We start from the raw sequence: 72089 nt of genomic DNA on the forward strand, positions 1-72089 counted from the left end.
ACAGCAAGTCTCTGCACAGCCCGTTTCTGCACATAGCAAGTGTCTGCATACAGCCTGTGTCAGCACACAGTGAGTGTCTTGCATAGCCTGTGTCCTCCACATAGCAAGTGTCTTGCACAGCCCCTGTCTGCACACACAGCAAGTGTCTGCACACAGCCCGTGTCCCCCACACAGCAAGATGCTTCTTCCCTCTTTCCATGCTTGCGCCTTAGGGTAAAGGCCACTCAGTGAGTAGAGTGCTTACTGGACAGCTCAGGTTGTAATATTAACACACTGTAAATGTAAATATCAACTTACAGAAAGAAAAGGCACCAAAAAAATACATCTTTATAAAAACAGTTAGATGGCATTAGTTGAGTTGTAGATGCATTTTTATGTGTCTCAACAACTAAGCTTATATGGAGTTGACATTTGATGAAGGCATAATTGTCATGCAGCCCCAGGTTTTATCTGGAGTAAAATACTATATGATCTAGTACAGATCTGGCATTCACACCTGACAGCAGAAATTAAGCTTTTTATTAGGACACAAAACCTTAATACCAACAACTATAAAAGCTATGAAAATTACAATATCATTTAGTAATATAGATTTTAATTACATAGTGTAGAACTATCAATAATATATTAGCATAATCTCTTGTAATGTTTCTTAAATACCATTGAATTTTATAAACATCTATACACTCAGTTAGGTTAGAGATTCAAGGCTTTTCCTGCCTTACATGATCTGTTGTACATGCCTTCATTATCTGTATCAAGGATTGCCCACACCCCCAGATATCAGGCGTATTCATGTTCTGATGTCAGATACAAAATGCAGGTTAAGCTCATGGAATACTTCAGAGTATACTGAGTGCCATTCACTGTATTTTTACAAATTAAAGATATATACATTGATATAATGAGTTTCACATTTATGGATATTGTAAATTAGTCACTTGGTTATAGGCCTTTCTTACTTTTAAAATATATACAGTATGCATTTTATGTTAGATATATTGGTGGAGATAGAGGTGTGGCTAACTATGTCGCCCTCGGGCTTTCTCTTACAAGTGTGACAAGTTAAGGAGGAACCAAGAAAAGTAAATATATAATCAAATGCTTTCAAAAACAAAAAGTGCAGTCTAGGGGTTTGGCTTAGTGACCGATGGCTTATTATATGGTACTGGGAAGCTTGAGAGGCCATGTTTAACCCTCAGCAATGCAAAATAAAAAGACCCTGTGATGGGTGGATGGCACATACTTGTAATTCTAGCATTGGGGAGGTGGAGGCAGGAGGGTGAGGAGAGTTCCTATAAGCTGAGCTACACAGTGAGTTCAGAACAGTCTGGGCTATGTACTGAGACCCTGACTCCAAAATAAAACATGAAAATAAAAGAAAGGAACAAAGTAGTATAGTCTGGGTTATTTGAAAACTCATAAAAGTTCTGTCCAAATGGAAGAATGAATTCTCACCCTCACTTCCATCTAAATATTTAACAGATCATTCACAACTGACTACAAGAGTAACTGATTAAAAAGAACTAGTAGTCGGGGTAACCTGAAGATCTTACATGTTATGTCTCCCAAACGCTAGGTATAAACTATTATTCCCAGAGGGTGTTGTGTTAGGAGTGGCAGGGCTGAGTCCCCGGCACCCGGCCGCCCACATGGCTAGCTTATGCCCCGAAATAATTACACGGAAACTGTATTCTTTTAAACATTGCCTGGCCCATTAGTTCCAGCCTCTTATTGGCAAGCTCTTACATATTAATCTAACCCATTTCTAATAATCTGTGTAGCCCACGAGGTGTGGCTTACCAGGAAAGATCTTAACCTGTGTCTGTCTGGAGTGGGAGAATCATGGCGACTCCCTGACTCAGCTTCTTTCTCCCAGCATTCTGTTCTGTCTACCCTGCCTACCTAATTTTCTGTCCTATGAGGGCCAAGGCAGTTTCTTTATTAGTTAACCAATGAAAGCAACTGATAAGATACAAGACCCACCTCCATCAAGAGGGTGGGCAGGAATATGTCTTAGCATCCACTAAGGTGTTATTATTTACCAAACACTGTGTTAAGATTGTTCCAAATCCTCCAATCACTCAACACTGTTACAGAAGTATTTATATTGTGTTCATCTATTCAAGGATAGCACTCAAGGAACCAGCCCCAAATGACAGAGAGAGCAAGCAAGTCTTAATAATTACACGTAGACTTGTTCTGCAGTGTGATAACCATGAGACACTGGAGAAAGTGCCCATGGACCTCAGTGCAGAGGCCAGGAACACTCAGATTCTCCATGTATTCATAAGCTTCTTGTTTCCATGGATCAAGAAGGAGCTGGTGACGTGAGTCATTGCCCTGCACACATAACCCTCTTACAACCCTCTCGTAACTGAGACCCTCTGCTGTGGCTGCAACATCTGTGCCAGCAGAGCATGTGCAGAGCTCATGACTGTATCATGATCATAAAGCACAAAGATATTCATGACCTAGTGCAAGATAACATGCCTTTACCAACGCACTAAGTTCAAGCTATCGTTTTCAATATGGCTTGTACTGGATATTTTTTTTATGACGGCATCAAATTCCATAAATATTACCTGTTTACACTTTGTCTTTGCTTTATGGTTTCCATTATAAACTTTATCTAGGAATCACAGTGCACCTTGTCTCCATTACACTCAACACGGAAGCACTGCCCTGCATACCAGCCTGAGAGGCGTTAATGAAGCCCTGCTATGCTGGCATCAGCTGAAGTCCCCTGTTTTCTGTGTTTTTGGTTTTTTTTTTTTTTTTTTTTTTTTTTTTTTTTTTTTTTTTTTTTTTTTTTTTTTTTTTTGCTTTTTTACACAATGAGTTGAATAGAGGTCACTGTAGTAGGGCAAAAAAATAATGTATTTCTAAGACTAAGGATGCAGCTCATTGGTAGAGTGCTAAAATAGTGTGCCCAGGGCCCTGGTTCAGTCCTCACTGCTGAAAACAAAACACGCACACACACATGGGGGGCAGTGGGAGTAATTGAATGTTTTGAAGGAGACCCTAAAGCTACAGTTTTCAGATTTTCAAGCAAACTCTAAAGTCTATTCAATATCTTCAGGCTATGTTTTTCAATAATTTCAGTTAATTAAGCCATATTAAGCCATGAAATGTTCTTCAATGTACATGTGATAAAAATCTCATTCTTAAGCTAGCTCACGGTTCCCACCACTTAAAAAGGCTTTATTGAGAGTTATTTCTAGCAAAAAGTGGAACAGACATGACTAAAATCAACGACTAAGGTTTCTAGAAGCCCGGAAGAGGCAATTGGGAAGATTATGATTTTGTTTCAATGTAGCACCATTTAGATGTATTTAGGGTTTGGAAGTGGTTAATTCTATATGGTGCAACAGCTTATACCTGGAAAGACTTTACAATCAAGAGGGCTGACTCTTAACATTGGCTGCTTAAAATGGAGAGGTTTCAAAGGCTGAGAAAGGCCTGAGCTTGGTTAAATGATTGAAGTAGATATAGGAGATAGTCACTAGGATGTTTTTACAAAGGCCCAGTACTGGCGTGATCGTCCCCAGGGTAACGATTAAGCTGAGTCTAAGGAAAATAAAGGGAAAATCCTGCAGCAGGACCCCCAGGAAGCCGAGAAGAGGGTTCTTAGGTGTGAAGACCATTCGAAGGAGAGATATAAAACTGAATATGTAGACCGGGTACACCCAGCCCGAGCTGTACACCTCTGGGAGCCCAGCCACACGCATCATTTCTATAGTGTCTGACCATGTGAGGAAGCTTCTCAGAAACAGCTCAGCCCGGACATCTCTGTGAGACATTGTTCTCCGGAATCCAGAGTCAAAGTAGGGCTCTATGGGCCCCGCCAGTGCATCCGTGTTGTTGTGAGGTAGGGACATCATGGTAGGCTTGGCTGTCTGGGCAGGTACAGGATTCTCATCACGTTTCACCTGTTCTGCCACGGTTTTTATCTGCTGCAAAGATGTTACATAGATGTTTTCGTCTTCATAACCTGAAAAACATTGATTAATTTGCATTTTAAGTACCTCTTTACTCTAAAAATGTTTGATTTATTTGTTACTAGACGGAGTTTGATGGCAACCCTATAATCCCAGTATGGGAAGGAGGACATGGAGGTTGGAGGATGGCAAAATGTAGGCTAATCTAGGGTACATAGCAAGACCCTGTCTCAAAAAAAGACGATGTAGGAGATAGATAGGTGATAAATGATTGATAGAAGACAGACAGCTAAGGCAATATTGATCAGTTAATAAAATCCCTTGTCAGGCAACATTGATGACCTAAGTTCAATGCCCAGAATTGTCTACCGAAAGTTCTCTGTCCTCCAAATGCCCATCTTGGCAAAAGCATGCCTGCATAGCAGAGATGATTTGTCCCATTCCTCCAGAGGATCCAAGGAACCTGAGTTTGGTTCCCAGCACCCATGTCTGGTGGTTCACCATATCAGCACCTGCATCTCAAGGGAGCCTCCAGTCCTCCATCCTCAGTGTGTAACTGCATCCACACATGCACATCCATCTACACAGATACGGACACGTAATGAAAACAAATCTTTAAATTTTAATCCTTAGAAGTCTAAAGTTTTGACATGGGAAAAATAATAACTGAGTGACATACTAAAAAAATATCAGAGATTCTTGGCACTGTGGCATTTTTTTTTCTGGATATGGAACCTAAGTTATATTCACATTTTGACAGAAGGGCATAACTGATTAGTTATTGGCTCCTTGAAACAAATGAAGAAATGACTATCAGTCAGTTTTACAGATCTAGCATCTGAAGCCCATGAGGCTAAATGATGCTCAAATTCAAACTCAGTGGCAGAGGTGGAGCCCTCTGTCTGAATTGCTCAACTCCAAATGACAGACTTTTAACATCGTGGCTGCTATTGTCAATGTAGAAGCAAGACAGTGTGAACTAATTATAAGAGATAAGTAGGAAAATCAAGTGAACTGACAAGCTTCACTCTGTAAGATGAAACAGGCTCTCAGGAACTGACTGAACTTTAATTCCCTAGCAGGGTTCAGTACTAAGAAGGAATCTGTTTGACCCACAGAGAATCATGAAAATAATTCAACTGTTCTTCCCCAGGAGTTTAAGAAGCAGCCGACAGGACTGGTCGGCTGAACCATCATGTTTGAATAATGAGACTGTATGCTAATCCATATACCTGTCAGATGAATGGGAAGATACCTGATCACTGTCACACTGTGTGTGTGTGTGTGTGTGTGTGTGCAGATGAATGTGTGTGTGCAAAGATGTATGTATGTGGATGGGAGCAGTTAACTCTGAGTGTTGTTCCTCCAGTGATGCCCACCTTGGTTTATGTTACTAGATCTCTCGCTGAGAACAGGGTTGGACTGTATAGGCAGAAATACCAAGAAAATCTACCTGTCCCCACCTCACCAATGTTAGGCTTACAAGTACTTACAATAGCCAAAATTTTTACATTTCTTTGAGAGTTGTTTTTTATTTTATTTGCATGGGTATGTTGTCTACATGTGTGTCTCCACCACACATGTGTCTGGTGCCTACAGAGGCCAGAAGAGGACATTAGACCTCTTATAACTGGAGTTACAGGTGGTTGTGAGCCACCATGTAGGTGCTAAGAGTCAAAGCTCTGTTCTCTGGAAGAGCAGCCATTGCTCTCACCTCTTAATCCATCTCTCTATCCCCATGTCCAGACTGTATGTGGGTTCTGGGGACTGAGTCAGGAACTCATGCATGCTTGCAAGCCCATCACTGGCTGAGCTACCTCCTGAGCCCTATAGCACACCATTTGCCAAACACCCATCCACTTAAACATCATTTTGTTGTTGTTGTTGTTGCTAAGATTTTATCAGCCTGGCACAGTTTACTGGGAAAACAAACATCCTGAGAGGTCCTGCTGCCTCAGAATACAGAAGGTAAAGGGAGTGTTAGGGAGGAAGAACTGAAAGTCAAAGGGATGATGGTTGATGTCAAGAAAAACTTGTTGGACTCAACGTGAAAACATTGTGAGAGAAGTAAGTTTTGATTCATGAAAAAGACACTTAGTTACTAAGTTAAGAGTATTTATTAGGTATTCAATAAACCTCTGTGATTTTTCAAACTAAGTATTTTTATAAACTACAAAGATTAAATTTTTTTCTCTTTTGTTTATATGTGTATATGATTGGGTGTAGTATGTGCATGTGTGTATGTGCGCGTGCGTGTGTGTGTGTGTGTGTTTTTTACATTTAGAAGCCAGAGGTCAACTTTACGGGCCTTCCACGATTGTTCACTTTCTCTCTCTCTTTTTTTTAAAATAAAATGTAATATTTTCCTTTGTTAAAAATAGACTTTTTCCTTACATAATATATCTTTATTACAGTTTCCTCTCCTTCTATTCCTCCCAGTTCCTCCCTACTTCTCCATTCAGATCTACTCCCTTTCTGTCTCTCATTAGAAAAAAAAACCCAGGATTTTCCAAGATAATAACAAAATATAGAATGATAAAATAAAACAAAAACTAATACATTGGATTGGACAAGACAAACAGAAGGAAAAAAGGTTGGGAGAAGGCAAAAGAACTAGAGACACACTCAGGGATCCCACAAAAACACCAGAAACACCGAACTGGAAACCATAATATATACACAGAGGGTCTGGTGCACACTCATGCAGGCCCTGTGCATGTTCCTTTGGTCTCTGTGAGTTCACATGAGTTCTGTCTTGTTGTTCTGGTGTCCTCCATCACCTCTGACTCTTATACTTTTTCAGCCTTGTCTTCTGGGGGGTTCCCTGAACTCTGCAGGTAGGGATTAGATGAAGACTTCCCATTTAGGGCTGAGTGTTCCAAGGTCTCTCGCTCTCTGCATAATATCTGGATAAAGATCTTTGTAGTCTCTGTGGCTGAGCAACAGCTTTGGTGACCAAGAACCAGAGAGTAAATAGTCCAGGAACTTAGGGTAAAACCAAATTCTACTGTTCTGGAGAAAAGAAGTAGCAACAAAATAACTCCTAAAGACATTTGGTTATGCTCATAGATCAGTGTTTCCCACATTCTTTTTTAAAATTTTTAGTTAAAAATTTTTCAGACAATTTATCTTGACTACATTCTTTCATTTTCTCAAACTCCTCCCAGATCTCCCCGTACCGTGCTTCCCACCTAACCTGACGTTTGTTCCCTCTCTTTGATTTTTTTGTTCATAAAAGGTAAACAACTAATTCCCACGTCTTACCGTTTTTCCTGTGCATGTTGTGTACTCTGGTTATCCCAATTTTATGATCAGTTTTCATGTTATTGAAGTCCAGCCTTAGTAACATATTTCTAAAAACTTTACTTATTATTGCTACCAGTTGTTTTTATTTAGCTAGTTTTTTTTTGTTTTGTTTTTTAAGAAAAGGTCTCTCACTGAACCTGGAGCTCACTAAGGTTTGCTAAGACTGCTTGGTCATAAGCTTCATATCTGTCCTTCTCCATACCCCTCTCTGTACATACCTCAGCACCCCAGTGCCTGGTTTTCTGCTTTCATGCTAGGGATCCTTAAGAACGTGGATCTAGTACTTGTCTGTAACCCCTGGGTACCTCTTTACCCAAATTTGAAGCCACAGTGTCTGAATAGATAGCATTTCACAAACAATACTAAGAAAATGTGACATTCCATAATTTATTACTGCTTTAAAATCTGTAAAATTCTCTCTTTAAACTCAAATGTTCACTTCTATATTTCACTAACTTTTAAAGAATTCAGTAGACTGTTGAAGAGATAGCTCAGCTGGTGGAGTACTTGCTGTGAAAGCATGCCAACCTAGGTTTGGTCCCAGAAGTCATATTTTCTAAAAAAAAATTTCTGGATGTGGATAAATGGAGATAGGCAGCAAGGATTTAATGGGCAGCCAGCCTATCAAAATTATCAAGGACCAAACCTGTGGAGAATCTTGTTTCAAAAACACAGGGAGCTCAGGTTGACCTCTGAGCTCTCTATGTATACACTGCTGAGTAACAGTTTTCTCCATGATTGAAACAGTCCCTCCTATAGGGAATCTCTTTAAGCAGGGAGGCAAAGAACTCAAAACAGCTTTAGGAAGTCCCTGAAGCTGACCAGATTCACTAGGCCGCTCCCTGCCGGAGGAAACAAAGTTGAGAGTCCCTCTCAGACTAAGGAAGCTGAGTTGCAAAGAAGACTCTGTAGTCAGACCAACTACCTGGAAGAGATTTAGACCAATTGAGGCACCCAGGAAAGACACTCTTCCAAACTGTTGAGCTGCCTGGAGGCTGTGCAAGCTCCAGGTTCCCAACTTTTGTGAGCTGTTACCCATACTGGGTTGGGCTTTGGTGACACAGCTGTCTTTGAGTCATTTCTGCTTCTGTAAGTAACCACTCAACCATATTCCTGTAAGTAACCCCAGTTAAATTCATTGGTTCACCAAGTTGGACTTCAGTGGTCTCTGTACTTTGTTCTGTTGTGGGCTCCTTATCTGAGGTGAATAGATAAGGATGCTATATCTCCCCCTAAAAAAGTTTTTATTTTTCACATAACACACACACACACACACACACACACACACACACATATGTATATATGTGAAAGAAGTCAAGAGAAATTTTATTTCTTAGAGTATGCAATGGCATAGAGAATTCTCCTTTGCTCCACTTAGAAGACAAAGTTGTTTGTATGAACAACTAAATCTTGAAAGTTGTACAAAGAAAGGGAGGTGCAAAACAAAAGTACTGGGATATATATTACAAAAAAGCAGAAGGGGGTCCCTATTTGAGAGGATGGAGGGGACCAGCGGGAGAGGAGAAGAGAGGACAGAGAAAGCCAAGGGGATATCTATGAGCTGAATAGGATTGCAGCACATCAATAAAAAGAAAAACAAAAATTCTTTTGCCAACATTAAGAACACCGTGCACATTGCCAGCTTGACAAACGATTGCAAACTCAGCTTGTTTCAAGGCCAGGAAGTGGCACTGTAAGAAGTGATACATTAACCCATCATAAATGGTCACTGAGAGTTGTGCTATCTCAGAAGAGCTGTTGCCAGAACAGCGAGTTCTCAGCTAGCGTTTGGTTTTGAAGAGATACTAGGAGTCTGTGTGTATTTGGTGAAATTGGGTCTGGAAACACCACATGCCATGCCAGCTCAGTGGAGACTAGTTTAGACTTGGAGGTGTCATCCTGATTTCCAGGGTGACTGGCTCAAACTATGAAGTAGAGCTCTCTGTCTCCCAGAGGGGTAAAAGAGGGGTGAAGAGGCCAAGAAACATCTGGGCCATTGGAGCAGAGGAGCAGTGGCCTACCAAGAACAGAAACACCGTGAGTTCACATCTGGCCCCAGGACTAACATCCTTCCCATGTTAACACAGCTTAAATGTCTTCTTAAAGCTGACATTCCTTTTCTTGCTGTAATTATTGGTTCTGTTTGGGCAAAGCTTTATGTGTATGAGCAAAATGAAGTTTAGAGAATACAATATACTCATTCCCTGGGAGGCTCAAGGTGCCCTGAACATATTGAAAACCATAGTGAATTTGTGTTAGAGGCTGAAATAGCTTTCTGTCTTCGCTGCACTAAGTGAACAATTAAACAGCATTATTTTGATAGCGGGGAAACATTTCAGGTGTAATTTTTGCCTGCTTTACTTTACCATTTACTTGTATTGATTTGTTTCTGCTTCTCACTTACTCCCCTGATGTCTGTGAAGGCTTTTGTGGACAAAATAAGATACACCAGAGAAAAATGGTAGTGAAGCACTTTTAGGTGATATGTATTCCTCTTGCAAAGAAAAGAAGGCAATACATTGTGTACACAGAATGAAGAAAGGGATAGGGAGGAGCATGGAGAAGGGAACTTAAAATACCAGGAATGGAGTGGATAGTAAAAGTCACAAATTAGACACCCAACTGCCTCTTCTGATCAAACAAATGTTAGAGAACCACATAACAGCTGGGCATGGTGTGGACACTCATAATCCTAACACTTAGGAGTTTGAGGCAGGAGGATCACCATGAATTCAAGGGCAGTCTGCAAAGCAATGTAGCAACGTAAAAGCAATGCAAATCTATGCTGCAAGATTTTGTCTCAAAAAGTAAAAAGGGCAACCAGATAAACAAAATCTCTGCACCAGGCCTAAGTTAGACTTTAGACAATAATGAAGCAAATGGCATGGAAATAAACTTCACAGTAATGACGCTGAGTCTCCTGTAGTCGAAGCAACTAGGATAAAATAATACACGGTGGTGAAACTTGAAAGGGAAAGTACAGTCATCCCATGGGATTGGTTCCTAGAATGTTCACGGGATGCCAGATCCAAGGACGTTCTAGCTCATGATAAAAATGATGCAACATTTACAAATAAGTTATTTATATCCTCCTGTAGAGTTTAAATCTTCTCTCCACTCCTAGTAAATATGATACAGCAAGAATGTCCTATGGTTGTTATGATATATAGTTTTTAAGGAATGATAAAAATAATTCAGTGTGTGGTCAATGCACCTGTAGTTTTTCTCAGACGTTTGCTTTTTGATATGTGCTCCTGTGTGTGCACACTAGCAAGTGGGTGTCCTACTCACTTGCTCTCTACCTTATTTTTTTGTCAGGCAGAATATCTCACTGAAGCTACAGCTAACAGATTCAGCCAGACCTAATGGCCAGCAAATTTTAAAGATTCTCTTGTCTCCACTGTCCCAGCTCTAGGATTACAAACCCATAACTTTTTATACATGGATTCTAGGGGTTTAAACTTGGGTTTTGCCTGCCGGCACAGCAAGCACATTGCCCACGGAGCCATCACCCCAGACCTCTCAAACATTTCTGATGTAAGGTTGGTGAATCTGTAGAAGCAGAAACCATGGCTGGTGGGGAAGACAGGCAACTGTATAGTCTGTGATGAAATGCAATCATGGGGGAGTCTAGGGGAGAGCTCCTCTGAGCAGTGACAGATGCGGAAGGAACTCGACAGGAAATGGGAATATCCTTCAGTTATCAGAAATGAAAAGTGTTGCTGAGAGACTGGAAAAGCAGAATAGAGATGCGGTGGGGAGCTAACTTTCTTCCTTCTGTGCATCAGGCACAATTCTAAGCTCTTTGTTTGAAAAAGAAAAACACAACCGTATGAAGAACACTGTTTTCTCCTTACAATGGTGAGTGAAGCGAGATACAGAGAGATTAAGCGCTATTTCCAGTGTCACAACATTCACAAGCAGAAAGAACAGAACTAGTGTCCCAATCCCATAAAAACTATACAACAATCTCCATGGTAGATATAGATTAAATAAAACGTTTGGGGCCAAGATTAATGTTTCAGACTTTATTCTGAGTTAGGTAGTAGAAACTATAAAACAAGGATCTGAGCAAGAGAAAAGCCCACATAAAGGGGAAAAGAGGTCAAAGAGGACCAGTGAGGTCAGCAAAGGCACAACTGACGGTAAGAGCTCAATTACCCAGACACAAAGAATTACTCAGAAAAAAAAATGGTATTAGTCTTTCAACAGTCTCTAAACTTTTTTCTCTGAGAGTAACACACTCCAAAGAAAACTAATCTATGATTCACACAGAACATTGCGAGGAACTACAGAAAATTAACTGTTGTTTTAATATTTCTTTAAGCTTGTTTCAGCATAACACTTTTAGAAGACAGGAGGAAAAGAAGGCAACACATTCAAGTGTGTGCCAAAGGAAATAACGGACATTGTGATTTTAACACTACAGACTCCTCGCGGCAGACAAACAATAATGCCAACTAACCAATGATGAGGTGTCCCTCCTACCTCACAAGGCCCCTTCAAAGTAGGGCTGGGTCGATGTCCAAGAACATTGACTAGTGTGTGACCCCTAGGACAGCTATAGATGTGTTTAAAAACAAAAGGCAAAAATATTGGAGAAGAACAGAAAATCAAGAAGGTGAAGCAAACAGTGAGTAGAAGCTTGTCACACTGTGGTTGTGGGTAGCTTGGTGCCTATGGGGAAAGTCCGAAAGTTTGAGAAATAGGGTAACACGGCTGTCTTAACAAAATCATGAGATGATTCCTTGTATTTTCCCATCCTCACCACAAAGAAGAATGCACCTCAGATCCCCATAGATAGAATATCTGGAGTAGAGGCAGCTTATATCCTCCAACAAGAGCTTACAGTGTGCACCAACTCCCAATTCTGTGATCAGTAGTCAGGGATTCATCTTGGTTTGTGCATTGGTTTTTGTAGGTATGTTTACAACACAGAAACTGGCAAGTACTATGAATCGGGGGCTGGGAGGTGGCTCTTAGCTAAAGTGCTTGCTATACAGAAGGACCTGAGTTTTGATGCCAAGCATCCACATAAAAGATGTTGGGGAGGCAGAGACTGGAAAATCATGAGGGGTCACTGGCCAGTCAGTCTAGCCAATCTGGCAAGCTCTAGATTTAGTAAGAGACCCTGTCTTTAAAAAAAAAAAAAAAACCTAGGTGGATGACAGATGACAGAGGTAGACATCCTGGCATTAATTTCTGCTCTCCACATGTACACACACATGTGCCTATGCACCATCACACACATACACACATGCACACATACATATGAACATGTATACACACACAAACACAAAACTAGTAATCACCTTCCCCACTTAGAGTTCAACCCTGGAGAGCAGCTAGTTAAACAGTGACCAACATAATATTGACTATTTCCAAAACCATATGAAATTTACCCTGAAATGATGAAGGGGAGGAGGGGGGAAAGCAACAGGTGGAAGAGAAGGAGAGGAAGAAGGCATGAGAATGACGGCAATGAAGAAAAGGAGCAACAACTCAAGGCAACCAGCCCACCATGGTTTCGGGAAGGGCTCATGAGCACACAGTCCTAGCTGTGAAATAGCTGTGCCAATTCCATGCAACAGACGATGCATTGTTATTCGGAAAATTCAGAAAGCCCAATGTCCACTTTCAGTTCCCTGTTGAGCACTGCACGAGTCTGCTCATAAAAGCATGTGCCATCTCTGGGATTTAGGCAGTGGGAGCTGTTAAAGGGACTCGTATCTGAGGGTACAACTGGAAGGTTGGAGGTTTAGATGGGTCTAACACCGATCAAGAACTGCTGAAACCTGGTGCAACCGTGTTTGGAAAAAGGGATTCCATTTTTTAAATGTTGAAAAAGCTTCCAGATCAGAACTTTCTAGCCTCCAGGGCTGTTCTGGCCTTCTTCCACAGTTATAATAAGGTTGGAAAATAGGGATGCCTTACTATGTGTATAAACAGAAAAATTACAATAGTATACATTTATAGCATATGTATTCCTAAATATGTTATTATATATAGTATATATAATGTAAAATAGTGTGCCAAGTATTTTTAAGTATTTTTAACCTTTGAAGGTAAAACACTTAGTATTTCCTGTACTGTTGCAAATAATTGGGGGATTCAAGTATCTAGACAGAGAGTAGAGTTAGAAATGCTGATAGGAGCCCCAGATGAGTGACAAATGGTGACACACAGAAAAATGAACTCATTCCCTGCCTTCAGAGTACCCATCTCAGCTTTATTTACACATACTCTGGAGTCTGTTAGCACTGGGGAACAACGAGCCTCCTGTGAAAGAAACAACTCATAGTAAGGTAGCAAGCCAAAGCGTGGTCCAAAAACAATGCCCCTGACTCAACAGACAAAAGCACTGGAGTCCTGCATAGTCTCTATCACTGAGATCGGCCCTGGGCCCCTTCTTACACAGGCTGTATGACTGAGTCTCTTCTGGAGCCCTTGAGAACATCAGGAAAAGCTGGCACGGTGGTCTGAGAATCTATGTAGCTCTACAATGAGAGATGCGGCAGAGACTTGGACCCAGAAAAGAACGACAGCACAGTGCAGCATTTGTATAGCCCCAAAGAACCCAGGAAGACAGAGAGATTCCACCGGCAGCAGCTGTCATTTCCCCAACTGCAGAGGCCTCTCAGATTCGAGCAGCACTGAAGGTCCTGGAGCTAGGAAATGGAAGTGCTGATGTGTTTACTATTCCCAGAAGACTGTGAGCTCATAGAAAGCAGCTTTTCCTCATTTCCCCCCCCCCCCGACCAACCATGCACACCCAGTGAAATGGGGGCCGTGGTGGAAGCAGAGCAGAAGAAAAACAAGGTTCCCAGAGATAGGATCCCACCTTCCACATGCACACAACATAAACAGAGAGCAAATGCGCTCATTGTGCAAACAGTCCCCACTTGTCTAAGGTAAGAACACAGAGACATGGAAACTCAATAGCCCAAGCCTGGCATCTTAAACTTGTCTCGGCTAATATAGCTGTGGAAAACGGGGCTTGCTCTTTATCGTAAAGGAATACACACTGCATTCTTTATACCCCTTTACTATTTTAAAATTTATTTATTTATTTATTAAAGATTTCTGTCTCTTCCCCGCCACCGCCTCCCATTTCCCCCCAATCAACTCCCCCTCCCTCATCAGCCTGAAGAGCAATCAGGGTTCCCTGCCCTGTGGGAAGTCCAAGGACCACCCACCTCCATCCAGGTCTAGTAAGGTGAGCAACCAAACAGCCTAGGCTCCCACAAAGCCAGTACATGCAGTAGGATCAAAACCCAGTGCCATTGTTCTTGAGGTCTCAGTAGTCCTCATTGTCCGCTATGTTCAGCGAGTCCGGTTTTAGCCCATGCTTTTTAAGACCCAGTCCAGCTGGCCTTGGTGAGTATCCCTTTACTTTTATCTCTCTGAAAATCTTAATATTTATTTCCAAAGTATATTGCAAATATATTGTATTCTTGCTTTCTGTGCTATAATTGTTCATGGCTCTTTGCCCACTGCAGGCAAAAGTAAGCATTTTGTGACACACTGTTAAAAGCATCTAAGGCTGAAGCTGTGGGGATGGCTCAGGGAATACAGCACGTGTTTGCTGGCATTGGGAGCTGAATTTGACCAATGCCAACACACAAATCTGGGGAAGGGTTGGTACATGCTAATCTTCATACTGGGAAGGCAGAGGCAGGCTGATCCCTGGGACTTCATGACAAGCCAGCCTATCCCAGTTAGTGAGCCCCAAGCCAGTAAGAGGCTAGGTCTCAAAATTCAAGGAGAACAGTTCCTGAGGACCAACAGAGAAGATTGAACTCTGGCCTCCAGACACATGCCTGTGTGCGTGCACGCATGGCACACACACACACACACACACACACACACAGAGCCAACCTAATCAAATGAAGCCTAAACTCAAGGCAATTTAACACTAATGCCCTATGTCTGCTGGCATGAGGCCGATGCTTGGAGCTCTAATACTGACAGCCAGTGCGTCATTAAAAGACAAAATCAGAAATGTCACTCTACTCTCCCCCATAGTCCTGGAAATGGTCACTTATTTCTCCAGAAAAGGAAAAAAAAAATATCCTAGAACTACAGTGTTCTGAAACTTCCTTCTCTGTAGAAAAGGGACAGCAAGGAAGGAAACAGACTCATTCTTGGCACAGCCCTGAACACAGTGTTCCTCAGACTCAGTCCCAAGCAATTGCAAAACCACACATCATAGAAACCCAGCTCACACTGTATGTGTGCATATTGTTTAATAAGCTATTCCTTAAGAAGAAGCAAAGAGGAACTCAAAATGGCATTTTTATTCAGAAAAAAAATATCCTGTGCCCCTTCCTATTTGTGGGGGTTTAACACATATACACAATCTATTGTGATTGTATTCACCCCATTGCCCTCTGGTATCCCTACTCCTTCCCTTTGACACCATTCTTCTTTCCTGAATCCCCACTGGCTGGACCAGAACAGAAAATGACACCTCTTTTCACTTTGCTTCTTTTAACCTTTTTAAATAAAACCACATGTTTTATATTCAATTTAGTTAAGGTGGGATGCGCTGCATTCTAAAGAAATTTGGGAGGTAATTAAGTCCTTTGGATTTGGATCTAGTCCCTCAGAGTTGAAGTGGTATTTGCCATAATCCCCATTACTTCCTGTCTCCAGGCAGTCTCATCAGAGTCAGAGACTCAGTGGTCTGGGGTGCTTTAAAAAGCTTGCAGGTGGCAGAGTGTGTCTGCCTGTGTTTGGATTAGTGAGTACATATGTACTCTCATTTTTTTTGTGTGTGTGTGTCCACTTCCCCTTCTCAGTTCTGGGATCTTGGGCGTGCTCTCACAATTCCTGTGGGTTCCCTTGTGCATCAGCCCTGCTGTGTCTGGGCGACACTGCCACTATCTCCAGCCTTTCGATCTTTCTGCCTTCTCTTTGACATAGATCCCTGAGCCCTGAAGGAAGAGGTCTAGCAAACACCACTTAGGGTGCTTTTTCATTCTGATGTCTTACTATATAGTCCATGCTTGCTCTCTTCCTGCCTCACTAGCCAAGAGGAGAGAGTATAGCATGCAACATGGATACTAAATTTGAAGAGACTCTCTTGGGGGTTTGACTTTTAAGGCTCCTCATATATGTTAACAGGTGGCTTTGGGTTCAGCACAAATAACTTAAAAGTCCCACTGTATCACCATTGTCATTCAGTTAAGACTTTATGTTTGGGGGCTGGGGATTTAGTTTGGTGGTAGAACATGTGGTTAGTGTATACAAGGACATAGGTTCACTCTATAGCACAGAAACAGGAAGAGGAGTTTGAGAAGGAGAGAGAGATGGGAATTACATTTTGATAAACACTATCAGGAAGACAGCCAGGGGAAAGGTTCCTCTTCTTCCTTCCCTCCCTTCCCTCCAAGCTGCTGAAGTTGGATCAGTTCGCCCATTCCACCTTTTCTACAGCTGATGTACAGATTTCTCAGCATTGCTGAACAAAGTCACCTACTGCCAATTGGAAGCAGAAGAAATTCTTTCCACATTGTTCCCAACAAGTTGCTCATGACCCTGTTAACCTCCCCTTGCCTGCATCACCCCTGCTCCCCCTACCATGAGCCCAGGGCTTCCCTAGTTGCACACGCCCCCTGCAGCCATCTCTACTGCTCTCCACACTAAGTGTGCATCCTATTGCACGAGGAAGCTGCGGCAACAGCGCTGTCAGTTACCCCTGGTTTATTTCTCCCTTTCCTTATTTTCACAGTTGAAAGCCACCTAGGAAGCTTTAAAAGTCACTAGTCCTGTGTACGACTATAAATAACAGAATAATACATAGCCTCTAAAACAACTGCTATAGCCACAGCCTTGCTGCTCAAAATCCAAATTAGCTGTCGCTGGATGCAGCCTGGGTTTCAAAAACACAAGACCCCTTAACTGATTCTAATAGATAGCTGGGGATGAATACAGCTGCTCTTAATTCAAGACACACAAAGTCTCATCTGGTGAGGTTTTCTGTTTAACAATCGACACGTGTTCAGTCTGGCCCCAGAAGCTCCAGATCAGCCACTGGGATACTTAGCTCTAATATCTTTAATGTTATTAAGGAACTTATTTTAATTTCATGTGGTGTGTGTGTGTGTGTGTGTGTGTGTGTGTGTGTGTGTGTGTGTGTGTGTGTGTGTGTAGTATACACATGCATGCAGAGCACAGAGGAGGATACTGAGTATTTATCACACCCAGCCTAAGTCCCCTAAATCAGAGCTTCTCACTGAATCTGAAGTTGGCTGGCTGGCTGGCAGCCATTAACCTCCAAGTTCCTCCTGTCTCATAGGCCATAGTACTGTAGTTACAGACACGTGAGGAGCCTCCCTGACACACAAACAGCCATAACCAGCTTTTTATGTGGTGCTAAGGATTTGAACTCATATGCCTCATAGGAAGCAAGTGTTCTTACCTACTGGGCTATCTCCTCAACTGCTGTAGGTGATTTTATATGCTGCATCCATCAGAGAAGTAGAAATAGAAGAGGCATAAGTTGAAAACCTCTCCTGAGTCAAGTAAATTAATGTATTATTTTACTTAATTTATTAACTATTTGTGAATTAGCAAATTTATATCCTATACAGAATTCAATGGGCAGGGTCTCTCTATGTAGCAAAGACTGACATGCAACCTAGAATTCTCTTGCCTGAGACAGTAGAGTATTAGGATTGCAAGGGTAGACGTCAGGCCCAGATCAACTTTTCTGTGTTAGACTAAGTTTTCATGTAGAGAAAAAGAAGACTTTTAACCATAATGACAAAGACCAAACCAATAAGGAGAAATTGGCAGCCTGAACCAAGAAAAAAAATAAAAATTCTTTCTATCAGAACCACCATGACAAAATTGAAAGGCACTGATGTTGTAGCTATGGCAGGCAGAGCTTAGCTTCCCTAACATTCATGCCATAACCACCCAGTGTGGAAAAAATCATATTTCATTACTAAGAACTAAAAGTTACCAATGAAACAAAACAATGCTGACTAGCACTATAATTTTAACTAATGTAAACTCTGAAAGTCATATGATACATTTTGCCTCTGAAATTGGCAAAAACAGGATAAAAGACAAAGTCGAGAAGGCAAGTGTGTGTGCTGGCCCTACTACTTAGGAAATGAATTAGGGCATTTTGAGAGAGCCATTTGGCAACATATATTAAAATTACAATCTTATGTGTACCTTGTGTCAGAAATTCTACACAGGAGCATGTATCCTAAAGAAATATTCACCTTAGCTACTGAGGTCCCTGCAGTGCTTAGCCCGGGGCTGTAAGTCAAAAAGAAGGCACAAAGGAGCTGGACTAGGGCCCTTGTGAGCAGATTTATTGGAAAACCTTACCCTGCCAACATCATACCTGGCACCACCTTCGCTCTGCAGAGCGCTGAGGTTTTCCACTCAAATAGCCTGTTGACCTCATCTCCAGCAAGCCTTTGGGTACGCAGAAAGCTCGAATGCAGTCCAAACACTATTGCCACACACCGCCCTGGCTTCCCGTCCCCTTCTATATTTCCCTGTGTGAGCCGCCAGCCTGTAGTAGTCCCTGTCTTCTGGCAACGTGGTTGCCAAGGAGTCTGGGCATGAACAGATGCTCCGGGTCTTCTGAGGACACTCTGCAGTCATCATCCTGATATCTTTAGGCTACAGTCCAGAGGTGCTTAACTCTTTCCATTCCCAGCTTCTGTTTGCCCATACACCTCCCTGGGAGCCTTCTAATTCCCCACACACAGTGCAGGGTCACTTTAAATCAGGTCACTTGCATTGCACTATACATGTGTTTTGCCCTTAATGTGTCTTCTCCTTCCCGGGTCAAACAAACGTTGCTTGACTTGCTCTAACCACACCCCTGTCCTTCTGTAACAACAGTGCCTGTAATAGAAAGATTTTTTAAAAGAATAAATCACAAATCTAGGTGCCCAACAAGATTTGCATCGTAAATCATTAATATAATGGAGTATTTGTGACCAATAAAAATGGTGATATCATTGATAAAAATAACAGGAATAACAAGTCCACTATACACTGTAGGAGAAAAATCACAAAATAAGATGCTTTAACTGAATATGTAACAAGAGCCCATCAATCATAAACCTCTAATTTGTATCATATAGTTATAGTTGGTTAATTTGTTTTCCTTTTTAGGACCTTTATATTGTAACCTCTTTAGATGAATATATATTGTTTTTGAAAAATAAAGTCACAATGAAAGATTCAAAATATTGTAATGAAAAAGTTGCATGGTTTTCAAGAGCACTGTGCCTCGACCCTGTATATTCCATCGGGATAGGCTTGCTGGTTCTGAGCATCAGGTTCTGAGCATCAGTTCTGAGCATCAGGTTCTGAGCATCAGGAGCCACAGCAAGGCTTTGTGTGGGGCTCCTTCTGCCTTAGATGGTACAGAACCATGCTTTCCTGGGAGCTGGATCTACAGAGCGACCAGGCTGCTTCAGTCACGCACTGCCCTACAGGAGGCTCAGTCTACAGCTCAGAACAAGCTCCTGGATTAGTGGTCTTCAAACCTTTGGCAGAAAAACCTCCTGTTATCTCCAGACAGAACTTTATGTAAAACATCTCCTAAAGAAAAGCCCTGTTGTCTGACTGAAGCAGGGACTGCGACTGAGACCTTTGATCTTATTAAACCTCCTTCACTTCCTTCTCCAAGTCCTCTCCCCCAGAGTTTACATGGCACCTCTTGAAGCTGTTTTGCAGGTTTGCAAAGTGACAAATTGACAGACTAGTCATAGATGGTTTTAAGAAGGCAGCTTCTGTTCCAGTAAAAGGTTTGTTGACTGATGGTATGACATCAAACTGAGTTACTTTTACTTCTGGAGCACGCCCATGGGTTACATGCACTCTTGACTTCCTTGAGGTCTGAGCTTGGTCAATGGCGAAAGATTCCTCTCTGCTCACCTACAAACCTGTAAAACTCAGACCTCTCCCTTGGTCTCTGTTGGCCTCTAGCCCTTTATATGACCTGAGTGTTCCTTCACCTGTAGTCCAACATAGTATTTACACACAGACCCTCTAGCACTTTAACAATATACTCTTAACATTTTGCAACATGGGTTCCAAACTAGACTACAAACTCTACTTAGCTGAGCTAGGCTGATAGGACTAAAAACTCCCACTTAGCCATTGATATTATTGTGTTTATGTCTGCATCTTCTTGTTTCTATGGGGCTGAGAGATCTTGATAGATAATGATAGATATCATTAGGATTCAGGCGATGGAATATCTATTATAAATCCTGAAGTAAGGAGACTTCTGACTCCTCTAGAAAAGTTACTTCAAATGAAATCTGACTCTACTAGATCCAGTTTCAGGTCTTTTGGTAGGAGAGAATAGTATGTTGTCTAGTTGAAAGTAATGGGTATTGTTTGAAATCCCTGAAGCCCAGGCAACATGTTAGCACCTGTACATTCTACAGCCAAAGGGCTGTGTTTCTAAATGACTTCCCATCTTCTGTTTGCAGCTTCTCCAGAAAAGTAAACTTTGGTGGAATAAGTCAGTATTCCAGCTGGCAGGAAAAGAGACAATCCACCCAAATACAGAAAGCATATCAAGGCTTGTTGCAGACGCTAAGCACGGGGCTAACCGTGTTTGGATCTGAGCGGGGTAAGCAACCACACGCCAAAGACAACTATGCTAAAAGCGCAGTTCTGGAACAGTAACTAGTCTGAACAAACAGGAACACAGGAGACTTAGAAGGAGTTGGGGTCTGAAATGAGAACAAGATGGCCACTGAAAATAAAGTAGAAGTGGTTGATACTCAGCTATCTGGACCCACGAGTAAGAGCACAAAATAATCAGCATGAGCCTTCTCTTAAAGTAAGAGCAAGAACAAGATGGCAGAGGATGAGGAAGTAGAAGTGCCGTCATTAATAGGAGAGCCAGCTAGAAATGAGAGCTTTGGGCTATTTTTTTTGCATTCTTGTCATTTGTTGTCATATGTGGACATACAGAGATCCATGTGCCTGCAGACTACTCCCATGGGGGTTTGTTTTAGGTGAAACACTGCACTTAGAAACCATGCTGTCATATCACTGGACACCTTGGCATTCTCGCTGGTGCACACCTGTAATTAAAGCCTTGGGTGATGGAGGCAAGAAGATGAGGAGCTAAAGGTCAGCCTGAACTACACAGCTAGCCTGTCTTTGCAAAAATGATTTTTAAAACCAATGTGTTTAAACAGTAAGTTTCAGAAGATAAAGGAAAGTATACTATTGACTCAAAAATCATGGGATTTATTGTACTAATATGCATACTAAAATCTGAGTTCAAAATCTACATAAATATTAAATATACGTGACATTAATGTTTTTAAAAGCATTTTGAACAAGTTCTAGCTTTTAAACTGTGGTTTTATTATTGAATTGCAGAGCTAATACAATATATTTTAGTCAACCCTCTTAAGTTTGGGCAGAAAGGGGCTGGGGGAGGGTCTCAACTAAGAAGTGCGAGACTTTGTTCTGTTCTAGTCCCCTTCCCAAGACTGATTTCAAAGCTTTTATTTAGTTTTTATCACTGTTGGGTACAGAATATGGATTCCAATAATCACTATAGATAATAAAGTGCCATTAACTTGTACTAAAAAAGATATGTAGGTGCATTTAAAAAAAAAAAGAACCTTCATTTGGACAGAAAGTCACACCAATATGCAAAATAAAGAGTCCTCAAGAATAGAAAAATCTGAAAACAGATCTGTAGCTTTAAGGAACTAGAGATGTCCCAAATACTTAACTAAGACACTTGGGTTTAGAGGGAAGCTGGAGCTTGGGAGAATTTTCCTCAGCAGGCAGCCCCTGGACTGCTATTGAATTGTCACCAGCACAATGTTGAACATAATGGCACACAATCTCCTACCCAAGGACAGAATGGAAGATGAAAGACTCTGCTTTCCTGGTGGCATACAGGACAATCTACCTTTCAGTGTCCAGAGCAAGAGTGACTGCACAATGGTTCTGTGTGGTCTGTAAATGGCTGGCTGTCTCTGCTGTTATCCTTGTCACTGTGACGCCTTACTCCATCCGTGTTGCAGGATGGTCTCCCAGTATCCGCCCATTTCCAGCATACTCTCACAACAAACGTTGATTCTTATAATACAGCATGTCAGTCACTGCAGGCGGAGTTCCTCTGTGTCCCAGCAGCCCTTTCATAATAATCACACTGAGCCTTAATTTTAACTATAAATGCTCAGCCAATAGCTCAGGCTTGTTACTAATTGGCTCTTACAACTTAACCCATTTCTATTAGTTTACGTGCTGCCCCGTACCTCGTGGCTTTTACCTCTATCCCACTTTGTGTGTCTGGCTTGTTCTCTGTCTAACTGGTGACTCCTCTGACTCTGCCCTTTCTCATCCCATCATTCTCAGTTGGGCTTTCCCACTTAATTTTATCCTGTTCAGCTATTGGACAGTCAGCTTGTTTATTAAACCAATCATAGTGACATATATTTACACAGTGTACAGAGGGATTATTCCACAGCAAGTCATACTTTGGCACATGAAATAAATGGAACTGAAAAGAATTTATGACTGAACAAAGAGTAATCAACTAATGAGATACATTTTTAAAGGCCAATCTATATTTAATTTCAACTTTTCACTTAGTAGGAATGTGGTTTGTCTCTGTTTTACTAATGTGAATATTTGCCTTTTTTAAATCCATAATAGGCAATTCTCTAAGACATAAGTAGGATTTATGCTATTATACTCATTCTTGTAGCAAACGTATTCAAACAAAGAGACTTTTTTTGTTACTTCCATTGTTTGTTTTTTGAGAAAGGATCTGTCTATGTAACTAGGCTGGTTTTCAACTCTTTGTCCCCCTACCTCAGCTGAGAACATAGGTGTGTGCCATCAAACCAGGTTCAATTTTATTTTATTCTTTAAAATTTAAGGACTTAAGAACATTTCTAAAATAATATGTCAATGTTTTCTTCCTAGAGCAAGTATTAAGCTTTAATGGTATTAAATATTTGATTATTTTACAGATCTATAGGCACTACCAATATACAAATAAGTAATAATGACTGATATCAAAGTATGCTTTAAAATATTTATGTCTAGGTATCTTCATTTTCAATCTTCTCTCAGTGGTGTTACCACAAAGAAACACTGTCATTATTGTTCATTAAGCAACAGGATAGCAGAAAGATAAAAGATAAGTAAAGGGCTACTTACTCATTTGACGCCCTCTTAAAGGATATATCCTGAGTCTCTCAATAATATCAACCACAATCAGGGACAATAGAATCAGAGACACTGGCAGGTCAAGCAAGGGACCAGTCGGTAAAACTGGAACTGTTCCGTTGGCATCCTTTTGAATCTGTTTTCAGAGAGTCATTTAAGCACATTTAATTAGTTTGCTTTATTTGTTCTAAATTCTGTCAATAGTCTGCAGACAGTACTAAATTTATCATAAATATATTTACTGAAAAATTAAAAGCTCTGTTTTTAGCTTTTCAGGTTTTAAACACAAGGCTTTGAACCATTTCTAAATATGCAAAGGGGTTTCACACAACTGGAGTCATTTTTTATTAAAAGTAGAGACCCCCCAGATGAATTAAAAATACAATAACAAAAGACTGTGTATATAACTCAGTTGGTAAAGTACTTACATGGCATACATGAGGCCCTGAATTTGATCCTCATTCTGTGTGTGTGTGTGTGTGTGTGTGTGTGTGTGTGTGTATCTTGGTGTGTCTGTGCCTATGTCTGGGTGTCTGTGTTTCTGCACGTGGATGTGGTAGCTTGAAAGAAAACCACTCACAAGGGAATGATACTAACAGGAGGTGTGGCTTTGTTGGAGTGGGTGTGGCCTTGTTAGAGGAAGTGTGTCATTGTGGAGGTGGGCTTTGGGTTCTATTTGGCTTAAGCTTCGCTCAATGTGACCTTAAACCATTTCCTGTTGCTTGCAAGATGTAGGACTCTCTACGTCTCCAGCACCATGTCTGCCTGCATGCGGCCAAGCTCCCCACCATGATGATAGTGGACTGAACCTCTGAAACTGTAAGATAGCCTCCCCAATTAAATGTTTTTCTTATTAAGGGTTGCCATGATCATGGTCTTCACAGCAGTAGAAATCCTAATACACTGTATGTCTGTGTGAGTGTGTGTGTGTGTGTATCTGTGTCTCTCTGTGTGGATGTGTATGCATGTATATGTATGTAAGTGTGTGTATGTGTGTGTGTGTGTATGGGTGGGTGTGTTTTCTCAGTAAAGGTGAAATAGACCACTCCTTCCAACTCTACTTCTAAACAGAGCCCTGAAATTACCAGGTAAGCTCAGCTAAGCTTTCTTCTGTATCTGCTTATGGTATCTATAAGCAATACAGCAAAACAAGCCTGGGTGCATCATATTCTTGGTGAAACATTGGAAGTTTTCTCTCAGAAACAAAACAAAGATACCTTTGTAACCAATGCTAGTCAACTTGTCTTGGATATCTCAGAGAGTCTAATAAATCCAGGAAAAATTAATAAACTTTACTAAAAACAAAGAAAAATTAAACATTACTTTTCATAAACTGTATAAACATATATGAAGAAAATGCTCCCAAATGAATCTATTCTTTTTAACTCCTAATGACAAAAACAAAAATAAGATTTTTTTAAAGATAAAACCATTAACTACAACTTCAATCAGCATGTCAATTATAAAGCATATTCTGAAATGCATGTGGAAATAAGAAGGGCAGTAGTAATAGGTGGGAAGGAAGGTAGAACAATTCGCTCCTCTGGCTCTGTAGAACACTTATAAAGCTATAGAATAAGTCGTGAGGTGTGAGTTAGCACAGAACAAACAGCTAGGCAAAGTGGCGACACTAGATGCTTGGGGACAGGTCAAACACATGGACACCTGGCTTATAACAAAGAGAACTCTGTTGAAGCAGACAAAGGAGTTTTTAAAGCATGGTTCTCTACTCGATAGAAAAAAAACTTGACCCACCCCTATACAATGTAACAAACAACCATTAAAGTCAGACTGTGGATCTAAAAGAAAGAGAAGAAATACATTTTCTAAAAGATGAGATAAGTTCATGATAAGATAAGATCTTTAGGACTTTGCAGTTTAGATTCTGAAATCTTAATTGTTTCACCAGAAGCATTTTACACAGATGAAAGAAGCTGATAAAGCAGACTGTTTCAAAGCAAAAAGCTTCTTATCAAAAGACAACAGTAAAAGTGTGAAGGCAAGTTCCAGGGTGAGCATATTTTTGGTACCTACATTTTAAAAGAGCTGGAATTTGAATGTGTAAACAGCACTTTCAAACAGATTTTTTTCAAATAGTTTTTTTATTTTTTGAGATTATAATATAATTACATCATTTCCCTTTCCCTTTCCTCCCTCCAAACTCTTCCACATTACGCTCCACTTTGCTCTCTTTCAAATTTATGGCCTCTTCCCCATTAATTTTTTTTCTCTGTACGTCTCTCTGTGTGTTCCTACATACATAAATAGAACTTGTATGATAATATTTTATTTGTCTTATGGATAAAGCTTGTCTGAGGATCAGAAGCCACTGGAGGCCAGGCAGTGGTGTCACACACCTTTAATCCCAGGATTTGGGAAACAGAGGCAGATGGAGCTCTGTGAGTTCAAGGCCACCCTGGGCTACGCGAGATCACTGCAGAAACAGGTCCAGGTGGTGGTAGCTCACACCTTTAATCCCAGTACTAGGGAGTCACACACCTTTAATCCCAGCACTAGAGAGAAATATGTATAAAGTGGTATGAGACAGTAACTCCCTCTCTTTCAGTCTGAGGATTTCTTAGAGGGAAGATCTCTCTAGTGGCTTAGCTGCTTTGCTTTTCTGATGTTCAGGTTGAACCCCCAATATCTGTCTCTGGGTTTTTATTTCATGCTACAAACCTGTTTACTTTGTAAATCAAATCAAATTTAAAGGAGAAGTAAATATTAAATAAACAAAGATGAAAACACCATCTTTGGGGAGAAGAAATTTTAAAGTGCAATGAGTTTCAAAAACATATCCCTCAGATTAGCTACAAACAAAGAGCAAGTTCTTGTAAAGAACATGAAGCTGAGGATACATCCACTCTCTGCTACTGAAGTCACAGTCTCTCTTGAGACATGCTTGAGAAAGCATGTTTCATTATATTGGATGGTTGAACATTGTATAACCCATCTATTCTACTCCTATGCATTAAATCAACTGATATAATCACATCTATAATCATTTTTAGGCAAGTTTCTGGCAACATTAGCTCAAAATGGAAACAACTAATATTATCATCAAGAAAGGAACTGTCATACAGGTCTTTCACTTGCTTGGGTTACAGTGAAGAGTGTTGCTTCCCCCATTTCTTTCACAGCCCATTTATTGTTTGAATATAGGAGGGCTACTGATTTTTTTAAGTTAATCTTATATCTTACCACTTCACTGAAAGTATTTTTCAGTTGTAGGAGGTTCCTGGTAGAATTTTTGGGGTAACTTATATATCCTATCATCTACAAATAGCAATACTTTGACTTCTTTCTTTCCTGTTTCTATCCCTTTGATCTCCTTCAGGTATCTTATTGCTCTAGCTAGAACTTCAAGTACTATATTGAGTAGTGATGTAGGTGGGTCATCTTTCTATGTGTTCCTTTCATTTGTTAATTAATAAACTGCTTGGCCTGATAGGTCAGAACATAGGTGGGTGGGGAATACAGAACAGAATGCTGGGAAGAAGGGAAGTGAGGCAGAAGCTATAGCTTTCCTCTCCAAGATGGACGCAGGTTAAGATCCTTCCTGGTAAGCCACCACCTCGTGGTGCTACACAGATTATTAGAAATGGGTTAATCAAGATGTGAGAGTTAGCCAGTAAGAGGATGGAACTAATAGGCCAAGTGGTATTTAAAAGAATACGGTTTCTGTGTAATTATTTTGGGTAAAGCTAGCCAGTGGCCGGGAGCTGGGAGGCGAGTAGCAGCCCGACACTCCTCATTACAGAGTAGACATGGAGAGAGCAGACAGCCTTGTCTATTTCCTGATTTAGTGGAGCTGCTTGGGTAGCAGACTTCTAGCAATAGGGGATGCATTGCCTGAACTGCTCATCTCCTGTGGCCAGGCAAGAATTCTGTGGAGGGATCGGAACACCAGTCCAGCCACAAAAACTTCAACCTACAATTTGTTCTGCCTATAAGACGAGCTTGGGTATAAAGGAGCAGAAATTGTGGTCTAGCCTGAGACCTATGCCACTGGAGAACCTGGCCCTGATACTGCCAGATAGGTCAGTATCCAGAGCCTGGATAGCCCATCCTACAACAGAACCAAACATGACTAGCAAAAAAAAAAAAAAAAAAAAAAAAAATCAATGGAATTATGCCTAGTGATGTTCTGTTCTACCCATAGATTGATGCCTAGTCCCATTGTCATCAGAGAGGCTTCATCCAGCAACTGGTGGGAACAGATGCTGTGACCCACAGCCAAACATTAGGCAGAGATCAAAAAATACTATGGAAAATGGGGAAGAAAGACCGTATGAGCCAGAGGAGTTATGAACACCACAAGAAAACCCCCAGAATCAACTAACCTGGTCTTATAGGGGCTCACAGAGACTGAATTGACAGCCAGGGAGTTGCATGGGACTGGCCTAGGCCCTCTGCACATATGTTGCAGTTGTGTAACTTGGTCTTTTTGTGGGACTCCTAAGAGTGAGCAGCAGCTGTCTCTGACTCTGTTACTAGCTTTTGAGCCTCTATTCCTCATACTGGGTCACCTTATTCAGTTAATAATAGAGGAGATGCTATGTCTTACTACAACTTGATATGCCATGTTTGGTTGATAGCCATGGGAAGCCTGCCCTTTTCTAAAGAAAAATGAAGGACAAGTAGATGGGGTACAGAGTGGGGATAGGGATTAGGGACTGGGAGGAGAAGAGGGAGGGAAAACTGTGACTGGCATGTATTAATAATAATAAATCATTTCTTAAAAGAGAACAGCACTGATAGAACTGAGAGCGCAGCTCCGTGCTAGAAGCTTGCCTTCTACGTCCTGCCCCCAGGTTCAATCCTCACTATAGCAGCAGCAGCAACAACGCAATGGAACTGTATAACTAAAGTGTAAACCGCAGCATTGGGCTAGGCTGGCGAACCTTGGATGTCAATCCCAACACCATAAATAAATAAATAAATTGCAATAGCTTTTAAGATGAAATACTTGAGTCTTATAGCAATGAAAATATGTGAACCTATAGCTAGACATAAAAGTATGAATGGCCTTCACATCATGCTTTTGAATAAGATAGAAGACATACACTATAATCATAAATTATAGCCATAATAAATGTGGTTATAATTTGAATTCCCCTAACAGAAAATTCAAAATATAGGTAAATGGCTCTGTTATAGAAGTCATGGTCAAAGTAATCTTGTGAGGGAAAGGGGGGAAAGGGAGACAGAGCATGTGGGGCTGCAGCTGCTCAGGCTGCATTTCTTGACCTGAGTGGTGTTGGCACAAGAATCTGTTTTGTGACATTCCATTGATACTATACACTTATGCTTCAAGCACTTTAATGGAAATGTAATAAAAAGAGGAGAGGTAACTTTGAGAGGTAATGAATGAGACCACTTAGTATATAATAAAAAAACAGCTACCATATCCCAGATATGCCATCATTTTATGAACTGAAATTAGAACTTCTGGGAAAGCCTCCGCAGCTCCCTCCCCCAAGCTGATGATGCTGTCCTCTTTCCCAACACCTTGCAAGTGAATGACATCATTGGTAAAGCCTTTGCTGACTTCTGTGGAAACTGAGGCTGTTTGCTTCCAATCATCCTGTCCTATGGTCTGGTCTCCGGGAAACCTATTGGAGCTCTGGCTTATTGAAACAAAAGACTATCAGCATAATTAACATGTGTAAAATATTTATCAGTGGGTAACTTACCAAAGGTAATTGTGTAAGACAGTAGATTGCCTGAGTTTTTTATTCTTTGCGGCTTTGAAATAGACTCTTATGTCATATATGTAAGTACAGAAGTAATATGTGTTTTAAAATGCCAAACTATCCCTCAAATCACAGAGGTAAAAATTATCTTACAATAAGGATTATACGTATATGTACATATATTTCAATTTGGAAGAAGATTGGATTGGAATAAACTTCGGAAAATGTTTTGGGCATACTACTCTCTTGAGAATCAAAACCACGGCATTTTAAGACCACGACATCCTGCAGTAGAAGAAATGAAAATTGCATACCTCGGTGGCTGCTATGGAAAAGCTGAAGCTGGGAAGAGTGGTGAGCACCACACACATCATCAGAACAGGTCTCCTAGCAAAGGAGAAAAAAATAAGCAACAGCAATAACAGCACATTGACAGTTCCTGTTATATGTCGCTGACTTCAGAGTTCCTCTTTCATTCATCTATGTTTTTTTCCTAAGAAGCTTACTGCTTCCCTATTTCCATTTCCCAAATGTTTGAATATGGCAAAAAGTAATGTGTGCAGAAAATAAAGAACAGATTTCTCTTCTCCAACAAAGGGATGAGAGATTTCCAAATCGCCCAAATAGTTAGTAAACTAGTGATTGAGGCATAAAATAAATATCACACTGTGTTTTGTGAAAGGGAAGACTCAATGGATGCTTAATATATTGAATTAATAAACAAGACAAAAGATAGTCAGAGATTTGGGGTGTGCAAACATAAATACAGTGCAGCAGGTGTGTGGAAGTCAGAGGATAACTTGGGTATTGGCCTCACCTCCATCTTGTTTGAGGTAGGGTTTATGGTTAGTTTAACACTGGGTGTGGTGAACCAGCCCATGAGTTTCTGAAGAGTCTCCTATCTCTGTCTCCTAACTCCCATAAAAGCAGAGTCTGCCCCTTTATGAAGGTTCTAGAGAACTGAATTCAAGTCCTTAGGCTTGGGCAATAAACATGTTAGCCAGTGAGTCATGGTGCCAGCCTAGAAATCTTTTTTTGTTACAATAAAACATTTATCTCCTCTTTCCCTGAACACCTTAAATTGACTACGTTCATACAAAGTGCCCCACAATATAAGAGCTATTGGATAGTTTTGAGTTGTTAACAAGTTTTTCTTACTTCTGCCATGCCTCTCTATCTTAGACACAGGCATAATTAACAAGAGAGACAGCATCCCTCTGTAAGCCACACCCAGTGCATATGGCAAATGCTAGCTACAATGGGATTTAAAGCTGGCACATCAGGAACTAGTCATTTTGTTCTTTTTAGTAAAGTAAAATATAAAGAAGAAAGTTGGTTGCTACTCTTTCTGTCTCAGACCAGAACTACATTCCTGCAACATGAGGCTACCTAAGAGACCATGGCTAAGCATACATAGGGTTCTCACCCTTATAACCTGACCTGTGAAAATGGAGAATGTACAGAGGATATTCCTGAGCTTTTCTCTGAATAATCTCCCTAGATTACTGCCCTCATTCTCATGTTTTTAATTATTAACCTACCTTCCCAAGACACTCAATACATAGTGTACCAACTGGCATCCCTACCTGAATGTTACAGAGGCAGTTCAGTCTAAATGCGTCTGAAAGACTAAGAGAGTCCTTCCCCACAGCCACTCTAACACATCACCCCATCCTCTCTGACTTCCTGCTGCAATCCAAATCCAACCCACCCTCTGCTCATACAGTCCATTCACCATCGTCTCCCATCTGTGCTTCTCTAACAGGATTTCCTGATAGAGTTTCCCGTTCCTGAAACCAGAGTGTCTTCTTCTACTGATCTCTGCCTTATACCTTGAGACAGGGACTCTTGCTGAACCCGAACCTCACCATTTCAGCTAGACTCTGAGCCCCGTGATTTCTCTGCACCCGCTTGTCTTAGCCCCCACAATGCTGGAGTTATGGCACATACAGGAATCCATACCAAGCTTTCTCCATCACGTCCCTGAGCTCACATTTAAAATGTAAAACTCACTTTGTCACTCTATCTCCAGAGATAGGAGGCTAGGGGCAGGGGTGGGGAATTTCTGTTTAATGGGGACAAAGATTCAGTCTTGAAAGATGAGAAAGGTTTATGGACAGATGGCTGACAGTAATGGTAGCCCAGCAACACAAATGTTTTTAATACCTCTGGGCAGTACACAAAATGGTTAAGGTCATAAATTTTATGCTATGTATATTTTTTACTACAATCACAGATATCGCTAATGGATGCACAGTGCAATTGGAATACAATGGAGTCTTCTCACCCAAGCCCACAACTTCTTCAAGAAATCCTTTCTCTTTGATCTCCTATTTTCTGTCTTTGAAACGATCTGCCTTCCCCCCTACTTATCTCCAGCCATTCCAGCTTTCTGGTTATCTCAGGACCTCTCCATGCAGACTTCTCCTCAGTCTGACCAGAGTTTCAGACTATCATCTGTTCTTCCTGCTGGGGGCGCGCTACCAAACCCACTTCGGTAGAGTCTGGTACCACACTGTCACCTATTTCTCCAGCTTTGGCCATTTTCGTACATTCCTTCTGCACATGATTTGTGTACTTGATTGACCCTTATGACAACTTGAAATCCTGTTGGTTTTCTTCTGTTTTTTGGTGGTGATGGTGGCAGTGGTGTTTTTGTTTTTGTGTTGTTTTACTTTGTTTTATTTTTTTCCCAAGACAGGATTTTTCTGTTCATCTCTGGCAGTCCTCAAACTAGCTCTATAAACCAGGCTGGCTTTGCACTCCAGAGATCCTGCCTCTGCCTCCTTGGGTGCTGGGATTAAAGGCGTGTGCCAACACCACCCAGCTTTTCTTCTGTTTTTATTGCTTTCCCTTTTCCTTTTCCTTCATATCACTTAACTGAACTTAAATAGCTTATTCTTTGTTTCCAGCACCTAGAGTACAGTTTCTGAATCATTTTATGTATATAAACCAGCTGAGAATCTAGTGAATCCTGAGGTATCCTCTTGGGATAAAATCTAAATGAGTAAAATAAAATACAGACTTTCATTTCAAATTAAATTGAAATTATCTATAACTCTTTTTAAAATAATCCCATAGGCCTCCAACCTTCTTACAGAATTACATACAATTATTCAAGATTTTTAAGCACAGTAATGCACGTACCTCCGTACTGATACTGATGCATTTCCCCAGCTGTGGAGTACTTAAAACCTGATAAGAACTGTAATCACTTATAATATCAATGTAGTCACTATTTCGGACCAGGTTCTAAAGTATCTGCTGCACCTACTGCATGATACAAACAGTTCATGTGGTAAGTTGTGGTTCCTGGTCATAGTGTTATAGGGTGTTGCCAACATTTATATTAGCGAGCTTTCAATTACAAGATATTTATTGACTACCTATTCCATTAGTTTGGTATGGTGTTGTAAAATATCTGCTACATATAAACTAATGGGATTGCTAATATGTAAACACCAACCACTATTTATGTTTCTTTAAAATGCTCACATATTGGGGACTGGAGAGATGGCTCAGAGGTTAAGAGCATTGCCTGCTCTTCCAAAGGTCCTGAGTTCAATTCCCAGCAACCACATGGTGGCTCACAACCATCTGTAATGGGGTCTGGTGCCCTCTTCTGGTCTACACACACACAGACAGAATATTGTATATATAATAAATAAAAAAAATCTAATAAAAAAATGCTCACATATTGCTAGGTCCTGCTTATAATTTATTAGTAAGGAACATGAATTAAATAATGTACTTACCTAAAAGACACACTGAAATTCCAACTCCCTAATACCTTGGAACATAACCTTATTTTGAAATCAATTTTTATACAGAATGATCCCATTAACATAAGATCATTTGGGTGGGCCCTAACTTAATATAATCTATATTACAGGCTAGCATAGAAAAAAAGACATGGAAACATTGGAAGAATGCCATCTGGCAGTAAAAGCAAAAATTTTGGTGATTTCCATATTAACCAAGGAGTGCCACGGACTATCTAAACCCAGCAGAGGCTAGGACAAAGGTCAGTAATAAAGGTCCCTCACATAACCCAGCACTAATCCAGCTGACACCTTGTCTCTGGCTCCTGGACTCTAGTCCAGTGAACAGTAACCTTGTGTTGCATATATCGTGTAGCTGAGGGCACTCTGTTCTAGCGAGCAGGGAAAGAAACAGAGCTATGCCACGGGGGGGGGGGGGGGGGGGGGGGGGGGGGGGGGGGGGGGGGGGGGGGGGGGGAGGGGAGGATGCTGTTGAAATATCCGAAAAAGCAGGCATGGCTCTGGAAGTGAGTGATGGGATCTTGGGAGTTGTGCATCAGAAAAGCCCAGAACACCGTGGAGGGGTTGGTGGTGGAAACGTAGACAGATGGGAGATTCTGAAAAGCTCAGAAAAGGCAGAGGAAGGCTCAGAAAAAAAAAAATGTATCATCTCAGAAAACAGACGTGCTTTTGTGAACAGATGGCTGCTAGAAATTTGACCGGCAAGGTCCTTCTGATGTGTGAGGTAGAGACCATCGTAATGCACAAAGCACGCTGTAGCTCATGGAAGTAGGGCGTGGTAGAGAGTCCTCACACGGCAACGGACAAGAAGCAGAGAGGCCTAGAGTGGAACCCGGGCAGGTCTGCCCTTCAGACCTCTAGTCACCTACTTCCAGCAGCCAGACCCCTATTTCCTAAGATCCTCACAGTTCGGAACCATATGCTATGAGCCTGTGGGAACCTCCCAGACTCAAACCTCAACAACGAGCAAGCAGTGAACCAGACACAGCACGGAGTACATCACTTGGCAGAGAACTGAAGGTGTAGTCTGTCTCCTCCCTCGTGTTTGTGGGGGAAAAAAAAGAACAATAAATTGAAGAAAGTGTTAGAAGAAGGACACTAGAACTTTACTATGTAGAAAATTCTTACCCCAGCCATATGGCGGGGACACGGGTTACATGTTCAGAAGAGACCATCAAGATTATGGCTGTGAGTTCAGTCCACCACATCAGCAGAAACCATTGGGCAGAAGACGATGAGGACACTGGCTCTTGGGCTTCTGAGACTCTACAGAAGAAATGAACTGATAGAGCTATTTGGCTCCAAACATGTCCCCTAGAGGGAAGAATGGCTCTGATGGGTCAGAGACTGAAAAAGCTGAGGTTTCTATATAAATTCAGAAAGCAGAGGCCACCAACCAGGAGTCAGCATAGCTGGGCCTAGAAGGTAGATCCAGAGAACAGAACATCCAGCAACAGAAAATCATCCTCAAGACTTCAAACTGAATGGGATTTTCCTTTCTAGGTTTGATCTTTATTGGAAACCATTGCTTTCCCCTTCCCTATTTATCGGTCAAAGAATGGTAATGTCTACTGTCCCACCATTGGAAGCAATTTACTTTTTAAGGATTTGTATTTTTTTAATCTATGAATGTGTGTGTGTTTGTGTGTGTGTGTGTGTGTGTGTCTGTTTGTGCAGGTGCCTGAAAAAGCCAGAAGAGGCCATCAGATCCCCTGAAGCTGGATGCTGGAAACTGGACTTAGGCTTCCCGCAAGAGAACCAAGAATTCTCAGTACATCTCTCCGGGCCTTGTAGCCCACCTTTCATCTGTTTCTCATGGATCCCTGATAGAAAGGAATTTTGACCCAGGACCATACTCCTAAGCCTTGTTCATAGATGGTGAGTTGGGGCACTTTGAGATGATGTTTAGAAGAGCTCATGATTGCAGAATTGATACTGAAATGAGTAAGAATTTCTGAGATACTAGAATGAATGCATTTTCTGCAAGAAAACAATATGAAGCTTAAGTGTTCAGAGGATGGGATGCTGTGGGGTTAAGTTTTTTCCCCAGTTATGACTGAATCCCTATTCTTTTTCTAGTTCCTCAAAAAAATAAGTTATTTGAAATAATGTTTTTCTAAAGTAATTAAGTTAAAATAGCGTATCAGGATAGATTATAAGTCAATATTATGGGAACATTTCCGAAAGCAGACAAGCACAAAAGGACTTCTAAGAGAGGAAAGATCAGGAAAATGCCATGTGAACATGGAAATCAAGATCGGAGAGAAGTAAGATGGCTGGCCCCCACTCTATACTTCCCAGGGGGCATGGCAAACACTCCCCTTTGACTCTTCAGAAGGAACAGCCTTGCTAACAGTTCGGCTGCAGAATCCTAAGTCTCTGAAACTTTGAGACAGCAAATTCTGCTATATCAGCAAGCTTAAACACTTTGCTCTAGCAATTCTAGAATATTGCAGAATAAGAGGATTCCGGCTAGAGATATCAGCGAATCTTTGAATGTCTCCTTATGTTTAAACTAACAGGATACCACTATTGTACATACAGCGTGGAGGGAAGGAAAACTTGTGAGCACAGCGACAGGTGCATGCTGGAAAAGCACATGCTCCGTGACATCAACAGCCACTATCGCTGAATGGACGATGAGAAGACTCTCTCAGGAATTGAGCCCATGATTAGAAGGCAAACTCAGCCACAATGGATTAAAACTTCCTGTTTGTGTAGCAATTTCTTGCCCTGAGATTACTCATGGAGGAAGCTTGGTGGGGCAGAGGTCAGATAATTACTTGGGAAATGACTCTCTGCTCAGAAACTTGTGAGATTTTCTTTTTCCTAAGTCAAAGTTTCCTGCCAGAGGCTCCTTGAATCTGCTCCTAATGCTGTCAAACAGAACACTCCTGTGCCTTCTTCTAAGTTGCTACTGAATGCCAAACACTGTGGTGAAACATGGTGTTTCAGTCACTCAGATGCCACACAAAGCCTCCCACTGACAATGAAGCTGATTCTGAAGGTTTAATTAATTTACTCCACGTCATCCCCTAGGATGTAAAAGCTTGATGGAGGTGAGTCTTGTATTTATCTGTTGCTTTCATTGGTTAATTAATAAAGAAAACTTCTTGGCCCTGATAGGACAGAAAATTAGGTAGGCGGAGTAAACAGAACAGACTGCTGGGAGAAAGAAGCCGAATCAGGCAGTCGCCATGATTCTCCCAACTGACACAGCAGCAGGTTAAGATCTTCCCTGGTAAGTTACCTCGTGGGCTACACAGATTATTAGAAATGGGCTAGATCAATATGTAAGAGCTATCCAATAAGAGGCTGGAACTAATGGGCCAGGCAGTGTTTAAAAGAATACAGTTTCCATGTAATTATTTCAGGGCATAAGCTAGCAATGCGGGCAGCCAGGTGTCGGGGATGCAGCCCCACCGCTCTTATTACAACAAAAGCTGAGTTCTAATCCAAGATGGACTAACTTCAAATCTCCTATTCCCAATGACCGTGATGCTACCCGACTCCTTTCTTTCTGCTAGCTTCTTTCAGAGAAAGAAGAAGCTAGATCCCCTCCCACCCTTTAAAACATGCATGCTTCTTTCCCTGTCAGTACATTGTATGCCCTTACCTGTGGGGATGTCTTCTACCCTCATCTTTCCAAGTTCAGCTAAAACTCTACACTGTGAGCTTTTTCTCTACTCTGTGGCCACACACACCCAACCTGAAAATCTGCTGCATGCAAGGCACCATGACGGAGTGAGACAGGGTGGGGAAGGAACTAGAAAGCGCTTGCTGTGCAGGTGTAAAGGAGCCATGCACTGCAGTGTTGCTGTGAGGCTCAGCACCAGGGAGGCAGAAAGAGGCAAAGGATCCTAGGGCCATTCGAGGCCAAAATAGCAAGATCCTGGTTTAGTGAGTAATTCTATCTAACAAGAAAAAAATTAAACAACAATAGAGAAAGACACCTTGCATCAACCTCTGGGCTTCACACATGCATACATATGTGGTGTAGGAGGTTCTTCTGTTCGTGTGTTGCTTTCATTGGTTAATGAATAAAGGAACTGCCTTGATAGGGCAGAACTTAGGTAGGTGGAGAAAACAAAACTGAATGCTGGGAGGAAGAGAGCAGAGTCACAGGGACGCCATGGATGTACTGCCTGAGATGGACACTGGTTAGAATCTTGCTGGTAAGCCACAGTCATGTGGCGATACACAGATTAATGGAAATGGGTTAAATTAAGATGTAAGAATTAGCCAATAAGAAACTAGAGCTAATGGGCCAAGCAGTATTTTAATTAATACAATTTCTGTGTGTTTATTTCGGGTATAAACTAGCTGGGCAGCCAGGACAAACAACAAGCTTCCTCTCCTTGCAACACAAATGTATACCACAAATACACACATATAACTACCAGAGTTACATCAGTATTTTTTCCCTGCATAAATGTGAAATTTCTAGAGTAGAGCCCAAATCTTTGAAGAAGGATGCAATACTCAGTGTGGTGAGGGACTTAGTTGCTTGGAATTAGCAAGAACTGAATGAAGAATTTGTGTATTGAGATAGTTTGGAGAGGTATGTAGAGGTTAGAGGGTAGACAGTCTTGAATGTGAGGCTAATCCCGAGATATGATCATTAGAATCCTGATGTCAGTTTGGGAACAAGCCTGCCAGGCAGCCAATGAATAACCTGTAAATGTTTATTTAGAAGAGTATTGCACTAACAAGAAATGGGAATTACAAAGAATTTCAGATAGCTGAATTTATCATTATGTATGTAAACCTCTCATTTGCTTAAGCCAGAAGAGGAGACTGTTAGATTATTGTGAACCTGAAAAATTTCTAGTAACATCATTTAGTTTAAGACATTTTATGTAACTTGGCAGGAGTTAAGGAAGTTACTTCCTTGCAGACATCACAAAATATAGACAACTCTGAGTGACACTATCAAGATGTTAAAGGTGTGACTGAATAGAGAAGTGATTAAACAGGTATAGTTATATCCAATAGGAATGTGAGTGAACTACTGGCAGGTAGGCCAGTCGCCTGCTGACCTCCCCACTCTCTCAGGTCATGCCTGCCAGAAGACCAGGTGGGCTTCCCACAGTCCTCCTCCACTCTCTCAATGCTCCCCCACACTATCCCTAAGCCCCTCCCTCCTTGTCACCATATCCCAGGCCCCAACTCAGGCAGAAACTCCCTGCTGCACCATAGGCCATACTAGCCACCAGAAGTCCAGGTAGAATGTCTGCCTGTAGATCACCTCTACACTCTCAGTGCTTCCCCGCCGCAAACACAATCCCGGGATCCTCTCCCCCCTTCTCATTGACATGTACCATTCTGTAACTCAGGCAGAGACCCCCTGCTTAACCACAGGCCACACAGGCCAGAAGACCAGAGAGGAAACAGAAACCAAGGAACCAAACACCTATCCAACAAAAATAGACCTAGAAATCAGTACCTAGACCTATAATGACCCCAAACCCAGATGTATAGATGCCAGCATAAGAACATAATAAACAACATCCAGAGCCGAGGTATCCTACTATAGCAAGTCCTGAATATTCCAACACAGTGGAAGCACAGAAAAAGACAGTAAAATTAACTTTATGAAGCTGATAGAGATCCTTAAAGAAGAAATGAATAAATTACTTGAAGAAACCAAGGAAAAGATGATCAATAAAATGGAAGAAATAAATTCTTTAAGAAAAGTCAAGAAAGAATGAACAGTTGGAGGACACTAATAAAACTGTTCAATACCTTAAAATGGAAACACAAACTATAAAGAAAACACAGACTGTGGGAATTCTAGAAAAGGAACATCTAGGTAACTAAACAGGAACTGCAAAGAAAAGCACCAACAGAGTACAAGAGATAAAAGAGAGGATCTCAGGCATTGAAGATACAATAGAAGAAATAGATTCACCAAAGAAAATGTTAAATATAAAAAATCCCTGACAAAAAAAAATCTAGGAAATCTGGGATACTATGAAAAGACCAACCCTAAAAGTAATAGGAATAGAAGAAGGAGAAGAATTCAAACTCAAAGGCACAGAAAATATCTTCAACAAACTCATAGAAGAAAGTTGTCTTAACCTAAAGAAGGAAATACCTATAAAGGTAAAAGAAGCATACTTGTGATGGTTTGAATAATTATGGACCCCATGAACTCATGAGTGTGAATGCTTGGCCATAGAAAGTAGCACTATTAAGAGGTGTGGCCTTGTTGGAAGAATTGTGTCACTGTGGGGACAGAGTTTGAGGTCTTATATATGCTCAAGCCATGCCTAATGTAGCAAGCAATCTCTCCTTCTGCTGCCTGCAGATGAAGATGTAGAACTCTCAGCTCCTCCAGCATCATGTCTGCCTGCACACCGCCATGTCCTACTATGACAATAATGAACTAAACCTTTGAAACTGTAAAATGAGTCATCCCAATTAAATGTTTTTATAAGAGTTTCTGTGGTCATGTTGTCTCTTCACAGCAATAGAAACCCTAACTACAGAACACCAAATAGACTAGACCAAAAAAGAAGTCCCCTCTCCACATAATAATCAAAACACTAAACATACAGCACAAAAGAAAGAATATTAAAAGTTGCAAGGGGGAAAAAAGCAAGTAACATAAAGGCAGACCTATTAGAATTATACCCAACTTGTCAACAGAAACTCTAAAAGCTAGACGAATCTAGACAAATGTCCTGCAGGCTGCAGAAACCTCAGTTGTATGCCCAGGCTACTGTACCCAGTAAAATTTTCTGTCACCATAGATTGAGAAAACAAGATATTCCATAATAAAATCAAATTTACACAATATCTATCTACAAATCCAGCCCTGCAGAAAATACTAGAAAGAAGATTCCAACCCAAGGAGATTAACTCCACCCATGAAAACACCAGTGAAACCCAAAGGAAAACCACACACACACACACACACACGCACACATGCACATGCACATACACATACTCACATACTACCATTACCACCAACAACAAAATAACAGCAATTATCCTTTGTCATTTAAATCCTTCATTATCAATGGTCTCAATTCTCTAATAAAAAGACATAGACTAACAGAGGGGGATGTGAAAACAGGGTCCATCCTTCTGCTGTGTGTAAGAAACACACCTCAAAATAAAGATAGACAATCCCTCAGAGTAAAGGGTTGGGAAAAGCTTTTCCAAACAAATAGACCTAAGAAGCAAACTGCTGTAGCCATTCTAATATCTAACAAAATAGACTTCAAACCAAAGTTAATCAAAAGATGAGGAAGGACACTTCATATTCATCAAAGGAAAAATCCACCGAGATGATGCTTTAGTTCTTAATATCTATGCCCCCAAATAAAGGTACTCACATTTGCAAAAGAAATATTGTAAAAGCTTAAATCATACATCAACCCCACACACATTGATAGTGGGAGAGTTCTATATCCAACTCTTACCAATGGACAAGTCATCCAGACAAAAACCAAACAGAGAAACACTGGAGCTAACAGACATTATAAACCAAATGAATCTAACAGATACCCACAGAACATTTCACCAAAACACAAAAGAACACATCTTCTCCTCAGCATCTTATGAAGCTTTCTCCAAAAGTGACCACATAATCCATCATGAAGCAAGTCTCACCACATACAAGAAAACTGAAATAAACCCCTGCATCCTATCAGATCACCACAGACTGAAGTTGGATTTCAGAAACAACAGAAAGTCTACAAACTCATGAAAGTAAACAACTCTCTACTGAATGACTGCTGGGTAAAGACAGAAATAAAGAAAGACATTAAAGACTTCCTAGGATTCAATGAAAATGAATTCACAGCACACCCAAACATACGGGACATAATGAAAGCAGCGCTAAGAGGAAAGTTCACAACACTAAGTGCCTTCATAGGGAAACTACAGAGATTTCATACTAGCAACTTAATAGCACACCTGAAAGCTCTAGAATAAAAGAAGCACACCCAAGAGTAGATAGCAGTTAGTCAAACTGAAATAGAAACAAATAAAACAATACAAAGAATCAATAAAACAGTTGATTCTTTGAGGAAATCAACAAGATGGTCAAACCCTCATCTAAACTAACTAAAAGATGAGAGAGATCTCCAAATTAACAAAATCAGAAATAAAAAGGGGGACATAACAACAAACACTGATAAAATCCAAAGCATCATGAGGTGATACATTAAAAGTTTGTACTCCATAAAATTGGAAAATCTAAAAGAAATTGATAATTTTCTTCATAGATACCACTTAGCAAAGATCAGATAAACAACATAAATTGACCTATAACCCCTAAGGAAATAAAGGCAGTCATTAAAGGTCTCCCAATCAAAAAGGGGGGAGGAAGGATTGTAGGATCCAGAGGGGTAAAAAACACCACAAGAATATGACCCATAGAAATCAATTAAGCAGGTCTCAAAGGGCTCACAAAGATTGAATTGACAGTGTCAGTTCCTGCATGAGTCTACATTAGGTCCTCTGAATATATGTTGTAGTTGTTGTGAAGTTAGTCTTTTAGAAGTCTCTACCTTGAAGCAAATTTTCTAGAAGTTTCAATTGACTAGACTCTTAGTTATAAAGCTAGTGGTATGACTACAGATGAAGTCAATGGTATTGAACTGATGGTTGAAGTCAGCATTTTCATCAAAAGTATATCAAGATATGATATCCAGTCATTAGAAAGCCTGCCAGCATCCAAAGGAGACTTCCAAAACTGCACAAAGCTTAGGAACTATGGGACAGGAAGGATTGTAGGAATTCGGCAAACTGAACTTGGCTATCTAGGGCCACATCTGAGGACGGTGGGTGACAATGGCCTTCCTGTGTCTGAAAAATGTTGGGACAGATAGATACAGTGTGCTCATAGAAGTTGCCCTGGAGATAAAATCACAGAAATGGCAGCTTATGTTTTTGGCAATGGATAATAAGTTTAAGGAACATAGAGAGGAGGTGTTGAAGAACAATGGCAGCTTTCCTGATCATGGTCAAGCCCACTGATATATAAAGAGAGGCAAAGTCTTGAAAGTGAATTAGGAGGGATGCTACATGGTGGCAGGCTTTGTCTGATAAATACCAGGACTGAAGACAATCCTGATAATTAGAGAACCATAGAACATACTAAGTTCCCCGTTTTAAAGAGTTGGGGGAGGTAGACCATCTATCTATCTTGTAAGAAACAGCCTAGACACTGAGTTCTCAGATTTCTTCCAGCCACCAAGTTGATTTTTAAGGGGCAAAGCTGATGTTCAGAAACCTTTCTTCAAGAGGAATGCAGCCACAGGCCACAAAGTGAGGATGCAGACAATGTGTGACATATATTACAGTAATCTCAAAAGATGACAATGGAGTGAAAAAACTCCTCTCACCTGGCGAGGTCATAGCCAGATTATAGTCCTAGAACAAGGATTTACTCACACATTTATGGTGATGTATACTATATGTATTGTGCTGCCAATCATAAAGTAGATCACATACAATCTGTGTACAGTATATAATATCAAAATGATGATAAGCATGGTAGTAGCCTCTGCATTTACTATCCAAAACTTTTATTGTTGTTTTATATAGTCCTGATACTTATTAAACAAGTTTCTAGGCATGGCAGGAGGAGTGCAGAGGTGGAATTTATGGAGCAAGGATGGTGAAGGGGTACAGAGGTGCAGATTGATGGGAAAGATAAAAATAGGATGGCACAGTTAACACATTAGCTGAGTATTTCAAATACAAGAGAAAATGAGTATTTCCAGTGCAAAGTTGAAGACATCTAAAGACATATACATATATATGCTAGTTACCCTAACCTGCTCTTTATACATCAAATACATGTATTGAAATGCCTCAGTGTGCCTCCAAAATGGGTATCATTGTTATGTGAGAATTTAAAAGAAAATACACTTAAATATTTCAATTTAAAAAAAAACTCTCTTTATCTTGACATAGTGGTACATACCTCTAATTCTAGCACTTTGGAGATGGATGAAGGGATATAATGAATTCTAGGCTTCAAGTATAAAAAGCAAATAATACACTGGGGTGTAGCTCGGTGATAGAGGGCTAGCCAGTCTAGCATGCAGAAGGCCTTGGGTTTGATCCTCAGTACTCCAAACAAATAAAAATAACCTCAACAGTACACAGTATGTGTAGAGGACTCAAGCACTTACTTCTTGAAGTATCAAGAAACCCATTTCTCAGAAGGTTCCATCTTTAAACACACATGACTGCACTATGATATTAAAAAGGACTTGGCAAGATTGGGGGATGAACAGACTTTAGAACCCTAGCCATAATTAACAAAATGTTCTTTGTGTTTCCTTAAATAAACTCAGGACAAGGGCCTTAGACTGCATCTGAATATATAACCATGCCAGGAAATCAAATCCTTGATGGGACTGGAAATGAAAGTCCAACTGGGGTGAGCTAAACAGTCACAGGGAACAGGAGAAGAAACACTGGACTATGGTGGTGGGTAAAGACCAAAAGAGCGACTCTTGCTGACTTATGGGATAGAGTAAAGAAAGAAACACAGACCCGAATGATAAAGTCACTGATTCTTCCTAGAGAGGAAAGTGACAGACGCATGGGAGCACTGGTAAAGAAGATTACTCTAAAGCACCAGTACTGGTATGAAGGTGTGGACGCAGCTCTGTTGGCAGGCTGCTTGTCTAGTGTGAAAAAGGTCTCGGTTTGGATCCCCAGCACTGCACAAAACTGGGAGTGGGTGTGAATTCCTATGATCCAAGCAATTGGGAGGTAGAGGCAAGAGGTTCAAGAATTCAGCTACACACCAAGTTTGAAGTGCTTCTGTGCTACATGAGGTCCTACCTCAATAGCACTATCATAATCATAAACAATAATAACAACAATAATAATAACACAATGGTTGCTGATACCCTACTGAAAACAGTGGGCTGCATTCCCTGCAGGTTAGCCAGTCTGTGCAGTACAGCACAGAAGCTACAGATGCTGTGTGTCTTACCAGTGGACTCTGCAGTCATCCAAGGGCTATTCTTATACCTCTTGTTTGTGTGACCTGTTAATTTCTGTGACTCAATTTCCTCATTTATAAGAGGGGAGCTATGCTTGTTAAGTATCAAGTTTAGGGAGTTGACTGAAGAGATGTAGATAAGATGTCTGGAAGTACACATGGCACCTAGCAAGTGATCAAGTGTTGGTTCCTGTTTAACTATGATGACACCTACCACCACTACCATTCCCATTACCTAAAAAAGCGACAGCAAAATCACAGCAAACTAAAATGTCATTCAAAGTATGGCCTTTGCAACTTTGCAGGCCTGCAGACTCCTGATACATCATAGTCTGAAAGAATTCTCTTGTGAAGAAGAGGAGGAAGAATCCCTGAAACACAGCTCTGGATCCTGAAGCAATCTGGGGATTTCCACAGATCCTCCAGAGCTGCCCTGTCACTGGTGAGCCTTCTGATCCACCCAGGATAGGATCTCTCTTACCAATTGGCAGACACACTTGGGTATTTACTTACAGGCTTTTCTCTATTCCACCCAGCTTCTCCCTAATCCATATGAATGACAACAGGCAGTGAAGAAAGGAACAATGATTCTGAAAGAATGAGGAAGTGTTTTGCACAAGTGAAAGTTCAGTCTCTGCTGTTGACTTAGTGTAAGTCCTCAGCTCTGTGACTCATTTCCTCTTTATAAAAGATTTATAGCCACCTGGTCAACTCAGAGCATCTTCCAGTGGGTCACAGAGAAAGAGAAACTCCAAGCACTTGTGTAAATGCAAAAGTTGCTTTTGAGAGAATCACTATATGGGTTCTCATGCTCAAACGACAAAAGAGATCCTACAAAATTCCTCAGATTCTAGTAGTACCACAGACAGCATCTACTTTGCTTCAGTTTTATCATAACATTGTCCATTTCTCATGATTACTCTATGGATTAAACAAGTTCACAGTTTAAATGGAATTAACCAGTTCATGGGAGTCACTAACACTGATGTCCATAGTGCTCCGAGGCACCGGAATAGCAATTTTAGATACACAATCTTACGTTGTGGGTTTTTTTTTTTTTTGTCTTTTTTTTTTTTTAATCTCCCATATGGAAACTAAGTGTCCCTGTTTGGTTCTTGAGAAAATTAAAGCTCAGAGAATATAAATAACTCAAATAAGACAATGTCAAAGCTGAGATTTGAGTCCATGTCTGCTCTTTCTTACCCATGTCCTTTGAACAGATTCTTATCAGTTCTCTGGTCCCTCTCTCTGAAGATCAGTTTTCTAGGGTTCATGTGGGTTTTTGGGGGATTTTCTCAAATAGTCTCATCAATTCAAACCTATGAATTTAAGGATCTGTGAAACTTTATATGAACAACTATCTCCCTAGTTACTCAACAATTGTTGTGCCCAGTCTGTGGGGACCCCAAAAGACCACCAGGGAGAATGACTCACCTATATACAAAAGCAAGGTTTATTATCGTGCACATAATTGCAAGCCAGCTGGCAGGGACCTCATCAGCACAGCAGCAAGAGGAGGTACCCCAACCTTCTAGAGAGCACTATTTAAAGGCAAGAACCAGAAAAATTACATTAGCAGGGCTTGAGGTGACGGGTTCAATCCTGATTGGCTAGAATTTGTCTACTGGTGTCCTGCTGAAAAGCGATGGGCGTGTGCTGGCAGGTGATGCTATCTACAATGGTTGGAACGTTAGGAATTTCCTTTGGATGGTCTGTTCCTGGGTGGTGCCCGGGTAGTCTCAGTTTATGGTCTTTCTTGCAACCGGGTATTGTCTTAGGATAAACTACTGAAACTCAAACCTCTATTGAGCTTTGACTGGGTCCTACATTACACAATCAAGAATAAATTTAAACCATAATGTTTGTGATCCCCTCTACTGTTTTTTAAAACTTTTTTTTTTTTTTTTTTTTTTTTTTTTTTTTTTTTTTTTTTTTTTTTTTTTTTTTTTTTTTTTTTTTTTTTTTTTGAGCCTGAGTAGCTTTGGGGCCTGTCCTGGAACTAGCTGTTGTAGACCAGGCTGGTCTTGAACTCTCCGAGATCCCCCTGCCTCTGCCTCCCAAGTGCTGGAATTAAAGGCATGCACCACCCACACCTGGCTAAAACTATCTTCTTTCTTAAAGCTATCTTCACGTAGCAACTAAGGTTTAATGCCCTGTATATGATTGCACGTGTATAAATACAAAAACAACTTTGAGGTTATAATGGTATCACGATGCTGCCTCTCATGTGTTCAAATGACAAAATATCTTTGGAAATCATGTTATGAGTACTAATGAAATGTACATCTTTTGGAGAAATATATTCTAATGCCATTTAAGTAAACCATGGTTGGCCTTCAAAATCAAAAGGAAGAAAGAAAGAAAATTCTGAAAACAGAAGGACTTGCACAGAATTTGACAACTCAGGGCTTGCAGATCCCAGACCCACTTCAAGGCAGCTGTGGCTCTTAACAAAGCTATCGCATGAAGTTTCTATTTCTCCGGATAGAACATGAGGACAGCAGCACCCAACTTCACTGAGCTGCCATAAAGTCTAAATTTAGCTTTGCTGAGCATATAAAATGCCTACAAGTTTCTTTCATGAGCTGTTTCTTCTCCTTAATGGCCCTAAGAGGTCACCACTAGATAGAGTGCATGAATGAGCCCATGAGGAAATAGTTGCAGAGTTCACCGAAATTACAGATAGACTGATATCTATGTAAAGCCATTTACAGCACCTGGGGCCAGCCTCACCCACAAATAGAAACTAAAGGCAGGGAAAGGATTCCCCAGAAGAGATCACTGAGAGATGAAGTTGTGGCAACAAACCAAGACCCTTTGATGTATGGACTACTCGGGACAGACGTGTACCATGAAGTTGGGGCAGACAGCAAAAGGGGTGAGAATACAACATGCATCGAACACTAGGAGCAAAAGACTTCTCCTCAAGCTCAATTGCCCTAGAGACCCAAGTTCATCAGAGATAGTCTACAATAGTGGTTGGAATACCAGGCGTGGACTGGGATAGGCCAATGTCTAATATTCAGTTCTGTCACTTACTAGACTGGCTTTGGGAAAGTTGCTAAGTTCTTCTGAGTATCAGTTTCCTTTTGGGAATACTGATACACTCATTAAAAATATCTACCTTTTGAGGCAAAATACTTGTATGAGGTGGCAGAGAATTAAGAAATAAAAATCTATGTATAACATCCTCAACACACAGGATCTGTGAAAAATCAATTAGAGCTTAATACTCATCATACTGATAATAAATTATATGTGAAAGTTGGGCATCTGAATGACATTAAGAACATAAGGTGCTAGAGAAATGAGCCAAGGTCCAAACAAGCTATCAAAGCCAAGAGCCTTGGGGACGAAGGCCCTGCAGTGGGTTACTGTCCTACTTCACTCTCGCCATCACTGGGAATTGTCACCATGGCCTCAAAATCCTTTAACAGTCTTGGACAGTTTGAGGAAACTGGGGTGTATGGTCCACCTCTAAGACATTCCATTTGTGAACCTAAGCTAGGGTTGGAAAGTCTCTGCCTTCCACTGACAAAAGCGATGCCAACCACAAAATGATTTAGGTCTGAGAAGCCTTTGCCTCAGGGAACAGAAAGTGCCCTGGCAAGGTTCAGGGAGCCACATCCAGTGTCAGTACCTAAGAGGCCCTGGGTTAACTCAGCTCTCTGTGTCAGCATCCTTCCAAAGATCACCCTGGCGCTGCATGGAAGGCTTTTACATTGCTGCCTGAAACTATATCACAGCGCTCAGCTCTTCCTTTTTCAAATTCTCTCTACACTGCCCACCTGTAAAGTCAAGAATCAGCAACAAAGTAACAAAGAGAATTTAACTGATCAGAGGAAATAAAGAATTCCCAGACAAGTGAGAACCAGATCTGAAGACCTACAAGGAAAAATGTAGTAAGAACAGAGATTGTTCTCAAGTCACCAGTCAAAGCTGACAGTTAACGCCAGAGTAAGGCGACTTTGTTGTTGCTGTTGTGTTCACTTTTCTTTCTCTTGAGAGTCGGGTCTTGTTATGTAGCCCACCCTGACCTAGAACCCCTGGATTGTGCTACCTCAGCCTCCTGACCGCTGGGTATAGGCATATGCCACTGAACCTAGCAACATCAACTCTTTATCTTAGGTGCTTCTGTATTACCATAGACATATTCTCTCCCTGCAAGGGTTAATATGACTTACCAACACTTTAAGCATTCTTTTATTTATTTTTTAATCTTAGTAATCAAGCTCCTAAAACATTTCAGTTAATGATCGGCCAAATTGTGCCTTAGACCCACGAAGTACTATGTAAACTCTTAGAAGGAGATGTTACTTTCAGTTTGACACAAAAGTGAAATTCTGTCTGCTAATCTTCTGATCATGATGTCTGTAGGGCAACTCTGGAGACTTTGTACAGTTCAATGTGCTGAGAAGTATTGGCAACATTCAAACCAACATATCTTGCAATTTGTTATTCAGAAAAGAAAAGACCATAGAAAATGTAACAATAGCATAACATCAATATTTGTATATAGAAGATATAAAAGATACCACAACATCAATACATTTAAAGACAGTGAACGCAAGTCATCATTAATCTAACACACATTAGCGCTAAGTTCATATGCTTGGCACACACGTACACATCACATTCATGAATTAAAAGCATGGCGGGACTCCCTGCTAATGAGCTCTCTTACTTACCATCCTACAATGTTTTTGTAAAGATGCCGCTTCTTGAATAAGATAACTTTTATCGGAACCCAGATCAAGAGACTCACTGCAGCCACATAGGCAATGGAGCAGGAAACAATGAGCCAATAGTGCGTTCTTTCAGCTCCGTTCCTTGTTTTCTGATATGCAGCAGCAAACTGTTCCATTAACACAAGGGTAGGAACGGAGAAGGCAGCAAACTCAAGAAGCTCAAAGAAAACCAGCTTAATTTTTCTGCCAGAAACCATCCTGAAGAGCAGCAGCAAGCAGCCAAGGCTCTGGCACTCCTCTGTTGACTCTGAGCAGCACACGAACACACACTGAGATCAAGTTCCTTGTACTCGAATTGCTAACCAGTGGTTTTATTCTTTTATTGACCCTCATATGCTTCAATGATCTTTTGACTTAACAACCACAGTCTCTTAAAGAAACAGAACCACTGTGCAGTGATGATTAAATGTATTTACACATCTCTTATTAGAAGTTTCGCTCTCAAGCAAGGAACACTGTAAAAACGGAGGATTTTTTTGTATGTTTTTTAATGTAATTTTTATAGGTGATTTTGGCATATCATCTATATAATAGTTGACTCTTATTAGTTAGAACCATTAGAATAATGCAATTCTAAAGTTGAATAGCTCTCATTTACAAGAATACATCTATGCTTTCAGTCCCATTTTTATATATAAGTAAATTCATCTGAGAGGTACTCAAATTCCTAAGTCTTCATCTTCAAAACGACTCTTTATAATTCTTCAAAGTTCTGAGAAAGGGAGTTTGGATTTAGTTTATCAGCTTTCTAACCAGGATCCCACCTGATATTATCTCCATTCATTACTGAATGCTGATGGGTGTGCAACGCAAATTTACACTGTTCTTCATGCACTGGTCAGGAAACTGCCATGATATCGCTAGAAACCTGTTATCAGGATTTCCGCATTCGGAACTCTGTATGTTGCCTAAAAAACACATACAATATGTAAAATGCATATCCATGTGTGAAGCATAAAATTTACTTGAGGCTCTAGGATGATCATTGTACCTGGTATTATGGGGTGATGATGAGCAACAGGGCTGCCCATTCTGAAAGTGTTCAGAGTCCAATAGAGAGAACAAGCCTATAAAGAACATCAGAGAGCAAGGGCCAAAGGTGTAAACTACATGATACAATAAAGCTATAGCAGGAGACAACGTTGTCTTTGGGCCATGGGAAAGGAAAGGGAAGATAAAGGATGACTAAGATGAGGGAGAGATGTTGGTGACATTTCAGACAGAAAACCACTGAGGGAGCAGCAATGGTCAGCAAGAGCCGGCCGTGCAGAGCAGGGGTAGCAGAAGGTGACATTAGAATACTCCACCGAGTCCCGACAGAAATACATATCCTGTAAGCATAGAGCAGTGACATGGAAAGAATTTATTTTTAAAAAATCCATGTTTTCTTTTTTAACTTCTCTCTCTCTCTTTCTCTCTCTCTCTCTCTCTCTCTCTCTCTCTCTCTCTCTTTCTCTCTCTCTCTCTCTCTCTCTCTCTCTCTCTCTCTCTCTCTCTCTCTGTGTGTGTGTGTGTGTGTGTGTGTGTGTGTGTGTGTGTGTGTGCTGGAACATAGGCAATACAGGCCATCTGATGAGGGTTCTGGGAGCTGAACTAGAGTTCTCTGTAAGAGCAGGTGTTCCTAACCACTGAGCCATCTCTTCAGCTGTCATTCTTGCTCTCTGCCCACAGAGAGCCCAATACCATGGGAACAAGTGTTGACTATATTGATATCCACTGAATATTTAATGCATGCAAATAAATCACTGCAGTCCCTGTGGGAGATGATACAAATGCACAGTAAAACCTGGAAATCCTTCCAGAAGATGCTGAACAGATCAGGGATGGGAAGAGTCACGGTGTCCAAGTCCTCCACCCTTCTCCAGCCCTATCTGCCTGAACAAAGGGCACATTCAGCAATCTACCAAAGACCTGAAGTCCGCTGGACTCATCAGATTCTTTCTGTCAGGAACGTGAACTAAGGAACATGGGGAGTGATCTAGTTTGTTTCTGTTGCTTTGATTAAACACTAACAAAACCAACTTGTGGGAAGGAGTCTCTCATCTTACAGCTTACAATCCATCAGAGGGAAGTCAGGGAAAGGACTCCAGGCCAGCAGCCTGGAAGAAGGACCTGAAGCAGGGGTCATGGAGGTGTGCCATTCATTGGCTTCGGCTCCAGGCTCATATTCAGCTACTCTTTCTTAGGCTTCTCAAGACCACTTGCCCCAGGGTACAGTGAACCAGACCTTTCCCTACCAATCATGAAAGAAAAAAAAATGCCCCAATGGACTTGTCTACCTGTGGAGAGTAAAGGAAGCCCTGAGCGTGTAAAGGCCTGAGTGAACACATCATTGGCGTGGTCATGTCAAGGACCATAGCCTCGGGTCCATGCACAAATGCACAGCATGAGGCTCAAAGGATGACTGAGCACATCTGGTCCAGGTGTGGAGGCTGACAGTGTGTGCAGTGAACGTCCACCACAGCTTTCTCTCCAGGACCCACCCTGGATGTTTACAACCTGAAGATTGCTCCCCTAAAGAGACTGCCCCTACCCTTATTCAGCTGGATGCCATAACCCTGTCTTCCTGTCCCACTGTATATACTAAACACGCTGTGTGGTTTCTCCTTCAGAGGTCCCAGCCTTCTGTGTCCTTGAGACCACGCGTCTACCATTGTTTCCTTCCCTTGCTGTCTCAGTCACATCAGTCCCTGGAAGCCAGGCAATGTCTCAGCCTCGAGAGACAAACCCGATGAAAGCATTTTCAGAGTTGAGGTTCCCTTCTTCCCAGGTGACCCAGTTTGTCTAAAGTTGAAACTGAAAAAAACAAACCAAACCTGTTGTTGGAGTAGTGTGGCCTTGGTGGAGGAAATGTGTCACTGAGGGGGGACTTTAGAGTTTCAAATGACCAAGTCTTTGGGCTTTCTCGCTCTTTCTGCTTCCTCTGATCCAGATATAGAATTCTTGGCTCCTTCTCCAGCATCATGTCTGCCTGAGCATCACAATGCTTCCAACCATGACGATAATAGACTAAACCTCTAAAACTACAAGCCAGCCCCAATAAAATGTCTTTTTTTTATAAGAGTTGCTGTGGTCATGGTGTCTCATCACAGCAATAGAAATCCTAACCAAGACAAATATCTCAATTAGGCTAAACGAGGTGGGAAGACTTGCCTGTTGTGTGTAGCTCCATCCAGGGTGCCGGACTAAACACAAAGGAGAAAGCCAGCTGACCACAATAATCTCTCTCTGCTTCCTGATTGTGAACAGATTGTGACAGCTGTCCCAAGCTCCTTCTGCCATGACTTCCCCTCTATGATGGACCATACCCTTAATATGCAAGCCAAAATAAACCCTTTCTCCCTTAAGTTGCTTTGGCCAGTGTATTTTCTCACAGCAACAGAAAAATTAACTAAGACAGTAGCTATGTGATAAATGAATAAATAAGCAGAAGCCAGCCAGATGCAGAGGTGACAGAAGACTCAGTAGGAGGATGATGTTAGTCCAGAGAGGGAAATGGCTGAGACTAAGAAGAAGCAAGCACACCAGGTAACATCCACTCTAGGGATGCCTCAACTGTCCATACAAAAGGGAGCCATTGTTCTTTGCATGTATGATCACATGTGCACATTCACACAAACACACACACAAAGCTTACTATAAATATTAAGAAAAAGAAGTGAGGTTTAGGTGCAAGGGATAAATATATCCAGATGTGCAAAACCTGACGACTCAGAAAGCATGACTGGGAAAAGTGTAGAAAGCAGAGGACCGTCCTCAAAGCTGAGTATGGACCTCTTCCACTCTTCCTTTTACTCAAAGAAATATCTACTTATCGCTGGAGCATTTTTTTTTTCTGCACGGGGAAATTAAAAAGCCTGCCCTTTGAAAACTGTTGTTAACTGTTCATGCTCTACAAACAGAGCTGAAGAGGAGAAGGGAGAAACAAGTTGCAGAGACTATGAGTTACACTCTCAGTGGAATAACTTCATTTTTGCTTTAAAATATTGTAGTTATAGATAGTCGCATAAATTTCAAACTCAGAAGGACAGCCATCAAATCAGCAGCATTGTACCTGGGAAATGGGGAGAGCAGTGGAAGAACGTTTTCTCAACTCATTTCACTAATATCGCCATCACTGAAATACTTCAAGAACCTAGGAGATTAGGAGATAATTTTAGACTAAGCAAATGTATTTTAAAATCCTTGCAGTTGGGGTGGAAGATGGCCTAACAGTTACTACACTTGCTCTTCGGATAGTTCAGATTTGGTTCTCAGCACTCACGTGATGACTCCTAGTTAACTCCAGTGTCAGGGGATCTGACCCCCTCATCCGGCCCCTAGGGACACAGGGTCTGCCTCAGTGCACATGCATCCATGCAGCCAAACACTCACACCCATAAAATAAATAACAACTTTAAAATAACTGCAATTAAAAAAAGGTTGCCCTGTATTTTGTAACTCTTTAATTTGCCAGTTTACTTCCCTCAGTTTTCCTTGGGCAGAAGCCAAATAAACGAATTTCACTTCCACTTAACCTCTGAACAGAAGAACTAAGAAGAAGCAAACAGCCACGAAGTTAACACGAAGCAGGAGAAAGCCATGGAAAACCATTTCCTGGCTAGAACTGAGTTGCTGGCTCCTGCTTTTGCAGGCTAGGGGAGAAGCGTGGCCTCCATCCTTGGACGCTCACCTTTCTCCTGTCCAGCCTTTCTCCGGTCACTTTCTCCAAGTGGGATGACACACTTCCCCCTTTGTACCACCCTCATGTCTATCTATATCCTGGTCTGCAGGCTGCAGCTCCACCAAGCACACACACTCCTTGAAAGCAGGAAACATCTGCCCTCATCTTTGTGTCATCAGTTCTCAGCAGCGAATCCAGCAGAGAACAGGCTGGAGCACAGATTCGTGGAAGAGATGAATGGAGACAGAAAGGGAAGCCCAGAGCAGCTGCAGAAGGCGCAGCCTTCAGCCACAGCTAACTGCTCTTCTATCCTAGGGAATGATGCTCTGCCCTACACTGCCTTTCAGGAGAAACCAAGACAGCCATCTGCCCCCTGGTAATTCGCTCATTGGACGCACATGATCAATATATTTGCTTGGTCATACTTACACCTACTCTGTCTCCTTTCCTCTATCACATGGTTCTTTGGGGTCCTAGGGTCAGAGAGGGAAGACAAAGTCTAGGGGATTGCACAAGTAATTTCATAACTAATATTAGGCAATGATTCTGGCCCTTTCCAGACAAAGGCACCACAGTATCTTTTCCAAATTTTCCCAACTTGTGCACCCTCCGAACCATTGCACTGCGGATCTGAGCACTAACAACAGTGACTGGAAAAGAACTGCCTGGGGTTTGTCTCATCCAAGGCACGACCTTCAGAGACGTCGGTCTTCCCTTCTCGTTGTCTCATTTGCCTGAATGGTAACTAACAGACTGCCAGGCAGGGAAGATAACATCTGAACGAGTGACAAAGCAACTAGCTCGCCTGGCAAAGGAAAAGAAAGCCATCATGCTAACGCTAAGCTATGAAGAAGAAACAGCCTGGAGACAAAGACAAAGCAAGATGCAAGAGGGCTTCAAAAGTCACCTGCCCTCCAGTGGGGAACGGAACTCCAGTCCTGCTGCCTTCCTCCCTAATCTCCCTGACCGATCTGTCATGCATCTGCACTTCAACAACCAGGAGGTGTACAAGACCCTTTTCAAACACCCCAAATGCTGTACGTGAAAGAGTTCAACACTGAGTTGCAAGGCCTGTGCCTTGTCCTGCCCTTGCCTGGCTGGGTTTCAGAACTTCCTGATAGAAAATACATTTGGTTTCTGAAGCTGGATGTGTGGTGGAGAAACCGACTCCTGTGGTTTGAGTTCACTTCCATGTAGGAGTGTTGAGGCAGGGCTTTTTATTTTAGTCAGCAGAAGATGCCATTCCATCCAGAGGAACACCTGTTGTCCACACTGCCAACTGTCATTTCCTTCCTGCAGGCAGGAAGTCAAAAATTGAAAGTCTCTAAAATTGTTAGCGAGAGCGTTTGTAATCTCAAGGTTCATTCATTGTTTTCAGCAGGCCTGTGAAACAAAATGTACAAACTGCCAAGAATGTTCTGGCACGTCGGGAGTTTGTTTCCTGTGCTGGCTGGCGCGCGGTGTCGAAGTGCATAAAGTCAGGGGCTGGTAACAGTGATACTGCTCTTGGGATCAAACTGGATCTGCAGAGAGACTGGGGTGGAGGTGGAACCATGTTCCTGGGCCTGGTTTACGATTGGTAAAGCTTGCTGAGCCTCCTAAGCAGGTGGGACCGAATGAATCACTGGAAGTCATCTTGATAAGCTTATGACGCCGTGTCTCTGCCCCTCCACCGAGGTTACAATCACATAGTATAACTGTACTAAATTCAATGCGTGATCATGCATGACTTCATCCATCCAGGTAGTAAATTATTTAAGCTACTGTGGAAGAACCAGAGCAATACAAATTCATTTAGGACACCCTTTTGAAACTTACTCTTTCTAAGGCCCTTGGTTTTTTTTGTTGTTGTTGTTGGGTTGTTTGTTTAATTGCAATACTGTTTGGCCAATAGCTTAAGCATATTTTTGGCTAACTCTTATATCTTTAATTAACCCATTTTTATTTATCTATGTATCGCCATGTGGCTATGGTTTACCAGCAAGGTTCCAGTGTGTCTGTCTTCTGCAGGCAGCTATATGTCTTCTCCTTGACTCTGGAAGAACCTTGTTTTTTTAAATGATCTCCTTTCACACTGGCCAGATTTCCAAGGGGAACTCTAAAACAATGCCTTCGCATCCCACTACATAATCCACACCACTGCAGAGAAGGGTAGCTAGAGATCATGAAATATGGAAAGAAAGAGAGAAAGCAAGAAAGAGAAAGAAAGAAAGAAAGGAAGGAAGGAAGGAAGGAAGGAGTTACTCTCTACAATGACCCTTAAATTCTGCTTTTCAAGCTAGGAAAATGACCTAATTTGCCTTTTAGGACTTCAGTGTAATGAATTTACACAATCAAAACGTATCCAAATGTGTATGCATCGCTAATGAATTAACATAAATTCACTCCCAAACACATAAGGATGTTTGTGCCTAAATGTTTCAAATCCCCACTGCTGAGGACTTAATTGATTCAATTTTTGTTTAAGTTAAAAATCTTGAAAGCACTCGGCAGGATTGCCCACAGACTTCAAAGACACGCAGCTAATTTGACCAATGTAGTTGAAACAACTTCCTGACAGTTTGTCTATAAAGCACTGCTCCTTAACACCACTAGGGGGCGCACATTTGGTTTTGTTTAAGTCAGGTTTTAGAGCTGATCCTCTAAAATTCAGGGGGCTTTTTTTTGTTTGTTTGTTTGTTTTTGTTTTGTTTTGTTTTGTTTTTAAAAATGAAGGCTCTAGGAAATAGTCTAACTCTCAGGTTTTCAACACATGCTAAGCATGTGCAAGGCCCCAAGTTTACACTTCAGCACTGGGAAAAAAATCTAAAAAACTATATAATCAATTTTATATAATATATAAGTATATATTAATACTGAAAATAAATATATAATATATACAATATAATATATATAATTTTACATAATATATAGATAAATATATGATCAGTCTAAAGGTGTGATTCTTGTAGAGATAATAGAGTTTCATCTAGGAGGAAGGACGGATATGGGAGCAGGGAATTTTCTAATTGTAACTTTGCTACTTTTATGAATCATGATGAACACATTTTTGTTGATAGAGGTTTGCCAAAGGGGTCAACCCACAGGTTGAGAACCGCTGATCTAAAGGCATGTTAATCTTAATTTCTTTTCATTGTACTTTTATTACTAATTTATAATCTTGTGTGGTGATTTCAAATTGGTGTTGAGTGATTGAAAAAAATCTGATTTCTTGTAGGATCCAGGCCTGCTGATGCTAAAGAATGTTTTGGCAACTTATGAGGTGAGCATTTGTAAAGCAAACCCGAGTTATAAGAATGAGACTTGTTGGTTCCAAATGGTGCTCTAAAACCTAGAGACCATGTCTCGTGGGTGAGACAGATGACCAGTAGATCACAGACTACAATCATCTCTTGTTCCTTGAGGTACGATGTCCTTCTGTATATGTGTTGCTTTTATTGGTTGATGAATAAAGCTGCTTCGATATACGGCAGGACAGAATATAGCCAGGCTGGAAGAGATGGAGAGAGAGTAGGCAGAGTCAGAGAAATACCATGTAGCTGCCAAAGGAGGCAGACGCCATGTAGCTGCCCAAGAAGCAAGAGGTAACAAATCATGAGCCTTGTGGTAAAATATAAAATAATAGAAATGGGTTAATTTAATATGTAAGAGCTAGCTAGAGATATGCCTGAGACATCGACCAAACAGTGTTGTAATTAATATAGTTTCTGTGTGATTAGTCAGGTCTGGGCAGCTGAGAACAAAAGACCAGCCTCCACCTCCAGTTCCTGGAAACTTCTAGTGACTGTACTACATGAATTCCTGGTGTGAAGATATACTTAAAATATTCGACTATCTATCTTGAGAAACATACACACTTAAAGGAAACCACACAGGTTATTTTGGTTTCAAGTTTCTCATTGTTTACGAATATAATCTGTCAAAGCTGTCCATTTCCACAGCCTCTGCCAAGAATGGGGACAATGAAATCCAAGGCACCATGGTGGATAGAGAGAAGCATTGAGATCTAGGCTGGAGTTTTAAATTGATTTATAATGTAAGTTACATAGGCAGAGTCTAAGGGATTTCTGGGATCCATCACTTTCTTTACTCAAAGGGGATTGTTAAGCCTTAGACGGAATGGATAAGGAGGCTTAGCTCAAAGAGGCTGAAGAGGGCCATGGTTTCCCAGACTCTCCTCTACAAAGATACCCACTAATGAAGTTTTCCAGCCCCATCCCAGGTTGATTAAATCAGGTTCTTCATGCAAACTACATGGGATTTTTTTTGTATCAAGAATCTCTGTGATGCAGTTTTAAAAACAATAACTATAACATCTTGAAAATCTCTACCAGGTTCAACATTTTGCAAAACTGTGATTTTTATGGGCAGACTTTTATTCCTGATGATACATAGTATTTTCTCTGTCTTGATGAGAAAATGGTCCTTCAGAGGGTCACCTGTGATGGCGCTGGAGGACAAACTCCTGAAGTTGCATGCATGCAATTCTTTACTCCAGGAAATTCAAACTGAAGTCAAACTCTAATGCAAATCCTCACATATATTCTGATTCATTGATTGGATATCTCTGAGTGAGATGTAAGACAAGAGATATCCACATTGCATCATGTCAGAAAAGTACAAATATTCAATAACATGACCCTTCTGATTCTGAACAGACATGTCTAAGTCACTATTCTTCTGATTGTTGGACAAATCTAGAATATTCTACATACTAAGTAAATCAAAATTCTAAAAGTCAGTGCTTTTCAAATGCCACACTGTAAAACAATGGATGGGAAATAAACTGACCTGTAAATGAAGTTCTTCTGGCAGCTTGTCTAAAGCCTAGGCAGTCCTCAGCTTAATGCCTCCTTTGCATTCTTTCCATTTAAATCTCAGTAGCACCACCTACTGATAATTTAAAATCAGTATTTTAAATAAATTCTAGCAATGCACATATTGATTCACCAGAAAACACTATGTGTTTTGGCTTTTCACATTATGTGCATGTTAATGTACTCGCCAGAGGGAACATTTCACATGTTTGCAAGTGTCAAGTCAAACTGCATTAAATGGCATTGCATGCTGCCATCAAAGCATGCCTCTGACGCCTTCCTCCATCTCCAGTTGTTTCCTTCCTCCTGGAAAGCTCTTTCATTCTGTGTGGCAGCTGGGCTCAACCAACAAGAGGAGTGATGGGACAGAGGGCAGAAATATGTGTTGGGGTGTTTATTCTCCTTATAGCTCGGTTCTGCCTGCTGTGCCTGGTGCAATTCTGCCCATCTGTCTTTCTTCAAGTCCAGCTCTTCTGAAATATATACCTGCTGTTATCAGTCGGCCTAGGTGTGATGACAGTTGATGGTGCCTCAGTGTCCTCTGTATGCTCCCTCAGCCTGTGTGTGTCTGTGTGGTTTGTTGTTATGTTTATTCTTGTGCCAATGGAGGTTTAAGGTAGACATGGGTGTCTGTCTCTATTGCTCTCCACCTTATCTTTGAGACAGGGGTTACTCACTGAATGTGGAGCTTAGGGTAGACTTGCTGGCCTGCAAGTCCCCAAGATTCACCTGCCTCTGCCTGCCTAATACTGGGGTTACAAATGCGTGCAACCATGCTCAGCTTGTGCATGGGTGTAAGGATCCAAACTCGAGTCCTCAGGCTGGCACAGCACGCACTTTTCTGCTGAACCATCTCTCTGCCTGTTCCCTTGTTTCTAGTTAGCTTTTCCTGAAACACCCTGAGTACATTTCTGCTTCTTCCAGGGCACCGACGGTGAGACAGCATTCTGAAAACTCAGCCTGGCCCGCACATTGAGAAGTGTCATTCACTCAACATCTAGTAAGTGAATTCTGAAAGAAAAAAAGAAAGAAAGAAAGAAAGAAAGAAAGAAAGAAAGAAAGAAAGAAAGAAAGAAAGAAAGAAAGAGAGAAAGAAGGAAGGAAAGAAAGAAAGAGAGAGAGAGAGAGAAAGAAAGAAAAAAAAGAAAAAGAAAGAAAAGAAAGAAAATAAAGAAAAAGAAAGAAAGAAAGAAAGAAAGAAAGAAAGAAAGAAAGAAAGAAAGAAAGAAAGAAAGAAAGAATTGTCCTTGGTCTAGCAGATGAAGAGTACATTGGTATTCTTGAAAGTTCATATTAGTAGAGAGAAGACTGGGTTGAATAAAAATGTTGTTTGTCTCTTTCTCTATGTCATGTATGCATGAGTGCACATGTGTTCAGATGTGCTCAGAGATCAGCACTGTGAGCCTTTCCTGTCACTTGGAGGTAATGTGCCTGGACATTGAGGGATAGAATCCTCTTACTTTGCAGACGATCAAATCGAGGAACATAGTGGAAGCCAGGAAAGCCTCACTCCAAGGAGGATCTTTTCACTGACACAGCATAGTTAGAAATAGATAAAGATTAGGCAACAAAATAGAAATCTTCCTCCCAATTTTGCAAAGTCCACAGGCATCCAAATCTATTCTGGGAAAAAGTTTAATCATGAGCATGCTAACTTCTGTTGTATAATGCACAGTTTCTTGAGTTTAGTTTAACTGCCCAGCACACTAACAAGACCATTGGAAAGGCCTGGGGCTTTACTTGCAAATGAAAGCTTTGTTCTTCATATGGTGATGGGTGATGAAGACACACAGTAGCCTGTAGTGATGAGGCTAGCAGGCCTGCTTTTCGTCCCGCCTGGCTCCCGCATGGCTAGCTTTATACCCGAAATAACAACACACAAATTGTATTCTTTTAAACACTGTCTGGTCCATTATATCTAGCCTCTTCTTGGCTAACTCTCACATCTTGACTAACCCATTTCTAATAATCTGTGTAGCAGCACAAAGTGGTGGCTTACGGGGAAAGATTCAGCATGTCTGACCTGGCAGGTGGCTCCATGGCATCTGACCCCATGGCGGCTGCCTCACTGCCTTCTACCCAGCATCCTGTTCTATTTACTCCACCCACCTATGTTCTGACCTATCAGGCCAAGCAGTTTCTTTATTAATTAACCAATGAAAGCAACAGATAGACAGATGACCCTCCTTAATCAGCAGCCAGAACATTGGCATCTTCTTCTGGGCACAGAAAACTAGGAGGGCCAGGCAGCACATGCACATGCAATGGGCTGTAGAACAAGAGAGGGACCCGAGTTTAGAGATCCCAGTCCTTTTATGTCAGCAAACCTGCCTACCTTTGACTCTTCGCAGAAACACTAACCACATCTTCCAAAGCTGCAAGAGAGTTTGTTTTTTTGCTGCTAAAGTCAGTGCCTCTACCTGTAAGATGTTCAGACACACAACCTCCTAACAAATTCTATTTTTCTGTTTAGGTTTTGTCAACTTTTCCCATGAGTAGCCAATCCATGTAAAGCTCCTATAAAAGGGCCTTCCCTAGAAAAGGCCCAGAGTTCCTTTCCCAGCATGAAGTAACAAATAAACAAAAAGCAAACAAATGCCCAAACCAGAACATTAGTCACATGATTCTATTTTCTGGCAGCCGTATCAGAAAACATTAAGAACACACAGCACCTATGCTAGTTTATGTGGTACAGTGACAACAGTGACATCAAGTCCTGTCAAACAGCAAATGGCCCATATTAATTTTCAATTATAAATTCAAGTTAAGTCCAGTAGTCTACATTAATTTTTCTAAACTTTCTAAACTCAAGTTAAGATTAAAGTTCGGTTCCATAATAACTGCAAATCATTAAAAATGTTCAATGTTGAACTGGGCACTGCAGCTTTGGGTCCAAGCTCCCTTAAGCAGGTATCACAGCTGTTTAGCATGAGGCAACAGGGATGAGATGGAGAACGAGTTGTCCCTCATCACTCTTCAGGTAGATCTTCTGAACCCTCCTCTCCATGGCTCATCGACCTTGTCCAGATCCTTGCTGGCCCGCATACGCCAGTTTTAAAGATTCCTGTGGGAGCAGGAGAGATAGTTCAATGATTAGGAGCACTTACTGCGCTTGCTACAGACCCAGGTTCAGCTCCCAAAACCCGCATGGCCACTCATACCTGCCTATAACTCTAGTTGCAGGGAATTCAACACCCTCTCGTAGTATTCATGAGTACTGGGCATGAAGGTGGAACACATACATGCAGGCAGGCCAACACTCATACACACTTTAAAAACACAACAAAGAAATCTATAAATAAAAGTATGATTCCTGCTGAGTTGGTTTAGAGATGATATTCCTTGCCCTTGGGAACTGACCACCCCAGCCTGGATGCCCCAGAACTTGGTAACTTCTCATCCACTGACTACTTCCTATCCTGCCCATCTGCTATATCCCACAGATCAAGTCTGCACCTACTGTAGGGATTTCTACATAAATCTATCTTTCCACTTCAGATAATGTTGGTGTTGGTTGGAATCCCCAAGGCCTCAGTGGTTGGATGTAGGAAACATAGGACCATGGTGTTAGGTGTGAGTTTTCAAGAGACCAGGTCCCAGGGGCTGAAGGCATGGCTCTACAGGTAGAGCACCTGGTTTACTTCCCATGCCAGGTCAAGGGGTGTGTGCTCACTTTTAACTCCTTTTGTGTACTCAATGCTTCTGGTGTCCACAGACGCCTCTACTCTCTTATGTACATATCCCCAGACACATAATAAATCTTAAACAAAAAAACCCACTAAACCTGTTTTTCAGAAAAAAAAATACCTAGTTATAAAATTAACTTTCTGCAGGCCAAATATATCAGGCTGGACCTAACTCTCAACTTTCAATGTGTTTCAAGTTGCCTTTCTTCTGTGGTGGCAATACTAGAGATGGAACCTAGAGCCTCAAACGTGCCAGGCACATGTTCCTATCACTGGGCCCCAAAGTGCCTATGTTTTCACTATAGTTCATCTGTACTTGATAACAGCTCGGCAAAGGGAAATTTGGGGTCCTAAGCTTAGGAGAGTGACATCACTTCAATCTGTGGACTAGCCCTAGTCAGGGACAGGCTCCCAGGACAAGAGCTTCTCTTGTCTTGGGCTATGAGGGGTTTTTCTATCACTCTATTGAAAGACAACTCTATTTCCTTTCTCAAAGGCAGCATGAGAAAGAAGCAGAGCAAGAGATGTATTTCATCACCTTACTTTCTTCTTGGACTCTTCATGTCAATAACAGGCATGTTTTTCTAGCAAAATTTTCACTTTTGAGGGTATATCTGTATTTCCTCCAAATCTGAGTTTAAAAAAGGGCAGAGGTTGGAGCTAGCTCACTATGGTGCTTCCAAGCCACATGCCAATTCCAAAAGTTATCCTGAGTAGCTCCATTATAAACATGGATGCACAGGTACATCACCTGTGTGCCAACTTGAGTCTTCTGGGCATAGAGCCAGGAATGGAAGAGTTGGATCAAATGGTATTGCTACTTTTAATTTATTGAGGAACTTCCATACTGATTTTCATAGTTCCTGGATCAATTTATGTCCCCCAAGAAATGTATAAAGGGGGCTGGAGAGATGGCTCAGTGGTTAAGAGCATTGCCTGCTCTTCCAAAGGTCCTGAGTTCAATTCCCGGCAACCACATGGTGGCTCACAACCATCTGGAATGAGGTCTGGTGCCCTCTTCAGGCATGCAGACATACACACAGACAGAATATTGTATACATAATAAATAAATATTTAAAAAAAAGAAATGAGGCGGATCTCTGTGAGTTCGAGACCAGCCTGGTCTACAAGAGCTAGTTCCAGGACAGGCTCCAAAACCACAGAGAAACCCTGTCTCAAAAAAAAAAAAAAATAAATAAATAAATAAGTAAATAAAATAAAAATAAAAAAAATATAAAAAAGAAATGTATAAAGGGTCCTTCTGCCACACACTATTAATACTTAATATTGTTTTTTGATAGTCATTCTGACTGGGTCGAGACAGAACTAAGTCACTGTTCACAATAACCAAGTAAGCTATGGAATCAGCTCAAGTGTCCATAGGCCCAGTGGTCTGTCACATGAATGGACAAATATTATATAGAGAGGTCTGTTCAGCTACAGTTAAGAATATAAATATGTTGTTTGCAGGAAAACAAGCTTCTGGAGAGTATGTTAAAGGAAAACAAGCTACACTCAGACAAACATCATAGCTTATGTGTGTAGAGAGTGCTAAGGCTTCTTTGGTTCAACCGTGGTATTCCCAGGACGTCAACTAGGATTGGCTTCTCTGAGAAAGAAACTGAGATCATTCACAATCATTAAATGGATCAAGTAACAAGAAAGTGTGATCTGAAGCTGCATAAAACCAAAAACAAAACCCACCACTACCAACAACAACAACAAAAAAAATAGGCAGACTGATCTCTAGGACTCAGAGACAGCAGGCTAGCCTAGATTATACCTAGTATTGGATATTAGAGACAGGGGCATCATGGAATTGCTGATCAGCACTAGGAGATGGACTGTTAGCAAGCCAGTTTGGACTAGAAATGTCTTTTCATAAAACATTTATGGCATATACATTCCCAACACTGTAGGTAGAGACTGCTTGTTCGTTTCTTGGCCACCCAGACCCAAATAATAACACAGAAACTATACTAATTACCACACTGCTTGGCTAATAGCTTAGGCATATTTCTAGCTAACTCTTAAATTAACCCATTTCTATTACTCTGTGTATTTCTATGAGGCTGTAGCCTACCAGTAAGGTTCTGCTGGTGTCTGGCGTCTTTCTCCTTCTGGCAGCTACATGGCATCTCCTTGACTCTGCCTACTCTCTCTATATGTTTGGATTTCTCACCTGTCTTTATTCTACTAAGCCATTGGCTGAATTTCTTTAATGACCAATGGCAATAAAACACATTCATAGCATAAGGAGGGAAATCCCACATGGCAACACCATTGAAAAAATGCTACACTTTGCATAAAGCCTGGATTAAACAGTGCAAACTGCAGTCTGGGATCTTCATCTGTAAATTCAGCATCTCTATTTGGTAATTTGCCTCCCTGTTGTGAATAAATTCCTGACTAGAAATAACTTGTGGGTAACTGGGAACGGTTTTATTATTTTGTTTCACAGTTTGAGAGAACACAGTCCCTCGTGGTGGGAAGAACTGCTGGTAGGTGGATGGAGCACTAGGAAGCTGCTTATTACATGACACCATCAAGGAGGAGAGCTGTCCAGAACGAAGGGTAGGGTTATACCCGAGTGCCAATCCCCGGAACCCCACTTCCTCTAACTAGCCCTGACCTCTGAAAGTACGATAACTTCTCCAAATAGCCACTAGAGAGGGCCATTTATTCAAACATATGAACTTGCAATTTTTTCACACTTAAACCATACCAACATCATTCTTAAACATCCATAATTATATTAAAAATGAGCTCGGGGAACCCCAGGTTCAGGGCCTTTTGAAAGACTTGAGAGTGTACTGCGTAACTGATTTGGGGCAGAATTCACTCAGTACTCATGTTCTAATATCAAAATGAGCTTCTGACATGATTAAACTGCCCAGTCTGCAGGCAGACATGCAATGATGAAACAAAATTCTTAGAGCAGTTAATGAATCTTGAAAATCCTGTGCTTATTCTAGTTAATCAAATAAGAACAAGCAGCTGCAAAATTAAAATAACAACTAACTATAAGGGTCATACTTGCTTAGGTAAGGAAAAAATTAAATCCTAAATTTTTCAATTTTCTTCTGTTCCACCCTTTTTTGAAAGAGAGTGTAGTTAGTACTGGCGAGTATTATTTCAAGACTATAGGTGGAGAAAACATAAAATAATTCTTAATTGTTCAGGTGTTTTAATGGGAGCTTTTCTTATCTATTAAGAGGAAAGAACATTTTGGATTCTAGATGTTATCTACAGTTCTTACCCATTACTTAAACAGATAAAGGATGTCTTCCTAAAATAGAGAAAAGTAGTATTGAGCCACTCCTTCTGGTCCAACATGACCTTTAGAGTCTTGATACTGTATTTTCATAAAAACACAAGTTTGATCCAAGAAGCAGACATATGGTAGAAGAATATGAACAAAATGCAAATTTGCATTTGCTTATGCATGACTTCATCCAGAAAAAAAAAAAGGTGCAATGTGGGAAACCATTAGCCATCATTGGAATACATAAAACACTCGTGCAAACACGTTAAACCCTAGGCAGCAACTTCAGGTCCAGGAGGGTTTAGTCACACTTACCCACAGCTGGGTTACTTCTCCCACAGCTCCACATAAGCACGGACTGTCACTCTTGCTAGGCCCTCTCCCATGGACACACTTCTGCTCTTTGCTGAGGTGAGGTGCCAAATTTATTGTCATGCTCACATATTTCCATGTGAGTCATTGAACATGTGTGACAGACACTGTGCTGGATTTACCAAGTTCCCATACTTATTCACTGTTGAGGTTTCTGAAAGCTGTGTTTCTAGACAAGTTTCCCCATGAATCCGAAGGCATTTTTATTACATGATTTTTCCCAGATCAGCCACTTTTAAGACACAATGTGCGAATTATAGCAGGACGTAACGTATCGTCAGCAGGTCAACACAAGAGTTAAAGGACAATCTACAAAATCTTGGCTGGAAGCATTCTGGAGAGCACTGTACATTTCTCAAGACAGCTCTTGGAATTCACAGAAGAAACTAAGGAGTAATAAATAGCACTTGATTTGTAAGTCACAGGTAAGTAAAGGGAATATTTAGAAATAACACTTTAAGAAGATACCAAATACAATAATTAGATTAAGTTATTCAGCTTTAATAGAGTGATGCTTGACGTAGCGAAGGATGGGCATGAGTGCTTGCCATCATTTCATCCCTGAGGATGTCCACTTCTGACAGAACTCATCCCACACATCTGAACACAGCTTCTTTCACTCATCAACCTCTCCTTGTCATCTTTGGTGATGGTGGTGGGGTCAAACAATTTTCTTAGCCATTTAAATAAAACAATCATTTAACATGAACTAAGTAATTTAAGATTTCCCACAGACAAAATCAAATTTCATTATTTTTTTAGAAACCTTTTTTAAGATGGTATTTTTGTGTGGTCCAAATGTACAAATCAGGGTAGATCGATCGCTATAAACTCTGGATGAACATCTGAAACAAAATTTTCTCCCATCATGTTAATAATTTTGAGAAAATAATTAACATATGAAAGTCATGAATAATAAAACTCTGTACTCGTCCATTTTATCTATCCTCAGTACAGGAAAACTTGGAACTACTGCCTAGCAAGGTCTGTCCATTCTACAGTCCTCTGCCTCAAAAGTTAACTTGAGAATCCACAGGACTCCTCTCCACTTGAACTAACACTTGACGGCTACACAAATAAAAGGTGGCCTGATATTCACTTTGATGTTAAAATACCTCACCAAGTTCTATTAGAGTATAAGTTGTTTGTAAAGAAAGAAAAAAACAGCAAAGGTAAAGTCTGCGTTTACTGTGGCACACGAGTATTCTGCCACTGAAGGAATAAACTCCACGAGTATTTCATTCATACTAGGACCACTTCCGAAAGAATTTACAATGAGACAGAGAAAAAGAAAAAAGCAAAGAAAGGAAAAAGGGCTGGCCAGGCATGTTGGTACACCAGGGATAATAAGGCCAGAGTTCAAGGCCAGCCTGGGTTACAGACTCAAAAAAACAAAAATCAAACCAAGAAATCTAGCTTCAATCATCTGCTTATCAATAGGAAACACGTTTATTCTGTACTTTGAAATCAGCCATTATATCTTTATTGGCCTCCATTATAACAAAAAATAACTGAAAAAATTTAAATACCAACAAGGTATCTAATCTCCTAAAGTCAAGGAGGTAAATTAAACACCAATATGCTTTATCCTTGAAAATATTTTCATGTAGCTACAAAAAATAGAAAAAATGACATGAACATAGGAAAACTACCAGGGGGTAGTGGGCGTGGACAGGTAATAGGGAATGAGTATGAGCATAGTATAAATATACAAGTATGAAAATGTCACAACAAAACCCTAGTATTTTCTAAAATTATTGTGTGAGACACAAGTACAATAAAAAGGTTCACTGAAACAATTTAACAGTCAACATTTAATTTTGCATTGGTAACTTGGGAATAGTATGTAGTCACATTTTTCTTGACTACTTATTTAGGATGCTGATCTTGGGCTTCATCTGGAATGTTTTCAATGCATTCTTAACTAGCACCAAGGACAGAAACAACAATGTCCCAGTATTAAGAGTATCTGAGCTTGTCAACCAGAAGACCTGAAGGAGGTGAAGAAGTGCACTACTTCCTCTTTGTCTGAGGACCAGGAATACCACACTGCACACTAGGACACTAAGAATAAAATATCAACTGTATGCTACCTTTCTTCTGTGGTTTAAGTATACAAATACTCTCTATGCCCCTACACTGCAATGATGATTATGACTACAGCCAGTGCAGAACCAATAAAACAGGGCTACTATAAAAAGAAAGCCCTCTGTCAGAGAGTGTATGTTCTGGCAGGAGTCTCACGGAAAAAGGCTCACTGGCTTGCCTAGAGCATTAGTATCACCAAAGGCTGTTCAGAAAGCAAGTTTCCACAGCTATGCTAGAATATGCACTCCCAGTGCTGCCCTACCTGGTGCCACCACACATGCTCTGTCATCTACGTTAGCACAGGTTAACTGGCCTGAGTAAGTTACTCAGGACAGATAGCTGGATATTTCAGAAAGACGTAGAAGACTGGATGCAGAGACTACAATTGATTCTGTAGGTACACAAGCACTGTAAATTCCAAGTAAGTAGAAGGCAGGTCTTGGAGGAATCACATAGCTGTGCAAGGTCATTCTCTTGAGAAAAGCTGTAACTCTGTTAAAGTATAGTCCTCTGAATTTCTAGGGCAAAAACTGAAATTTCCACTTAATAGAGGAATGGACGTGTGTGCATATTTGTGATATATATGTAAATATATCTACTCTTATGTCTAATGCAAAGTACTATCACCACCATCACGCACTTCCTTCCCAAGAGCTCTTTATGACACAGAAACTGACACACTTGCAGCGAAAGTTAATGCCACTATCTTACCTTGTGTTATCATGAATGGACCTCTTACCAGGAAGCCTCTTAAAAGTGAATTTATCTGTATCTTTGTTTACTTCTTCAGTCAGTTTTAGCAACCCCTTTGAATGTGTGTTCATTAGTTTTTCAGTAATTTTGGTTTAGACAAAAAGTAACCTATGTATGTTTTCTATTAATTTTCCACTTTGGATCTGCCCTACCTAGCAGATACTCTATACTATGAATTCAACCAAGAACCTTTTCAACTATCATGTTTCTCTTTAAGATACACAATCATGTATAATGAATACATCCAAGAAACAGTAAATAGTTGTATTTTTTAATCCATCAACTGAAGTAGGACTTAACCTCAAGTCCTCACAATCTAATGGTACTCATTATTACATCTTGCACATGTCTGCAACTTCACTATGCTTTCCTCAACCTGACTCCAACTTGGTAAACAACTGGAGGAAATGAATACTTCTGATTTTTAAAAAAAAGGGAGAACTTCCTTGCCCTTTCAACATCCTGGTATTGGCATTAGGTTAAGGAGAAATCTTTTACAGGCAAACCAAATATATGTATCTGAAAATACAGTCCTTATATATATTATAGCACTTATGAAGTTACCCCAAAGCCATCCACTTGAGTCCAATGGGTGCGTGAATCACTGAGAAAAGCTGACTTTGGTGAGAATGGGGGAATCGAGCCATTGTTTCCAGCACAATATTCTTCAGTTCTGAATGCTACTGAAAACGAAAACAGCTGCAGCTCTCTTTGGCCTCAGCGACCTAAGTTTAGTCAGTTATACACAGCAGAAACTGCACAGTTAACCACAGTTATTTAAATGTGGTTTCTGAAATGAACATGAGAATTCATTCCTCTGCCTTCCTGCACATGTATGTGTGGTCTATGTGTAGTTTATGCACACGCAGGGAAGCCAGAGGACACCAGCCTACTGCTCTCTCCCACTCACTCACTGCCTTATTCCCTCAAGACCAGGTCTCACACTGAAACCGGAGCTAAGCTGACAACCAGGGAGGCCTAGCGACATTACTGAGGCCGGCCACCTCTCACAGTACTGGGTAAATGCAAACACAACTACATCTAGTTCTTTATATGCATTCTGGGGATTTGACCTCAGGTCCTCAAACTTGTGTGGCAAATGTTCTTACCTGCTGAGACATCTCCCAGTCTGTAGCTTCATTACGTCATGTAGGTTGTGATTAATCAATACATCCTTTGGGAATAAGAGTAACTTTAATGAGAACAAATTTTCAGATTTGGGTGGTAGATAAGTGCACAAAAATATATTTGATATTAAAAGTATAAAACCCAATATGAAGCTCCAGTTTCCATTTGGAATACCTATTTTAACTGTACAGAGCTAATTTGGCTGTGTGATCTTTTGGTATGGGTAACCTTGGTGTTTTTATTTACAATGCTTTTATAATAAAGCATAAAAATTAAACAAAATAATAAAAATTTCCATTGGACATTTAAAAATTAAGTTAAAGAATACTACAAAGAAAAAATCTAGAATGAGGGTGATTCTATGACATAGTGTGGATCTTAAAAAGTCAACATGAATACAGAAAGATGACAATGGGGATTATCCAGATTAATCCCCATTAATTAATTAACAGAGTAAAGGGACATTATATAGGTGACATATATTCCTGGAATGGATACTAGATTGAAGAATGAAGCACATACACATATGACATGACATGGTCATGGAGAGTAACTATGGTAATATCTTAAGAATCACTGTCTGTTTTCCTGAACATGAAAGTGGTTTACATTATATGGGAGGCTGTCCTTATTCTTACAGGAAACATGAAGTAGTCATGCATACAGCTTCCATTTGTAGCATTTTTATGCATTCAATAAAGTAGGTGTGTACACACATGTACATCTACATACAAATACACATGTACATAAATACACACAAGGACATAGAGCAAATGGCAGCAATAGTAAATGTAGAAGAAGGACGTTTGGGTAGTCAACATTTTACTCTTTCCGTCTTTGGTGCAGAAGCCTCTCTGTAGGACTGAAACTTCTCTGTGCAGACGGCTGCTGGGTAAAGCACCACCCACAGCACCACCAATACAGTAGATATCAGAAAGATAACTGAAAACACCACTTTAGATAGTTTCTTCTAGATATTCTTCACAATAAGAGATACAGGCGGTTATTAAGCCCCAGCACACCAAAGAAACAAAAATTAAAAGCCTAACAAAATCATTGGAAAACAACAAATGAATCAAAATTTCAAACTTAAGTTTTGTTATTAACATAAAAAGCTTTAACAGGGAGCTATTATTATTATAATATAATTGGTAAGTAAAATGAGGTAACAGGCAAGAAAAATAAAACTGGTTTTAATGTATTTTGGGTGAAAAGTTGACCAATTATACCAATAAACCTCATATTAGGAAAAAATTCCTACAATTTATTAGAGTTGCACAGTTTACTATGTAGGGCATTAATCTAACACAAACTTAAGCACTGGACAAAGGATATTTTCAAATTTAATGAGGCAGATGTCACACATGTAAGTCCTCTATATTAGAAATGAATGATGCTGATTTATTGAGCAAGTAATTAAAGCAAAGAGGAAAGAAAAAATATTTCAGAAGTAATTAATAAGGGCATCTCTGGGCACATATTAGAAAAATGTTCATCCCCAAGTAGGGGGTGACAGGTAACAGTGACAGAAGATAAAGGGTCAGGAATGTCTATAAAATTATCAGTGCACGGCAAAGGCACACTGACATGATCACATCCACTGCTGCACACAGGGCCTGCAGCAGCACAGGACAGGGCCTGCAGCAGCACAGGACAGGGCCTGCAGCAGCACAGCACAGCACAGGGCCTGCAGCACAGCACAGCACAGCACAGGGCCTGCAGCAGCACAGCACAGCACAGCACAGCACAGCACAGCACAGCACAGCACAGGGCCTGCAGCACAGCACAGCACAGCACAGCACAGGGCCTGCAGCACAGCACAGAGTCTGCAGCACAGCACAGCACAGGGCCTGCAGCACAGCACAGGACTGCACTTTGCTCATTTAGCTGTCACTTTCATAGAAACACTTCCCAAACCAAAAAGTTTCTTCATAGACATTTACTCTACAGATACTTTGATTTAAAATTTTTCATTGACAGCTATCCATATTTTGATGAAATAGACCACTACAAACAGCTGTCAATGAAAATTTTGTTGTTATTGTTGTTGTTGTTGGTTTTTCAGACAAGGTCTCATCATGTAGCCTGGGTGGCATGGAACTCACTTTTTCAACTAGGCTGGCCTCAAACTCACAGAGCGATCTACCTGTCTCTATCTACCTCTGAGTGCTAGACTTAGTGTATAATTTATCACACACAGCAAAGATTATCTCGAAATGCAACTTGCATGGGATTTAAAACAAAACTATCTGTGATCCCAATTAGCCCATCTACCCTTGTCGTGCCACTTGAAGGCGAAAGGCCAGTGCTCCATTTTCACTGGAACTTTTCTACCAAGTATTTGCATGCTTAGCCAAGTAAAGTCACTTAGACAAAGTCAATCACTCATTCAACTCTTTATACACTCTACTACATGATAAAAAATATATACGCACTACAAAAGTGGTAACTTTTTTCATTTTGCCACTAATGAACTTATAGAAGCATACTAAAAAATATTTTGTTGATGTTTTCACACAAAGATATCAAAAATTAAAGTGGGAATATAATTGTAAATAGGAACTTATTAAAATGAAAATACAATATGACTTAGAGGAAAGTATATCACTTAAACCATATTTAAATTAAACAAAAGATTATAGTCTAACTGCTAGTAAGGTTTTATTTAA

At 40.8% G+C, this 72089-nt stretch overlaps 2 protein-coding genes across 3 annotated transcripts in view; both read right to left on the reverse strand.

The window, feature by feature from the left end:
• Nucleotides 1-692: 692 nt before the first annotated feature.
• On the reverse strand, nucleotides 693-48898 carry Tmem236 (transmembrane protein 236). Its single transcript, XM_050144761.1, has 4 exons — nucleotides 48589-48898; nucleotides 29455-29527; nucleotides 23436-23580; nucleotides 693-3994 (listed from the first exon to the last, which is right to left on the reverse strand). Exons 1-4 carry the CDS (start codon nucleotides 48843-48845, stop codon nucleotides 3429-3431), a joined length of 1041 nt encoding a protein of 346 aa, XP_050000718.1. The 5' UTR covers nucleotides 48846-48898; the 3' UTR covers nucleotides 693-3428.
• Nucleotides 48899-70586: 21688 nt separating this feature from the next.
• The window catches only part of Stam (signal transducing adaptor molecule), a 54388-nt gene continuing 52885 nt past the window's right edge, over nucleotides 70587-72089 (reverse strand). For both annotated transcript variants that reach the window (XM_050144756.1, XM_050144757.1), the window contains one exon: nucleotides 70587-72089. This exon is cut by the window's right edge and continues 1817 nt beyond it. The gene's annotated coding sequence lies outside the window, so the exon portion shown is untranslated.

Source organism: Alexandromys fortis, unplaced genomic scaffold, assembly GCF_014885135.2.
Source record: "Alexandromys fortis isolate MF-2015 unplaced genomic scaffold, M_Fortis_MF-2015_v1.1 scaffold_52, whole genome shotgun sequence".
NCBI classification, from domain to species: domain Eukaryota; kingdom Metazoa; phylum Chordata; class Mammalia; order Rodentia; family Cricetidae; genus Alexandromys; species Alexandromys fortis.

Excerpts from the sequence above, each read along its gene's own strand:
- Tmem236 (XM_050144761.1), bottom strand. The coding sequence starts at position 48,845 with ATGGTTTCTGGCAGAAAAATTAAGCTGGTTTTCTTTGAGCTTCTTGAG. Across the intron at positions 29,528-48,588 it reads TACAAAAACATTGTAGGATG|GAGACCTGTTCTGATGATGT; the intron begins GTAAGTAAGAGA and ends CTCCTTTGCTAG. Across the intron at positions 23,581-29,454 it reads TTTCCATAGCAGCCACCGAG|ATTCAAAAGGATGCCAACGG; the intron begins GTATGCAATTTT and ends CTCTGAAAACAG.